The following is a 72,089-nucleotide window of genomic DNA, read 5'->3' as shown; positions in this document are numbered from 1 at the left end:
GCCCTCTCCTGCCTCTTCCAGGCTCTCTAGAAAGCATGTGCAGAGCCTCCCACTCCACCCTCGGACTCCGTGGGCCACAGCTGGAGGGACCAGCCAAGGAGCCGTGGCAGGAGGAGGCCAGAGGGCAGTGGGCCTCGGCCGGAGCCCGTCAGTCGGTCCCCATTCACACACCACCAGACGATCCTCTTGACCTGGGCAGTAGCCGCCAACCGACCGCTAAGGTGAGCCCGGCGCGCGCTTGGCTACCTGGCATGGCTGGGAACCCCAGGATCTCCTGGCAGAGGCGGGCATTCTCCTGGGCCGGGTCCGCGGGCGTCTGCGTGTGCAGGGCCTGAACCACCTTGGCCAGGACGATCTGGCACAGGTTGAAGAGGCCTGGGGCGTGGGAGGAAGGAGACGGGGGGCTGGCACCGTGTCCAGGCCGCGCTTGCCAGCCGGGCAGACCGGAAGCCCCCTTCCCTTCCCTCGGTCCGGCCGCATCTGGGTTGGCCTCCCGGGACTTGATGAGCTTGTCCAGCAGCTCCTGAGGGACGGTGCTGCCCGTGCCCCACCAAGACTGGCAGCAGCGCCAAGGGCCTCACAGGGCACGGCGCCCCCGGCCCCGGAGCCTTCCCTCTGGTTCTCATCACCGGCTGTCACCAGACTTGCATGCAACGTGCTTTTCTTTTCTCTTGTCTTCTTTACGTCCCTCAGCCACGCAATGCGGTGAAGCCCTGACGCTCGCTGCCGCGTCGGTACACCCTGAGAACACGATGCTCAGCGAGAGAAGTCATACACAGAAGGACACACAGGGCGTGACCCCACTGAGGAGAAACATCCAGAGCAGGTAGATCCACAGAGTCAGCGAGTGGGTTCCTGGTTGTCAGGGGCTGGCGAGGGGACGGAGTGATAGCGAAGGGCGTGAGGGACATTTTCGGGATGATGGAAATGGTCCAAAGCAGTAGTGACGTCTGTACGGCTCAGTAAACTGTCCCCACACGCCCCGGTGCAGCCTGTGAGAGCATCGCTCTCAGGATGAAGGGCTGACCACAGGAAGACCGAACGAGCAGTGGGTCCTGGGCCCAGACTCTCAGCTGGCGCCCCCCACGTGGGGAAGTCACCGGGACTTGCTGAGCCTCCACGGAGACTGGCAGCAGCCCCCGAGCTCACAGGGCACTGCGCCCCCGGCCCCAGAGCCTTCCCTCTGGTTCTCATCACCGGCTGTCAGCAGACTTGCAGGCAACGTTCCTTTCTTTTCTTTTGTCTTTTTTAAAGGCAACTCTTGAGTACATGTATTTAACATGCAGGGAACCAGCCCTGACTCCTTGATCTGGGTCTTCCAGCCTCTAGAGCCTCGAGGACATCCATTTCCGTTACTTACGCGCCCAGTGCCTGGGGTTTGATGATGGAAGCTGACACCGAGGGCGTCACCACGTGTGGGGTGATGTCAGTGAAAGAATCCCGCGGCGAGGGCCTGCCTGAGGACCACGCATGCCCGGGCCCTCCCCGCCCCCTGCCTGCAGCCCTGCGCCTGGGAGCGGAGCTGGTGCATCGCATGCCCGACGTCGTGGAAGTTGGTCTCCCGCTCATCGTGCCGCAGCAGGGAGGGCAGGTTGGGCGTAGGCTTGGTGAAGTTGGCCACCATGGCCGCGATGGCGATCTGGCAGCTCCCATCGTGCTGTAGGCAGGCCGAAGCAGGCCGCGTGCCCGGACTTCCCCACCCTGCGGAGGGACGTGGATGGGGCCCCGCTTCCACAGAGGAGCCCCGGCCCACGGCCGACAGGTTCCCCCACGCACGCACCGAGGATAGAGGTCAGGTAGAACTTGCCGATGGATGACCTTGCCCGAGGCCGCGTCCCAGACCGTTTAGAGCCTCACGTCTTCGTGACCCATGCTGGTGCCCTCCTCCAGGTCGAAGGTCAGCCCCAGCAGCTCCTGGGAGATGCCCAGCAGCCCGCGTGTGACCGCCTGCATGGGGAAGGACTCATTGAGCAGGTACTGGCCCACGTGGTAGCGCGTCTCCTGCCCCTGGTTCACGTAGTAGCGCAGGTCCCAGGTGTTGATGGGGCCGTCAAAGTGCAGGCCCCGCCTCTGGCACTCGGCCTTCTTTAGCTCCAGGATCACGGCCGCTCCTGCTCCCCGAGGGGCTTCAGCTTCTGGGCCAGCTCACCTGCGGGCGGAGGGGAGAGGCTCGGCTACGTCCCTGGGGCGGCCCCCCAGCCACCCCCGACCCTGTGCCCCTCGAGGCAGAATGAAGGGTCTGGGAAGGTGACCCCCAAGGGCTGACACAGTGGGGTCTCAGGCAGCACCACGTCCGGTCAAGGTCCGCCTGACCCCGTCCCCACTGGGACTCAGGGAGAGGCGGTGTTACCTAGGACAGTGGCCACCACCTGGCTGGTCTTGTCCGTGTTCATCTCCAGCACGGAGTCGGCATGGTGCGGAACCCCAGCAGGCGGGACTTCAGGGCCTGCAGCCTCACCAGCTCCCTGAGGATCACGCAGTTCTCCTGGAAGCCAGAGACGGAAGGCGCTGCGGACCGAGGGCCACACCCTCCCCGCGGGCCCCGGGCCAGGTCTCTGCAGGCGGGCAGGGCTCCCAGGCCACTGGCGGGCACAGCCAATCCCCCTCCCTCCTCCTCCTGGCCCGGATTTCTAGACACTTTGGTGCTGTCCTAACACGTGGTCTTTATTAACACAGGTCCTTTTGGAAGCAGAAACGGCATGAACGTGATGGGCTCTAAGGCCAAGGGCAGGAAGAAATGCGGCCAGGCTCTCCAGGAGCCACCAAGGGGCCTCCCCGGGCTCAACAAGACAAACACGGCTGCCGTGCAGACAGTAGCTCAACCCCACGGCGCCCGAACACCCAGCCCCTGGACGGTGAGACACCTGTTGCCGCAGGTGGCCCGTGGCTCACTGATGAGGCCCGGCCCCAGGCGTACGCCACCTTCTCGGAGGCCACCTCTCCGGTCTGCAGCGGGGTTCTCCTGGGAGCCCCCAGTCACCACAGCACCAGCGTGGCCTGTCTGTAGCCCAAGAAGGTGGGGACACAAGACTGTCCCCCGTGCCCCCCGCATCCCCCGCGAGGCCGAGCGAGCACCAGTGGTGTCTGCGGGGAAGATGAAGGGCTCACGCACAGCCCGCATCTACAGAAGCACAGACTGCAGCCACATGCGCTATGGAACAAACACAAGTGTCCACGCAGGACCCGATGTCTGAATGTCAAGGCCATGCCCGGGCCACAGTGAGAAGGTGCATCCCCCATGCAAGCCACAGAGAGGGGATGGGGGGGTCCATCTGCGATTCTGAGCTCATCGGGCATCACCCCAGAGGGAGAGGGAGAGGGAGAGAGGTAGACAGACGTACAGAGGGAGAGAGAGAGAGAGGGAGGGAGAGACGTCTCTCCCTTCCCTGGGGGTTCTCGAGTGCAGCCAAGGTTGAAAACCACTGCATTTTGGGAGATGGGTCCTCGTGGAAGAGTTAAATAGTCGCTCATGGCATTATCGACACATACTAAAAAGGCCCCAAATCTTGGGGAGTCAGGGAGGGGAGTGTCGGCTGCCTCGTAAACGAGGAGAGATTGGGCATCAGAGGAGGTGCCTGTGCAGCCTGCGCCCAGGGCCCCGCAGACTTCATCTCCCAGCGGTGGTCCTGGGCTGGAAGTCAGCGGGGAGGTCAGGCTGTCCAAGCATCAACGTTGACTTCAGGGCTGATCTAAAAGGCGCCTGGGGTTTGTTGAAGCAGAAAAAAGAGCAGTAGGGAGAGGATGGGAGTGGGAGGGGGAGGGAGCCCCCCTCCTCAGCACTTCTACCGCTCTCCCTCTCTCTCTCTCTCTCTCCGTTTCTCCCTCTCTCCCTCTACCTCGCTGCCTCTCACTCTCCCTCTCCCTCCATCTCTCCCTCTGCCTCTCTCCCTCCCTCTCTCCCTGTCCCTCTTTCCCTGTCCCTCTCTCTCTCTCCCTCTTTCCCTCCCCCTCTCCCTCTCCCCCTTTCCCTCTCCGTCTCCCCTTCTCCCTCTCTCCCTTCCTCTCTCCCTGTCCCTGTTTCCCTGTTCCGCACGCTCTGGCTCTACCTCTTTCCCTCTCCCTCTCCCTCCACCTCCTTCCCTCTCTGGAGAGGGAAGGAGGTGGAGGGAGAGGGAGAGAGAGATGGAGAGGGAAGGAGGTGGAGGGAGAGGGAGAGAGAGATGGAGAGGGAGGGGGGAGAGGGAGAGAGAGATGGAGAGGGAGGGGGGAGAGGGAGAGAGAGGGTGGAGAGGGAGAGAGTGATGGAGGCAGCGAAAGATGTCTCTCCCTCCCTCCCTCTCTCCCTCCCTCTCTCCCTCCCTCTCTCGCTCTCCCTCCCTCCTTCTCCTCCCTCTCCCTCTGGCTCCAACTCTCCTCCCTCCATCTCTCCCTCTCCCGCACTCCCTCCCAGAGAGGCAGAGATAAGGCAGAGGGAGAGAGGAAGAGGGAGAGATGGAGGGAGAGGGAGAGGGAGGGAGAGGGAGAGAGGGAGAGGGAGAGAGAGAGGGAGAGGGAACTAGGTCTCTTCCTCCCTCCCTCTCCCTCTCTCCTCCTTCTCTCCCTCTCTCCCTCTCCCTCTCTCTCTCCCTGTCCCTGTTTCCCTGTTCCGGTCTCCCTGTGCCTCTCTCCCTCTCCCTTGTCTCTGCCTCTCCCTCCATCTCTCCCTCTCTGAGAGGGAGTGAGGGCGAGGGAGAGATGGAGGGAGAGGGAGTGAGGGCGAGGGAGAGATGGAGGGAGAGGGAGGAAGAGGGAGAGAGGAAGGGAAAGGGCGAGGGAAGGAGAGGGGGAGACGGAGGAGAGAGGGAGAGGGAGGGAAGAAGAGACCATTTTCCCTCTCCCGCTCTCCCTCTCTATCTCTCTCTCCCTCTGTCCCTCTCTCTCTTCTTCTCTCCCTCTTCCTCCATCTCTCCGTCTCCCTCTCTCCCTCTCCCTCCATCTCTCCCTTTCTGGGAAAGAGTGAGGGAGATGGAGACATGGAGGGAGAGGGAGGAGAAGGAGAGAGGGAGGAAGAGAGGTGTAGAGGGAGAGAGGGAGAGACGTCTTCGCTCCCTCCCTCTATCCCTCTCTCCCTTTCCCCCCTCTCTCTCCCTCTCCCCCTCCCTCTCCTGCTCTCCCTCTCCCTCTTTCCCTCTCCCTCCACCTCCTTCCCTCTCTGGAGAGGGAAGGAGGTGGAGGGAGAGGGAGAGCGGAACAGGGAAACAGGGACAGGGAGAGAGGGAGGGAGAGGGAGGGAGGAAGAGACCTCTTTCCATCTCCCTCTCCCCCCCCCCTCTCCTCTCCATATCTCTCTCCCTCTCTTCCTCTCCCTCCCTCTCCCTCTCCCTCCATCTCCCCCTCTCCCTCTCTCCCTCTCCCTTGTCTCTGCCTCTCTATCTCTCCCTCTCTGGGAGGGAGTGAGGGAGATGGAGAGGTGGAGGGAGCGGGCGATCTGGAGGGAGGGAGAGGGTGAGAGGGAGGGAGGGAGAGAGGGATAGAGGGAGGGAGCGAGAGAGGGATAGAGGGAGGGAGGGAGAGGGATGGAGGGAGGGAGAGAGGGATAGAGGGAGGGAGCGAGAGGGATGGAGGGAGCTAGAGGGATAGAGGGAGGGAGGGAGAGAGGGATAGAGGGAGGGAGGGAGGGAAAGAGGGAGGGAGGGAGGGAAAGAGGGAGGGAGGGAGGGAGAGACGGTCTTTCGCTCCCTCCCTCTCTCCCTCTCTCCCTCTCACCCCTATCTCTCCCTCTCCCCCCTCCCTCTCCTGCTCTCTCTCCCTGTCCCTCCACCTCCTTCCCTCTCCGGAGAGGGAAGGAGGTGGAGGGACAGGGAGAGGGAAAGAGGTAGAGGGAGAGCGTGCGGAACAGGGAAACAGGGACAGGGAGACAGGAAGGAAGAGAGGGAGAGGGAAGAGGGGCGGGGGAGGGGGGAAGAGGGAGGGGGGAGGAGGGAGAGAGACGGGGGAGAGCGTGGAGGTAGGGGGAGGGGAGAGGGAGAGGGATGGGGGAGAGCAAGGGGGAGACGGAGGTGGAGAGGGAGTTGGGAGAGGGACGGGGAGAGGGACGGGGAGGGGGGAGGGAGAGAGGGAAAGAGAGAGACGCAGAGGAAAGAGGGAGAGGGAAGAGAGAGAGGGACAGAGGGAGAGGGAGAGAGGGAGGAGGAGAGGGACGAGAGGAAGCAGGGAGAAAAGAGAGAAAGAACACACCATCTACATTTCTGTCAAATGACACCGGGGATCCTTACACAACCAGGAGAAAATAACACAGCGAGGCTCTTTCTCAGCTGGAACTGGAACTGCAGATGGGGCCAAACACCACCAGGGTGGCCACACATGTCCAGCTGCCGCCCCAGCCCCCTGAGTCTGGTCACCAGGGCTCTGAGTGTTTGCTCCAGGGACCTGGGGTTCACCCTGTCACCCTGGAGGTCGGGCCTAGACAGCATGGCCCCGGGCTGGACACATAGGGGGAAAAGCATCCCCACAGGCCAGCTTGTGCGTGCCGATTCAGCTGCCAGATTCTAGAGGCCCGGGATCACCCTGTGGCCCATGAAAGCCAGGAGCCAGGAGGGTCTTGCATCGGGATTCCTGTCCGTTGGACTGGAACGTTTACGTAAGGAGTCTTGGAAACAGTGGTAACAAGACTGAATTCGAACGAGCTTTAGGATATTATGGACCACTCCGAAGTGTGTGGGTTGCTAAAAACCCTCCCGGCTTCACTCTTGTTGAAAATGAAGATCCCCGAGATGCAGCGGATGCTGTCTGAGAAGTAGACGGGAGAACACTCTGTGGCTGCCGAGTAAGAGTGGACCTGTCGAATGGGGAAGGGAGAAGTCGAAATCGTGGCCGCCTCCTTCTTGGGGTCGTCGCCCTCGAGATGATTATCGGAGGAGGAGTCCTCCCCCTCACCACAGATCTCCAAGACGGAGAAGCTTCTCCCGCAGCCGGAGCAGGTCCCTTTAGTAGATATAGGAGAAGAGAGAGATCACTGTCCCGGGAGAGAAATCGCAAGCCGTCCCGATCTTTCTCTAGGTCTCCTAGCCGATCCAGGTCAAATGAAAGGAAATAGCAGACCACTTTGCAAGAGGAGTGGTGCACAGGAAATACCTTCATTTGACAGGAGTATGTACAGAAAATTCAAGTTTCGTTTGAGATTTCCGAAGCTTGATGCACTTTTTAAATGTTTTAGCTGTTCCCGTTTGTTTGTCTCTTGGGACAGTGACACATAAAGGTGTCATTCTCTGTGGTTTGAAATGGGTCATATGAGGCATGTAATATGAAGAATTGTTTCTTTACAATGTTCTCTTAAGCAGAATTGAATTTGCTTTGAATTTTTGGTCTTGCCTAGACTGATAATAAAACTCTAACTCCTGCCCACCTAAAGTGTGATGTTTATCATTATGGAAACAACACTGGCAAACATTAAAAAGACTTTCTGTAGCTGGGATGTGGTATGCAGCTGTAGTCAAGCAAGCAGTCTTTAAAAGGTACTGTGAACACAAGCCAGCAGGTAGAAATGAAAGCCGCACCCTTACCCTAGATTAGAGGTTTAAGAATTCCACTAGTCTTCACACTGGACAAGAGGTTGTCCAGTGAGTTTAGCATCTAAGAAGTTTCAAGGAAGTTAGTTTACCTTTGAGTTAGGTCGTAAGTCCCCTCTGTGATTGGTGTACATGAATACATAGCTATTTGTAAAGTTTTTTGGAAGTTGAGATTATCAAGACACCAGTGTCCTGCCAGATTAAGAGTATATTGTAGAGCTGAACTTTGAGTTACTGTGCAATTTTTTTTTCATGCTGTCATTTGTAATATGTTTTGTGAGACTCCTTGGGATTAAAGTTTTGGTTCCAAACGGAACAAAGAAAACAAAAAAAGGATCCACCTGCCAATGCAGGGGACCCGGGTTCGAGCCCTGGTCCGGGAAGATCCCATGTGCCGCAGATCAACTAAGCCCGTGGGCCACAACTATTGAGCCTGCGCTCTAGATCCTGGGAGCCACAACTACTGAGCCCCCATGCCACAACTACAGAAGCCCGCACATCTAGAGTCCGTGCTCCGAAACAAAAGAAGCCACTGTAATGAGAAGCACATGCCCGCAACAAAGAGGAGCCCCTGCTCGCCGCAACTAGAGAAAGCCCGTGTGCAGCAATGAAGACCCAACGCAGCAAAAAAAAAAAAAAAAAAAAAAAAGACGCTACTGGCCAGGTGATCAAGGGTAAAATTGTTTGTCACAAGTCCCGTTGATGGTGTGTATCCTTGATGTGTGTATCCTTGATGGTGTGTATCCTTGATGATGTGACCTGAGGAGAATGACATTTTTATCTCTGTCTGGATCTTCCGCCCCAAACCCCATAACTCCAGCCCAACCATAAGAAAAACATCAGAAAACCAACAGACAAACAAATTGAGGGACAAAATACCTGACCAGTCCTCCTCAAAACTTTCAAGGTATCAAAACCCAGGGACGTCTGAGAAATGTCACAGCCCAGAGGAGACTGGGACAGAAAAAGGGTGTTAGGGGAAAGCTAGGGAAATTCTAATAAAGTGTGGACTTCAGTTAATAATAACGTATCCATCTCGGTTCCTTAGTTGGATAAGCATGTCGTACTAAAGAACTAACGTGTTGGAAATAGGGGTACTGGGTCGGGGGTCCACAGCACTCTGTACACTCTGTACAGATCTTTGCAACTTTTTTGTAACTCTAAGCTATTCTAAAATTAAGCAACTACTAAACAGAGATAAGAATGTTATTTCCCTGATTTGAACATGGCTGAGTTTGTTTTCATGGTCACATTTGTGCTATCTGGATGTGTCTTGGAATCAGTAGCAAAGGAGAGTTGCCAGCCCCTGGGAAGATGCGGCTGGTTTGCAGGTGGCTTGCTCTGGAGCTGAAGACCAGGGTGGGAAGTCTGCAGCCTCGGGCTGCACTTACAACCATGGGAGGGGATGGGCCAGCTCAGTTAGGGATGGAACCTATAAATAAAACTTTTTCTTTTCCATTATGGCTTATCACAGGATATTGAATATAGTTCCCTGTGCTAGACAGTAGGACCTTGTAGCTTATCCATCCTATATTTAATAGTTTGCGTCTGCTAACCCCAAACTCCCAATCCAACCCTCCCTCACTCTTTCTCCCCCTTGGCAACCACAAGTCTGTTCTCTATGTCTGTGAGTCTGTTTTTGTTTCGTAGACAAGTTCATTTGTGTCGTATTTTAGATTTCACATATAAGAGAGATCATATATGTGTCTTTCTCTTCTGACTTACTTCACTTAGTATGATAATCTCTAGGTCCATCCACGACGTTGCTGCAAATAGCATTATTTCATTCTTTTTATGGCTGAATATATTCCATTGTATATATGTACCACATCTTCTTTATCCACTCACCCATCAGTGGACATTTAGGCAGCTTCCACATCTTGCCTATTATAAATAGTGATGCAATGAACACTGGGGTACATGTATCTTTTCTTTCTTTTTCTTTCTTTTTTTCTTTCTTTTTTCTTTCTTTTTCTTTCTTTCTTTCTTTCTTTTTCTTTCTTTCTTTCTCTCTCTCTTTCTTTATTTTTTTGTTACACAGCATGTGGGATCTTAGTTCCCTGGCCAGAGATGGAACCCATGCTCCCTGCACTGGAAGCACAGAGTCTTAACCACTAGACCACCAGGGAAATCCCAGGGGTGTATGTATATTTTTGAATTAGAGTTTTCTCCAGATCTATGCCCAGGAGTGGAATTGCGGGACCCTATGGCAGCTGTATCTGTTCTCTGCACGTCTCACATCAGCCACGTGCACTCCAATCCTTGCTCTCAACGTCATCTTCGGGGAACACAACCTGCGACAGGGACCTTGACAAGAAGAAATGGCTCAGGGAAAAGCTAGCTGCACAGGGAGGAGATAGAGGCCATCGACCCTGGGGTGTGGCGGGGAGAGTGGGCACAGAGATTGGTCATTTCGTCCCTGATACTCAGCCCTCCTGGCTGCCCCACTCTAGGTCACCTCGGGATACAGAGGTGACCCGGTTAGAGTCCCAGCCTGTGCAGGAATCTCGGGGCACAAGCGGGTCTGAATAATATTAGTGCAGGGTCTCCCCCATGGCACTGGGGTTATTTGGGGCGGGTCATTCTCTGCTGGGGGCCCCTCTTGGGCACTGTGTGGGGTTCAGCAGCATCCCTGTCCCCACCCATTTGATTCCAGGGTCCCCTCCCCCCCAGTTGTGACAACCACAGATTTTCCCCAGACATCACTGAAGAACTGGGGGAGGCGGAAGCAGGATGGCCCTGGGTGAGGACAGCTGTGTTGAAGCAAGCAGCCTGGCTTAGGGCAAGGTCTGCCCCAATCCCGTCAGAGCCTGCATTTAGAACTGCCCCTTCCCTCTCCCACCTCCCATGCCCTGCAGTGGTCTCCGAGACATCATCCCCATGTAAGAAATCACACCTTCTCAGTTTACTGTCCCCAGCACCTAGAAGAGTGTCTGCTATGTAGTAGATGCTTCATAAATACTTGCTGAATAAAGGAGTTGAATAAAGGGATGAGTGGATGAATGAATGAAGGTTACCATGGAAGGAGGGGGGAGATTCCCTTTCTGGCTCTCGGGGATTGGGATATCAAGTGAAAGATCCATCCTAAATAGGCTGACCAGCCTTCTGGGTTCCCCAGAAATGAGGGTTTCCCCATAGTTCCAGCGCTCAAACCTGAGCGGTCCTGGGCAAAGTGGGGGCGGGTGTTGGTCACCCTGTGTAAACACAGTAACAATTCCAACTGCAATAGCAATGGCCAAGGACCTCTACGGTCTTACTGACCAGGCACAGTTCTTCACCTGGCGGGGAAGGGTGGGCCAGGATTGGAATTCCGGTGATCCAGGGTGGGCGGGTGAGGGCACACCCCGGGCTTGTGTAGGGGAGTCCAGGAAGGTTCTGGAGGAAGTGACAGTGACACAGGAGGGAGGGAGGAGTCTAAGGAAGAACGTCCCACACGACAACGTGTGCCAATGGCCCTGGGCCCAAGGTCACACCTGACCAGGGCTTGCTTGTTTTCTTTTTTTCTAATTTACTTTTCCCCACATGGATATGCAATTGTCCTAATGCCATTTATTGAAAACTCCTTAATTTCCTCACTTTCTGTCATATCAAGTTCTCATCTATCTGTTTCTGGACCTTTATTCTCTACCATAGAGCTATACGTCCCATCCTTGCACCACTAGGGCTGTTTCATCACTATAACTTTATTTTTTACTCATTTATTTCTTTGGCCGTGCTGGGCGGCATGTGGGATCTTATTTCCCTGACCAGGCTTTGAACCCGCACCCCTTGCAGTGGAAGCTCGGAGTCTTAATCGCTGGACCTCCAGGGAAGTCCCCAGGGCTTGCTTTGACATCCATCGAATGGTGGCGGGTGGGCACGGGGAGCAGCTGTCTGTGAGCCACCCTGTGTAGAAATGCAGGGTGGAGGGCAGGACAGCTGGAGCGGGAGGGGAAAAGGCGGAGGAGGGAGGGAGGGAGGGATGGCGGGCGGGCGAGAGACAGACAGAGAGTTTCCGGAGACAATAGCTCTGGCCGTGTCCTAGGGCATGAAAGCTGAAAATAGCTCCTAGTGCCGGGAGCCCTGGAGCCGGAGCCTGGGAGCCATTGCGACTGGCACTCCTCCCTGGTGTGTGTGTGTGCGGGGGCGGGGGGCTCTGGACTTCTCAGGCTGGGAATGGGGTGCACGGAGCAAGGACGGAGCAGGGACGGAGCAGGGACCCTTCTCTCTGGGACCTCGCAGGCCATCCTTAGCTCACAAAGCTGAGCCACTCCCGGCCCTACGAGGGGGGGCCTTATCCTCCCTGTCCCCTGGATCACACCCCCTCACACACGACTTCCCCTTGTGTGCTCCCAGCAACCAAGAGAATCTGTTTTTAAAAGATTTGGGGGAGGGGGGTAAACATACAAACAAGAGCAGAATGGATACTTTTTCCGAATGGGAATGGCTCTGTGTAACCCCTTCCCCAGGGTAACCAGAGTCCTGACCTCTAACACCCTTGACGAGTCAGCCTTGGTCTGGGCTTGCAGACCCACGGAAGCTTCCTCATCCCCTCCTTCAGACCCCGTCTCTCCCTCGGCGTCTTTGTGAGAGGCACCCGGGGAAGTGGGACTGCTAGGCTGTACTGCTGCTAGAACTGCACCTGGGCTCTACCAGGCTCCAGCCCCCCGCCCTGTGCACCTCTCTGTCCCTGAGGCACCTCAACTGGTAGGAGCGGCATCACCTTCCCTCCCGGGACTTGTGACACTTAAGGGAGACACAGAAAGGACAAGCGTTTGGCTCCCTGGCTGGCAAAGAGCAGGTGCTCAATTGTCATAAGTGGCCGTATCAGTGAGGGTTCTCCAGACAAACAGAATCCATAGGGTGTGTGTGTATATACACACACACGTACATATGTACACGCATACAAAAATATACAGCTGTGTATATATGCAGTACGCATACAGACATATACACATATAGTATATACAATACGCAAATACATATATACACACATATATATAAAATGCATAGTTTGTATATATACAGTATGTATACACACATATACACGTAATATATACAATAGACACATACAGATACACTATACATACACACATATGAAATGCATCGTTTGTGTATATACAGTATGTACACATACGTATAACATATGCAATGTACACACCTAGGTACGTCTATATCATACATATATACACACATAGAAAGATATTTAGGTGTGTATATATACAGTATACATACATACACATATAATATATGCAATACATACACGTACATACATATAGACACGCATATACACCTACATAGAAAAGCATGTAGAATAAAAATATATATGTACTGCATATATAAATTCCTTGTATTCGTTCCTCCTTTACGCAAAGTGGACCAATTTCAGTGTTAATCTCTTCTGAAAAATACCTTCCTGGCCACATCTGGAATAATGTTTGTGGTTGCCGGGGCCCCACGCAGTGCGCACATGAGATTAACCATCCCCGTGGCGATGATGACACTTTATTTTCTCCCTTGACCATTGTCACTACTATTCCAATTAAAATGGCAGTGCTATGAGGGCAGGGCATTTCCTTTTTGGCCAGTACTGAGCGTCCGCGGTCTGGTGCCTAGCATAGGCTAAATACACGGCAATTTTGTGAACAGAAGCCGGGATTCCAGCTGTCATATTTAATAGGAATTATAGTCTTATTATTGGGGGGGAGGGGTTGTGTCACGGTACGTCGAGGTCGGGAGTCGAACTCGCCACCACTGGCCCTGAGAGGTTTTGCCGGGTCCCCACTTCGGGCCGGTGGGTGTGGCCAGGGGCAGCCGATGACGTGCGTATGTGCGTGCGTGCGTGCGTGCGTGCGTGGGAGCGTGCGTGCGTGAGAGCGTGCGAGTCCACGGGGCGGGCCGCGCGCGCCGGGAGTGTTTCAGCCCGGCCCCCGGCTCATTGTGGTCGCCTCACGCCGGCCCGAGTTCGCAGCAGCGCTGGAGGCCCCGGGCCTGTGAGCACAAAGAGGGAGCCGGGGGCCGGACGGGAGCGCTGTGGCGGCAGCTGAGGCCCAGGCCAGGCCCCCCTCAGCCTCCCGCCTGCCCGTCTGCCCCGCCCCCGCCGGCGGCGCCGCGCCCCTCCCCCAACCGCCAGACTAGCGCGGTGCGGGGCCCGCGCGCGAAGACATGGGGGAGAAGCTGGAGCTGAGGCTGGAGTCGCTCTTGGGGACCGAGCCCGCCGTCTACCCGTGGCCGCTGCCGGTCTACGTAAGTGCCGTCCGTCCCCTCCTCCCGGACCCCCGCTCCTGTTCCCCCACGGCGCGCGCTGAGCCCACCGAGAAACGGAGCGACTCGAGTCGCCAGACCCTCTTTGGAGCCCCCCTTCCCGCCCCGCCGTGGTTCTCCGCGGCAGTTTCCAGCCCCCGCGCGCAGGGTGGGCAGAGGGGAGCCGGCGCCGGCCGGGGGCGCCGACTCGGCCGCGGGGACCCCGCGCTTCCGAGGGGCGCCTGAGCCGGTCTGCGGTTGGCTCTGCAGGGCTGGGGACCCCGGTCCCCCCGGGCCTGGACTGCCGGCGGGCGTGCCCTTCTGTACTTTAGGATCTGACACGTAGGGTTTCTTTTTCCTGGTAGTTTATTCTTAGCTCTGTCAACGTACTTAGTTTTTAAAATTTGTTTTTATTTTTCAGGGCACCCTTTCCTCCCTCTCTCCAGTTTTTTTGTGTTTCTCTTTTGTTTTGTTTTAGTTAGGCATTTTGTCCCTCTGATCTTGAGTGGGTGGGCTGGCAGGACACTTGGAGAGGAGGCGTTCTGTCCCCTGATCTTGAGTGGCCTTTGGAAAATGACGGGCCAGACGGAAATTAAATTGATATATAATATTGTATCCGTCCAAGGTGTACAATGTGATGATTAATATATATATAGTGTGTGTGAAATGATTACCACAATAAGTTTAGTTAACCTTAATTCACATAATTACAAATGTTATCTTTGTGATGAGAACTTTCAAGATCTACTCTCTTAGCAACTTTCAAACATAAAATACGGTATTGTTAACTGTAGTGACCGAGCTGTACATTACATCACCATTACTCACTTGTCTTATAACTAGAAGTTTTTACCTTTTGATCATCTTCCCTCATTTTCGTCACCTCCAACCCCCAGCTCTGGCAACCGTCATTCCATTCTTTCTATCATGAGTTCAGTATTTTAGATTTCACATATGAGATCATAAAGTATTTATCTTTCTCTGTCTGACATTTCATTTAGCATAATGCCCCCCAAACCCACCCATGTGGTCACAAATAGCCAGATTTCCTTCTTTATCATGGCTGACTAATAGTAGGTTGTATGCACCCCCATTTTCTTCATCCATTCATCCACAAGAAAACACTGAGGTTGTTTCCATGTCTTGGCTACTGTATTGGGTTGGCCAGAAAGTTCATACAGTTAATGAATACACTGTTCAATCAAACTTGGTGAAAATGAGTCTTTTATTTTTACTTAAAATAAATCTTTGACAAAGCCAGCTAGGCATCCCTTTGAGTAACGACTTATATCACATTGAAATATTTTAAACATATGAACAGTAATAGCTGAAATGACAAATGTTACTAATATTGACACAATTTATCAAGGAGAATAGGTTAGAATATGTTAAAATGCAGGTGGACAGTGAAAGAACAACTATAACTTTTAACTAAATATTGTCTTGATATTTAGACCATTGGTTAAAATCATGATAACAGGTTTCATCCGTTTCAAGAAAGCAGAATATTTGCAGATCACTTAACATTTACTAGGTATGTTCTCAGCCTGGAAGGATATATTTCACTTACATGTGTCATTTAATTTAACCACATCCCTCTGTAATAGATAGTGGTATCCCTATTTGCAGATAGGAGACAGGCTCAGAAAGATTAAGAATGTTACCTAATTCTAGTAAGTAGCCAAACCTAAACTGATCTAATTCCAGGGCAAAGCTCTTTCTGGCACATCAGTGTGGGTCTTTATCTCTTTGAGAATTGTTGAACATTAAAAGCCTTCTTCCAGGTAAATGCATAAAGAAACAACATGAGCAATGATATAACAATACAAGTCTCACTAAATAATTGGTGTGTTTGGCCTTGCTTTTGCTGATAGATCTTTTGCAAAATTGCTTTTCTCTGAGATATTTAAAGTGGACTTTAACTATTTTCTTGGAAGGCTTTCCTAAATTATACCTATCAGAAAGCTGCTTTGCTTTAAGGCCGAAGAAAAATGAAAGCTTACTTAACTACACTTAGGTGCCAGGGTCATACTATGAGCTCTACACCTGCCAGGATTCACGCTAAGATAGATAGGGTGGCTCAGCAAACTGTCCATAGTCCTGTGATTTCTTTCTGATATTCTGAAGTAGAAATAATTTATTAACTGTTCACAAAAGAGAGAAACACTGTTTCTTGGTCCTCAATATCATACTGCTGTAGGCTAATTCTTTCTCTCTTCTGTTGCCCCTTAGTATAGAGAGTGTGTTTTGGGGACCCTCCTTCACGATCTTCTCCATTCCAAGAGCATCTTACATAAATCCAGGACTTCTCAAGCAGCCAGTTTTGCCAGATGGTCTTAGGGTTGGTTGTACCCATATATGTATAATCTGAACTTCTCAAGTAAGGTCCTTAGAGAGCATAATGGCTAAGAGAATTGGTGCTGATACCAGACCTGAGTCCAAATACTGCCTATGCCCCTAACTAGCTGTGTAACCTTGGAGAAGTAACTTAAGCCCCTTAAAGGGGTTAGATTTCTCACCTGGAAAATGGTATAATAAATGCATCTACCTCATATGGTTACGGTGTAAATTAATGTAACTTGAGATGGTGCGTGTTAAGCATTAGCACAGTGCCTGTCTCTTGTTAGTAATACCTGCTTTTCTTATTAATTATTCTCTTTATATTCCCAGTTCCAGCTGGGTGCCTAACATATAATAGTTGTTCAGCAAATAGTTACTGGATTGAACCAGCTCTGAAATTGAAGCATTGGGTCAACAGCAAAGTAGTCACCCCACCATCATTTCTCCCAGAGAAAGGGAGAATAGATGGAAGCCAGCCATCATACTTCCTTATTCTAAACTTCCCATCGAGCCCCAGCAATAAAATAATCTTCCTGGACCCTAACAATTTCAAGGATTCTTCAAATCACACTATTTGAAAATAGCTGGGTTGCCCTAATCATTAGACCCCACAGGTCACCAAGCTTCTATTAATGAAGTCTAGTTAAGATAAATGATAACAGTTAGTCAACCAACTGCTTATGAGCTCATTGGGCTTTTTAAAATTTACTATCTGCGCTTCATAGAGACACAGGTATTTTGCTTTTGTAGGACATTCAACAGTCAAAGTAGTCTTTTAAAAAGCACAAATCAGACGCTATTATTGCACTGCTTCTAACCTCTAAAGGCTATCTATTGTAAAGAGATGAAATTTTCAACTACTTAGCCAGGCTCACAGAGACCATGTGCTCTGGTCACTTACTACATCTTTCCCTGACCTTCATGGGGCTCGAGGCACAGTTGTCCTTTTCAGTCCCTCAGATGCAACAAGCTCTACTTCTTGCTCTCCCAGCTTTAGATTGGCTAATCCATCTACCCAGACCAATTTCCCTCTTATCGTTAAGGTCTCGGTTCAAACGCCACCACTACTATCTTGACCAAAGAGACCTGCCTCCTCAGTGCCTCTCCATCCCTTTGTCCAGTCGTATTTCTGTCACTGTACAACATTTATTTACACGTTTACTCTGTCTTCCTCCACCACTGGACATTTGCTTAAGAGCAGGGAATTTGTAATTTTTTGCTTCCAAGGCTTGCAGCGGACACTGGCACGTAGGTGTGTAGGAAATGTGTGTCTAATAAAGAATAAATATGTGAATGAAAAAAAAACTGTGAAACACTAACACAAGATTATTCTTCTTTCAAAAGAATAATGAAAAATAATTTCATTCAATAAGAGTCATTCTTAGTTACTGATCCATGACTTAGTAGATCCCATTCAATTTAAAATGTCCCCTTTTTTTCTGATACTTTCACAAGTCATTAATTAAGTGTTGCTCACTTTTAAGGCCAATCTGTGAGACATTATTTAACTTGTCTCCTCTAAAGTTCCAGCATTAACTCAGGCGGGGCTTCACCAAGTACTGATCATGTGACCTTGGCCTCTCATTGCCTCCGTTTTCTCATTTGTAACATGGGTATAATAATCGGCTTATTTCATACGCCTATGAGGAGGAAAACTTCGTGTGTGTGTGTGTGTGTGTGTGTGTGTGTCTATATATATGTATTTAAACAGTGTCTTAGAATAGTGTCTGGCACATGATAAGCATTATAGAAGTATTGACTGCTGCTACTAGTACTGTTATTATGAGAACTAACTGTTGAGAATAATCCTTCATATAGGGGTTTATTCCACTGAAGATAAAGGAAACTCATAGAATGTTAGAAATCAGATTAAACACGGAAAGCCAGTAAAATATACCAGGACAGAAGATGATGAGAGTGTGAAAGGATAGAGGAAAAAAAATGGTTTTTGTTTTTCTTTTTCTTTTTTAAAGAAGGAAAGAGCCTAGAAATAGGACAAAAACTATCCATTGGCTATACTGACATGGAGATCGCTGGTGACCTTCATAAGTAAAATTTCAGGACAGTGGGCAGAGAGATTACGGTGAGGGAAGTCAGATGGATGTAAATTATAGAGTAGATGGGACGTGAGGAAATGGAAACAATATATGATGATAACAATTTTGAAAAGTTCAGACATGAATTGGCTAAAGAAGATATGCAGGGATTAGAGGAGGAGGGAGGCTTTCGTGTTACACGTATAGTTTTTAACATTTTAAGTTGGAGTTACTAGTCTAGAATGAGGTTGAATTTTGGCAAGAATCATTCATAAGGAGTAGATGGGTTGTAGAAAATGCAGTGCTGTGAAGTACTTGAGAAGATGAGAGAAAATGAAATGCTATCTGTAGTGCACGTGGCCTATGAACTTGAACTCCTGTAGTGCAAGGGAATACAAAGATCAATGCAAATGCTAATGAATTAACGGATTTGGCAGTGGACTATTTACTGACTTCTGTGTTCCTAATGAGTTAGGAAGCGCCTCACCAGCTCAGAGTGAAGGAAGTAGAGAGGATGGAGGGAAATTTGAGGAGGGTAGGGAAAGCTTCTAAGAAAATAGTCCTTAAGGAGAATTAGAAAGAACTTACTGTAAGTCAGAGCAATATTTCCAGTCTTGAAAATCCATTTGAAGTTGGTGTTTATTAATTTATTGGAATACCAATTTTCCCTGCCACATGATGTTTCTCCAGCTACCTGGATATAAGTTACACAGAGGCAGAAAAGAATGAGAGATAACAATCGAGGGAAAATACAATTAGTATTTTTTTTTACCTTTTTCCACTTCCCCGCTCCAACTCTGGGGAGCCTTCATGGACATGGCTGCCCTCGCAGCCTCCAGCAGCACCCTGTTATCAAAGAATTCAAAGAAATGGAACATAGGTTTCCAACTTAATAATTCAGCAAAATCAAAAATTGTATATAATGTTTTCTGTTGGCAAAGATTTTTGCAATGTAATTTGGTTCCATCTTTTGACAAGTAATTTGGCAATGTCTAGCAAGATAAAAATGTTAATAGCTTTTTACACATTAATTCTAATTCTGGAAGCTTATGCCGATAAATAATTTATAATCCAGAAAATTATTATATAAAGATGCTCATTGTCATGTCATTTGTAATAACAAAACATTGGAAACACCTTTAATTGTTAAGAATAGGAAAACAGTTTAGGAAATTATATCCACTTAGTAGAAAGTGACACAGTTACTATATTATAATTACAAGATGATGGAGCAAAATAAAATAATGCTTAATAAAGAAAGAATGAAGAAAGCTGACCTAAAATTGTGTCTTCCTTATGACAGTAATTATGTAAACATATCAATGTTTATTAAAGCTTAAAACCAAGATAAAGTTTTAAAAGCTCTGTACCAGTAATGGGGATTTTATGTTCGTTTCAAAATATTTTTTGACACAACTCTTAGAATTTTGTTTTGTCTACTCCTTTTCTTAAGAATTTCTGATTATTACCTCACTTTTCATTTCATAGTTTCAAATAAAGTCAGCAATTTTATCATCAGAGAAGATTAGACTTATTTGACAGTTCATAATTCCAAGTTTTTTGGTATAAAAAGACCATATACAGTTGTAGGTGCTTTCAAAATAAAATTCCGAGAATTTTTTTTTTTTGCTTAGTCTTTCCTAGTAGGAGATGAAGCAAACTACCTAAAATTGCTAGCCATTCTTTTTTCATTTTTCTCATTTTATTGATTTATCTTGCCCTTCACAGAAATGATAAGAAGTGAGTCTGCAGTTGCCTCTGCCAATTTCTTAAATCCTCTATTATCCACATTATGAAATCATACTAGTATGAATGCTTCCAGTATTTTCAGAACTCTTTAGTTAGTATACTTTAGCACTCTGTATGAAGTATCTTATGTAAGTGTAAAATTTAGACTCAACTTCTGGAAGCTTTTGATTTCTTAGTTCAAAAGTGAGAGATCCTTAGTTCAGCCATATGATTAACAATTACTTGTATAGTAAGAAGCTCCTAAATTATTGTTTTATGGGTACCTGGCAGTTTTCTTGCCATTTCTCAGAAGTTCTCTATTAAACACATTCTCTCTCTTTCTCTCTCTCTATCTCTCTGTCTCTCTCTGTCTCTCTCTGTCTCTCTCTCTCTCTCTCTGTCTCTCTCTCTCTCTCACACACACACACACACACACACACACATTGTGATTAAAAGCACAGATTTTGGCATTATGAAATCTAAGGTTCAATTTCCAGTTGTGTAGTTTCTGGGCCACTTGACTTTAGGCAAGTAACCTAATGTCTCTGAACCTTGTTATTTTCATCTGTAAAATAGAAATTACAATTATATCAGACAATCCTCAAAACATCCGTAATGATTTTAGAGTTTCAGAGTCAGGTAAAAGCAGGCACTCAGTAAATGGCTAGTGCTTTTATTACTTTATTATTATTTAGGTCTTGGTTTTTCTTGAGTGTGAGAGTCCCCATAATGAAATGTAATTTCCAGTAGATTGAGTAACACCTGTTTTCACCAAAAATTTTAACTGAGTTCATTACTTTCTGTGCAACCCAGATTAGTTTTCTGCCTCCTTTTCTGTGCCGTATGTAGGTGTTCAGTAGATTTATTTAATAAATGTATGAATGCATGAACGCGTAGATGAATTTTTAAATGCTTCTTTTTGAGAAGGTAGAACAAATGTGACACAGTAGAACAGATAAGAAAATAATCCATGGAAAAAATGGCAAAGTCATGTATGTGTCCAGGGCCAGCCTAAGAGGAATTACTTTTTTTTTTTTTTTTTAGGAAAAATGTGTTGAATAGCTTATTTTAATTATTTTTAAAAGTTAAGTACAGGGACTTCCCTGGCGGTCCAGTGGTTAAGACTTCGCCTTCCAATGCAGGGGGGTGTGGGTTCAATCCCTAGTCGGGGAGCTATGGTCCCACATGCCTCGCAGCCAAAAAACCAGAACATAAAACAGAAGCAGTATTGTAACAAATTCAATGAAGACTTTAACAAATGGTCCACATCCAAAAAAAAAGTTAAGTACAAAACTTTGCTGATGATTTACATATTTAGGACCAATAAAATAATGTGAGATTAGCTGTACTAAAACAGAATGTTGAGCTACATTCACATTAAGTGACATTATATAGTCTGAGTTTATGGAAAACTTCTGAGATGGTGAGTGACCTTTGAGCAGAAAAAGACAGAAGGAGAAATGGCCTTTTCTACATTCTATTGTGCCTCTAAGTAAAATGCTTGGTAATCTAGCTACAAAGCTCTATGTCATTGGCCTTAGGCACGTACTGTGATCTACCTTGTGAAGATCAGATTTTGCCATGGAGAGGATTTGTAAAAGTATCACACATTCCAGTACCGTTGGCAACCACAGCTACCAAAAACTCCAATTTAAATTGATGAGCCTAATATCAGATGATAGTATCATTTCCTTGTGGGTGTTCTGGGAAAAGGTGGGTAGGAAATGTATAAAAGTGAATACTTTATTGACTGAAATAACACTTCATCATTTTGAAAACATAAAATACATTAAAGTTGTTATAGCATCATACATGAATATTTCACTGTATTTTAGACCTTGCCTACAAGCAATGTTTTCTGCCCTTTGAAAGAGAACCATGCTTGTGGTATGCATTAATCATAGAAAAGATTAAACACTGAAAAGAAATTCAGCCTTTAAAGACAATTTGCTTTGATTGATTCAGTGGGTTCTCCTAAAAAGTTAATACCCAGAATTATTGCTTGTTAAATTGGAGTTACAAATTCTTTCAGAGTTACTTAGTATTTTCTTTAATATCAGTATCAAGGAAGGCAAAGCAAATTTACATATTTATTAGGAAATACAGGCACATAATCATAAAACAAGAAAACACAACGTTTTTATAGACTTTATTTTTTAGAAGTGTTTTAATTTTACAGAAAAATTGAGAAGATAGTATAAAGTGTTTCCATATACACTATACCCATTTCCCTCTGTGACGATCAACTTATATTAGTATGTTACATTGTTACAATCAGTGAACAAATATTGATACATTATTGTTTACTATAGTCCATACATTAGTCCAGTTCCTTAGTTTTTACCTAATGTCCTTTTTCTATTCCAGGATTTCATCCAAAACATCACATTACATTTAGTTGCCATGTTTCCTTAGGCTCCTCTTGGGTTTGATAGCTTCTCAGATTTTCCTTGCATGACCTTGGCAATTTTGAGTAGTTAGGCTTGTGTAGGATGCCCGCTACTAGAATTTGTTTGATGCATGTTTCATTGATAATATTGGGATTATGTGTTTGGGGGAGGAAGACCACAAGAGTAGAAGGGTTATTTTGTCAGATCACATCAAGTGTACAAAGTATCAATATGCATTATGAATGCTGAGGTCGACCTTGATCACCAGGCTGAGGTAGTGTTTTTCAGGTTTCTCCATTGTAAAATTACTGTTTTCCCTTCTCCATATTGTACTTTTTGGAAGGAAGTCAATATGCTCAGCCCACAACTAAGGAATAGAGAGTTATGCTTAAGATGGAGTACTACATAAACTATTTGGAATTCTTTTGCACTGGAGATTTATCTATTCTCCCGCATTTATTTATGTATCCAATTATTTATTTATATCAGAAGAACTCACGGATTTTTATTTTATACTTTGGGTCATAATCTAATTCTACGTTAGTTACTTTGTTCCTCAAATTGCTCTAGTCCTGACCCTTGTGAACTCTTTTCAGTTCAGTGGCTCGTGTGCCACTCTGAGGTATCCCCATCCTATATATTTTTTTGGAACTTCCTTACTTTCTGACACTATAAGATGGCCTTGTATATAAATCTTGTATATTTACTGCCCCAGTCCTAGAATCAGCTATTTCTTCAAGTATAACTAGGTCTTTTTAGTGGAGAACAGCATTAGACAGCAGGATCTGGGTGTGGGGTGTGCTAATTGCTGCCCGGATGTCATTGCTTCTAGATCTTCTCAGCTGACAGAGCAAAGAGATAACATGTGTGTACATTCCCCACGTATATGGACATATCTATAAGTATCTCTCTACATAACCATGTGTGTTAAGGTAATATGAAGCAATATTAAGCTAAGCATGAATGTATATTGATGTTTCCAACTTTAATCTGTTACCACATAGATCATCTTAGCCTCATCTCTTGCTTATCTTTAAATTTCAACTGCGGCAAAACACTTGACTTTTAGAAGTATGAAAATCAAATTGTAGCTACTTTGGGAAGCCACATCATCTAGCAGAAGAATTCTTAAAGGGCAAGGTGTATATCATCAAATTTTAATTTACAGTCAGCAGTACTTTGTAACATCCATAGGCCTCCAGACCTCTGCTTCCAAGAAGATGAAGTAGCCCATTTCTCCCAGGTTCTTCCACTTAAAACTAAAACCCTGAACATAACAACAGACAAACATAGGAAGACACTGAAAGGTGGAAATGAGAAGGCAGACTTAACTAGGGACTTTGGGACTTGAGGAATAACATGGTGATGAGTCCCCTGTGTTTCCTGTTGCTTCCCATACATCCTGGAGAGGGTATTACAGGAACCCCCAATCAATAACCACCAACAGAACAACAGACAAAAAAGCTTCAAAAAAGAAAACACAAAACCCCCGTTCCCCCTAGCCAAGGTATGAGGAAAGGGGTTGTCAAAGACAGAAAACCATTTGGGCGATAATATACACACTACTCGAGCCAAGTGCCAGTGGAATATTGCACCCATCCCCTATGTCCTGTGGTTTCAGTTGGGCCAAGCTAGGATTTGATCTTCCACACCACCCCACTCCTGCCCTCCAGAAGAGGCAGCGCTCTGATTCGCCACCAGGGCTGTTTCAGTGTGGTGCAGTGGGGAGCTGAGCCTCCACCCCTTTGCATTAGCAAAGAGACTTTCAAAGGTGGTGCCTGACAGGCTAGTTAACACTGGGCTGCCCTCACACAGTCGTGGGGTCCAATGGTGGGACCTAGCCTCCGTCTCTCCCTGACATCGATAAGAATAGGATGTTACAGGTTGGAGGGAGTAGGCACCCCACTAACCCCCAACACATGGTGTCAGTGAGACCCAATGGGGTGCTGAATCCCCATAACCGTCCTGAGGCAGTAAGACAGAATGAGATGGCACAAGCAGGGCTAGTTGGCAGTTCTCTTCCTCTTACCCTGGTGTCAGTGGGGCCAGCAGGTAGCTGACCCTCTACCCACACCCGGCATCAACAAGAAGGAATGAAGTGGGAGGAAGGACAGCAAACACAGCAAACACTTCACCTCTCCCCTCCCCTGGTGTCAAGAAATCTACTGGGGAGATGAACTTCCACTCCTACTAAAAGGCAACAGAATGATATTAATGTTCCCACTTTTGGGGGGAAGGTGTCAGAAGGGCCAGTAGGATAGCTGAACTTCTACTTGATCTGTCTGCAGTGAGAGAATGTAAGTGCCCACTTTTGCTGGGGTTTTGACAGTAGGGCCCAGTGGAAATCTGTACGTAACCCCCCAGTCCTCATACTCCACCTCCAATAGGATGACTTCCTTCTAAAAAGTAATAATAAAATTAAATGGGATACAGAGTCATATAATAACTCACAATGTTTAGAATCCAATTGAAAAATACTCATGGCACCAAGAAGCAGGAAATCACAGAATAAATGAGAAAAGACAATAGACCTACACCAGCACTGAGATAAAACATCTATTGAAATTATCAGACAGGGGTTTTAAATAAGCTGTCACATAAATGCTTCAATTAGCAATTATGTGTTCCTTGACGGAAATGGGAAAAATAGAAAATGTGAACAAAGAACTAGAAGTTATAAGAATAAAAACAAATGAGAACAGTAGAACTGAAAAATACAACAATCAAAAAACTTTGCTCAAGAGTAGAGTGGAGATTACAAAGCACAGAATCATGAACTTAGAAGAGATCAATACAATGTACCACATGTACAGAGAAAAATAGGCTGAGGGGTAGAGATGGGAGAAAGAACAGGATCTCAAGAACCTGTAAACAGTAACAAAAGCACTAACATTCATATCATCAAGGTTCCAGAATGAAAACAGAGAGCACGTAGGACTGACAAAGTATTCAGAGAAATAATGACTGAAACGTTCCCAATTTTTTAGAAGACATAAGCACACATCCAAGGATCTGAGCAAATCCAAAGAGGAAAAACACAAAGGTATCCTTGTCAAGACGCGTCATAATTAAACTTCTGAAAAGTAGAGACAAAACAAATCTCGAAAGTGGACAGGCAGAAACGATGCATCACTTATTGAGAAACCAATTCCAATGACAGCATATTTCTTGTCTAAAATTATGGAGTCAGAAGCATTGACATAACATTTTTCAAGTAGTAAAAGAAAAGAACTCTCAGCCACAAATTCACACTTTTTATATCCACTTTCTTGTTTGACTTATATTAATGGACTACCAACTCATCTTTCTATATCCGGGCCTGCCATCAGACTTCTCCAAAAATCTAGTCACAGTATTTCCAGAGTGATCTTTCTGAAAAAGAAACAAATTTTTCTTATAAAAGTACCTGATTGTGTTATGAAACTTTTCTCTCTTCTAAGTTACCAGGTAAAATCCTTCAATGGATTCCCATCTTTCTTGGAGGAAAATCTCACATCCAAACTCTCTTTGTCCTTTTGGGCTGCTGTAAGATTATACTGCAGGTTGGGTGGCTCATAAACACCAGGAATTTTTTTTCTCACGGCTCCGGAGGCTGCGAGTTCAAGAATAGGTTGCCAGTATGGTCAGATGAGGGCCCTCTTCTGAATCACAGACTTCTCATTGTATCCTCACATGGCAGAAGAGCTTAGGGAGCTCTGTGGGGTCTCTTTTATAAGAGCACTAATACCATAATCATTTCCCAAAGGCCCCACCTACTAATACTATCAGCTACGGAAATTAAGATTTCAACGTATGAATTTGGAGGGGAACACAAAGACTAGACCATAGCACTTACTATACATACATGGACCGTGCATGATCTGGCTTCTACGCCCCTCTCCATTGTTTTCTTTTCCTACACGCCAGTGAGCATTTCTCTTTTTTTTTTTTTTTTTTCTTTTTTTTTGCGGTACGCGGGCCTCTCACTGTTGTGGCCTCTCCCGTTGCGGAGCACAGGCTCCGGACGCGCAGGCTCAGTGTCCATGGCTCACGGGGCCTAGCCGCTCCGCGGCATGTGGGATCTTCCCGGACCGGGACACGAACCCGTGTCCCCTGCATCGGCAGGCGGACTGTCAACCACTGCGCCACCAGGGAAGCCCCAGTGAGCATTTCTTATACTGATTATGAATGGAACTCCTTTCTGGACTGATCCTTAACCATTCATTTTCTGGTAAGTGTGAATTTATCTTCTCTTTTCTTCAAAACTTCACCCTTCCTTCATGTTACATATCCATTTCAATTGCCTTCTACAGGAAGCCCTAATGATATCGCCCATATACTACTGTCCACAGCATGAATTAAGGTCTTACTGTGTCTTCCTATAGCACTCTGTAATACCTTTTACGGTAACTATGGATTTTCTTATTTGAGTGTCACAATACATTGAATTGTAGGTGGCACTATAATGATTTTAGTAACAGTAACACTGGTGCCTAGTTTAACCCATGACATACTTTAGGTGTTCAATATATGTGTGTTGAATGAGTGAATGAATGAATGGTCAATTTGAAATCTTAATCATGTTACTTTTCAAAAATCTGTTAAAAGATACCACAGTTTTCCAGAAGATTAGGGAGTTAGGACCTTAAACTTGATTTAACAGAGGAAATTTTTACTCATACATCCTGCTTAAATACCTCAAAGTAAAACCATAAACCCAGGAATTTAAGGTTATCCATTTGGACTTTCAAGCCAATAATTAATATCTCCTGCCCCGACTGTATTAGATGGTTTCGATGCTCCACTCATATCTCCCCAGCACTCATCATTCCAGTATATGCTGATAGAATCATGCTGCCGCCTGCAATTATCCACCTTAGGGCAGGCCAGAAGTGTACAGGAGTTAATGTATCTGGGTGTAGCTTTCAACCAAGGACAGGGGACTGGAAGATAAGTACTTCAAGTTTCTCACCGATTCTTGGGATAACTCTGAGACATGTTCTGTAGAGTTTCACAGAACTCGTCTGAAGTACTGGCAGCAGTTCCCTGCAGGAGTAATTTATTCGGTAATGCACCTCTGTTGGCTTCCTTCCATGCCTCCATTCTCAATTCCCACTCCACTTCTGAGTTTTCTGGAAGCACCTCCCAGATGAGCAGTTTGCACTCAAATTATTGCCTCAAGGTCTGCTTCTAGGGGAACTGAGTTGATAGCCTCCTAACAACCCAGTGCTCCTTACAGAGCCGTCACTGGTACAAGTACCAAGGCATGGCACATTACGTATCACTCCTCCTAAATCCTTATATTTTCCAATAGATAGGAAAGAGCATTACCTTGAAGAGAAAAAGAGTTCATATGAGGATGGCCAATGGATAAAGGGAAGGAGAGACAGTGCCATTTGCTTTCCATTAATGATAGTGTGAAATGTATGGGCAGATGGTCTAACAGGTGTGACTATAATTTGAGGAGCCTGCTCCCTTGGTTACAGAAGACTGCTATTGTTATTATTATGGAACCACAACCTCATGACTTTATTGTTTCACTTGATGTTACCTTCTCCTTTACCCTTAAATCTTTGTACATCACTGAATTGCAGCCAATAGATTTATTTTCTCCCTATGGCTCCACCACAAAAAGAGACACACATGTGCACACACATACACACACACACACAGAGTTTTGTGTATGCCAGTGCTAGAAAAGACAAGCTCATGGTGCATGTATGCAATGGATATTGTACATTACAGGTCTCTGTGAAATAGTCTTCTGCAGGTTCCTATGTTTATTTTATGAATAATTAACTTTAGTAAAGTTAATTTCCTGAAGATCTTGTTGAAGACTGAAGAAAGGAAGTAAATTGTAAAGAAAAAGACTTCGAAACTTGCCCTTTTCGCCCTCTCTTTGTGTCTTAATGAACAAAGGATAACTGGGCCTTTTTTGAAGCCTTTGCTTGAGTTGAAGACACAAAATGCAACCTGTACTCTTATCATAATATGCTCAGTTTATGAGTACCCAAACTTATAAACCGTGAATTTCCCTAAAGTTATTATACCATCTAGAAGATGTTTGCTTGGACGTTTACTTAAAACCAAACAATTGAGGTCTATGTGTCCAAATAATTTCCTTCTCTCTTGCTGTCTCCATTTCAGTTTCCTGAGTTTCTGGGAAGGCCTGGTTTCCCCAAAGGAAGGATTTCTGGTAGAAGTCTGAAGGTCTGACCCAAGAAGAAAAAATCCAGTACAGCCAATGAATTGAGGACAAGAAGTTTTCCGATCAGGTAGGAACATTTAATCTCATACATTACGATCGCCTTAAGTAAGGTGTGCTGATAGCTGGATATGATTTAACTGCTTGGAAAAAGATGCATATATATTATATGACCTACCCCACAAGGAAGCTGTTCTCAATTCTCTTAGAGGTTGTGGTGTTTATCAGAGAGCGCCTTGGGGGAAAATGAATACAATAACAGTATGATGCTTTTTTTTATTATTAGCTCATTGTTGCCAAGTACACTTGGTGACCTTGGTGCCTGTGGTTTAATCCAGGGGGTTAGACAGGTGGAACAGCACATTAACCCTCTTTAGTATTTTCTCCCAAGACAAATCATTTTTATAGGTTGTCTCCATGGTCTTCTAGTTGCTTATCAAAATTAAGCATCAAGCCTTCTAAGTGTGCAATAGCCCCAGTCAGTGTGAGGAAATCAGCTTGGTTCTTATTGGGTCACAGCTTCTTGGCCTTGGCACAAAGTGACTTCGCATAGGGAGTTAGAAGGAGGAGAACGGGACATGAGAAAGGGGAGTTCTGTGTTCTCATTTACCTATGCATGTTGAAACTCCACTAACAGCTTTATTTTCATTAGCAATTTGTGATAAAAACTTAGGGTAAAGGGAATAATGAAGCTGTCCCATTATATGGCAGGACAAAAGATAGTAGTGACATCAAAATCAGGGCCTGTCCATCTCGTTTGCAGCTATATACTGAGTGTTTAGCATAGCATTTGACCCCTCATCAGTATTCAATAAGAAGATGCGTGTTGAATGATTTAGGGATGAATTGATGAATGAAAAAAGTTAATATGGTAGAAAATGTGTTTTATCCTTGTATTTTCTGTATTTCTGTATTTCAAGACCCAGCACTGTAACTGACACATAGAATATAAGCAATAAAATGTGTTGAAAGAATGAATGAGTCCCCACTATTCTAAGAATAATTTTAAGACCAACACAGACCCCATATCTGCCAGAGGTATCCAGAGGTGAAAGCCTGGATCTCAGCTAGTGGTAGAGCTGACAGGATTTATCTAGTTTTAATAATTTACAGCTCATCCCATTACATTTAGGCATAGTACCTACATGAGCCATACAATTAAATGTTGACTGAAAAACAATGCACAACCTAGAAGTTGAGAATTATGTTTTATGTGGAAGACATACTGAGGACTGAAATCAGGAGACAGCCTCTCAGATAGCTCTGAGGGACTGTTCTGAAGAGCTAAGGGAGGGCACAGGGTATTTAGAGGTTCTTGCAAAAAAAAAAAAAAAGACAGGTAGTTGGAACATCAAAAGATTACTGTTAATTAAAGAAACTAGACATCTTAAGTTAATAAATGTAGCACTTTTCTATATATGGTGAGATGCAAGAATCTGGTCTCCTGGAAATCATTCCCTTGATTTGCACTTGAATTATCTAGGGCCAGTATCCTGTTTTCTCCATCCTGAATCCCCTCAGGGTGCGGCTTTGGGTGTGGCTTCAGTGGCTGATGGCTTGATGGCTATAACATCCTGTGTTACTGATAAGGCTGGCTACATTCTTTCTCCACCTAAATGACTTGAATATGGATAGTAAATCTGTGGATTTGCAAAACGTAATTCTTGGAGCATTTTTATAAGGACAAAGTTAAGGGCGATTTCAGAATCACTAGTGGCTAAAATTGCTATTTATACTTTTCCACTGGTAGGTAGTAATCTGCTGTTGCTGTCTTCAGTATTCCCAAGGGATAACAAAAGCCATTTAATTCAAGAAAGAAAGGTAAAATTTAGCACAATGCAGCTTCCACAAAACCAAACACACACCCAACTCTCTCAGATATGAAGTAGTAATCTAAAATAGAATCCTGGAACTAATTGCAAAACAAGAGCAAATGTACTCATATTGGATAATTTTATTCTTTTATTAATGTTTGATACATATATGTATTTATTATTAAAATTCAAAGTTGCTGTATGGAGAAATAGTTTTGTACCAATAGTGTCTTTGTATGTGTTTATCAATAATGTATGAGATTGCCTCCTATGCTCCTTTTCTTTTATGGGGGGGGGAGGGGGTGTGTCACGCTACGTCAAGGTCGGGAGTCAAACCCGCCACGACTGTCCATGAGGGGTTTTCCCGGGTCCCCACTTCAGGCCGGTGAGGGTGGCCAGGGGCAGCCGAAGACGTGCGTACGTGCGTGCGTGCGTGCGTGCGAGCCTGCGAGTCCACGGGGCGGGCCGCGCGCGCCGGGAGTGTTTCAGCCCGGCCCCCGGCTCATTGTGGTCGCCTCACGCCGGCCCGAGTTCGCAGCAGCGCTGGAGGCCCCGGGCCTGTGAGCACAAAGAGGGAGCCGGGGGTCGGACGGGAGCGCTGCGGCGGCAGCTGAGGCCCAGACCAGGCCCCCCTCAGCCTCCCGCCTGCCCGTCTGCCCCGCCCCCGCCGGCGGCGCCGCGCCCCTCCCCCAACCGCCAGACTAGCGCGGTGCGGGGCCCGCGCGCGAAGACATGGGGGAGAAGCTGGAGCTGAGGCTGGAGTCGCTCTTGGGGACCGAGCCCGCCGTCTACCCGTGGCCGCTGCCGGTCTACGTAAGTGCCGTCCGTCCCCTCCTCCCGGACCCCCGCTCCTGTTCCCCCACGGCGCGCGCTGAGCCCACCGAGAAACGGAGCGACTCGAGTCGCCAGACCCTCTTTGGAGCCCCCCTTCCCGCCCCGCCGTGGTTCTCCGCGGCAGTTTCCAGCCCCCGCGCGCAGGGTGGGCAGAGGGGAGCCGGCGCCGGCCGGGGGGCACAGACTCGGCCGCGGGCAGCCCGCGCTTCCGAGGGGCGCCCGAGCCGGTCTGCGGTTGGCTCTGCAGGGCTGGGGACCCCGGTCCCCCCGGTCCTGGAATGTCGGCGGGCTTGCCCTTCTGTGCTTTAGGATCTGACATGTAGGGTTTCTTTTTCCTGGTAGTTTATTCTTAGCGCTGTCAACGTGCTTAGTTTTTTTAATTTTTTTTTATTTTTCAGGGCACCCTTTCCTCCCTCTCTCCAGTTTTTTTGTGTTTCTGTTTTGTTTTGTTTTAGTCAGGCATTTTGTCCCTCTGATCTTGAGTGGGTGGGCTGGCAGGACACTTGGAGAGGAGGCGTTCTGTCCCCTGATCTTGAGTGGCCTTTGGAAAATGACAGGCCAGACGGAAATTTACACAGGCGTCCGGTGATTCCAGAAATGCAGGGTGTCCGGCTAGGTGGGCGCCCGGCCTGTCGTCCCCCGTGGCGGCGTGGTGCGCGTGTTCCTTGTCTCAGGGTTTACGCTTGGGCCCCGCAGCCCAGCTTCCAAAGGGAAAGCGCAGCGGGCGCCTTGGGCCGGCGCCTTTGGGGCGCCCTTTCGTGCGCTCGGCTTGCGGGGGACCGGCCTCCAGGCGACCCGGCGGGGAAGCCCGCGCGACCCGGCCCTCGCGCGGGCTCCGTGTGTGTCAGTTTGTGGAAAGTGTGTCGCGCGCGGCCGGGGTCGGGGTCGGGACGCTGGGACCACCTGGGAGCCGATGTAGAGGGATATGATTTCCATTTTCAAGGCGCATTCATCCTGTGCAGGGAGACAGCCTAACATAAAATTTGCCTAACAAAAACTATATTAACAGGTGGAAAGACTATCTCCCAGTTGAACAGCGGATGCCTGGGACTCGTTTCATTGCTTTCAAAGTTCCTTTAAAAAAGGTGAGCAAAAGTTAATACCGTATTCTTCCAGAAATCTGAATTCACCATATAGAGCCCTGGCTCTCAACCCCGTCGTACTCCATTTTCCCTTTTTATAGCAAATACTTTTTAATACCTCTTTTACTATCCAGAAATGGGATTCATAGACAAATACAACCAACTTTTGTACTTAATTAAAAAACAAAAAAAAACAATGCAATGCCCTAACTATAAATAAAGAATAAAGTAATTTATAAGAAAGTAATATGTATCTCAGTATGTAAATGTTTGGGGATGACTATACTAGAAATAAAGAAATAGTCGGTTACTTGTACCATGAATGCAATAAACTGTGGACTTTGATTGATAACGATGTGTCAGTGTTGGTTCATGAATTCTAACAAATGAAGCACACTGGTATGGCATGTTGATAATGGGGAAGGCTGTGTGGGATGAAGGAGAGAGGGTGTAAGTGGGAACTGTGTACATTTTGCTCAGTTTTGCTGTGAATCTCAAACTGCTCTAAAACTAGTCTACTAATGAAGAAAAAAAGTGTGTGTTGCTGACACTTGAATAACCAAAGAGATCAATGGAACAGGGTACATGTATAAGCCAAATACATGAAAGAATATTTAGCAGTGAAAGCCATCCTTCCTATATGTAGATATTCAAGAAGTATTTATTTCTGTGTCTATTTTCAGGCACTCCGCTTGGAGCTGGCAATACAGTGGTAGGCAAAATTGATGTGGTCCCTGCCTTCTGGGAGTTTAGAGTCAGGTTAGGAGACCAACATGAAATAAACAAACATAGAAATAACTATATAGAAGTGAGCTTATTTTCTTCCGTCTAATCTCTCTGGAAGAAAGGATTGTAATATCGCTTGTAAGCTGCAGAGGAGGAAACTTGACTTTGAATCTCATATGTTAGCATCCCAGGGTTTGAATAAATGGATAACATAGTAAAGGATTTTAAACATATGTTCTTCCTTATTTTATTCTTTCTGACAGAGTTTTGAAAAGAATCTTGCTCCAGAAGAACGTTTCTCCCCCTTGGATCTCTTAACAAAATCCAAGGACAGAATGAAGAACTTGGGCTGATTATTGACTTAGCAAATACTCGCCGCTCTTACAAGCCAGAGGTAAATGGAAGGCGTAATTGAAAATGACCTTCTTTCTGATACTGTAATAATTCATAGTAGTTCAGTAGTTATCATCTTATGCTAAGGTGAGTCCTGGCCTTCTCTCGTGGGTTCAAAAAGGGAAGCTAGTGGTTTCCTTAAATACACATTTGTAATTGCTGTTTCAAAATGAGATGAAAGATATGAATTGAACTATAGTATTTGGCAGTAGGCTCTAGATATGCTTAAGAAATTCTGTAAGCTTCCATGTTCTACATTTTGAAAATGAAGTAAACTTTTAGTAGTTACAGTAGTATCCTAAAAAGAAAGAAAGGTATGTCCATTATGTCTTTAGCACTTATGTTAAGCAGTTGCCTGAGCATGTTTAAGCATCAGTGTAAAAGACAATTGTTCTCTAAGTTTTATGCTTCCTTTTCCTGATGCCTTCTGATATAGTACAGAAACCCATCTATTCTCTTGGCCCATGTAGGACATTCCAGTGCAAAAGAATTATCCTCCTTCTGACCTGTTCCATGGCCTTGGGAGACAGTAACACCTAATGTCTTTTAATATTTGTAGAGCAGTTTGCCATTTAGAAAGTTCTTTCATATCCATTGACTTAGTTAATCTTCACAGCAATCCTTTGCTCTTGAAGTGGAAGTAGTACTGATATCTCCTACTGAGTGCTTACCCTGCACTAAGCTCAGAGGATAGACAACTACAATTACTAATTTTACAGACGATGAAACTGACTCTCGGAAAAGGAAGAATTGAAATTTCAGCTCTGTTATTGCTTTTTTTTTATTGTGGTAAAATATAGAGAAATCATATTTCTTTTAACCGTTTATAAATACGCAGTTCAGTGGCATTAAGTACAGTCACAGTGCTGTGTAACCATCACCGCTGTCTAGAACCAAAACTTTTTCATCATCCTCAACAAAAACTCTGTAACCATCAAACAGTAACAACCCCATTTTCCCTCCCACCAACCCTTGGTAACCTCTATTCTATTTTCTGTCTCTGTGAATTGGCCTATTCTAGGTACCTCGTGTAAGTGGAATCTGCAGTATTTGTCCTTCTGTGTCTGGCTTATTGCACTAAACGTCGTGTTTTCAAGGTTCATCCATGTTATAGCACGTAACGAAATGCCATTTCTTTTTTGGCTTAGAAAATCCCATTGTGTGTACATAGACCACAGTTTGTTATTCAACGGTTGATTGACACTTGGTTGTTTTCCACCTTGTAGGTATTGTGAATCATGCTGCTGTGATCATTGGTGTACAGATATTTGTTCAAATCCCTGCTTTCAGTTCTGTTAGATGTGCAGCGTAGGTAGTAGCAGAGTTGTTGGATCATAGCCTACTGCCAAATACTAAGCTGTACGCTTAACCTGTGAGAAAGTGCCAAACTGTTTTCTACAGTGTCGTCTTGTTTTTAAACAATTATCACAAATTTTAAGCATATACAAAAGTATAAAACTACTGTGAGTGTTCCTTGTATACCCAGGAACTCATCCAGCTTTCTTATTTACCAACTGATGGCTGTCATGTTTTATCTATACCCCCACCTGTTTCACCCCATTCCGTATTATCTTGAAGCAGCTCCGAGACAACATGTAAATTACACCTGTACGTTTTTGGTACGTGCATTTAAAATATAGGACTTTTATTCCTTAATATCATTTTTTAATATTAAATACCCAGGGAGTGCTCAAATTTGCAGTTGTCTCCTAAACGTCATAAAAAATTGTCTATAAGAATTTTGAATTAGATCCAAATAAGGTCCACACTTTGCCGTGGATTGTTAGGTCTCTGAAGTCTTGTTTAATCTATAGGTTCTCCCTCCATGTCTCTCTCACTTTTTTTTTCCTCCTTGAATTTTGTTTTTAAAGAAACCAGGTAATTTGTCCCATCTAGATGCCGATGATTACATTCCATGTGTTGGTAACATATTCTTCAGTCCTTTTATTTCCTGTAAATCGGTAGTCGATCTGAATGAAGCTTGCATGTTTTGTTTTGGCAAGACAGTTTCATGGGTGATGATGTGTTCTTCCATGGAGACGTATATAGTTGTGTCTTTCTGTGGTATTAGCAGTCACTGATGATTCATACCTACATCCATTAATTCAGTTGAGGCTTCAAAGAATGGTGAATTCTGTTGTTCTTTTTTTCACTTATTAGCTGGGTATATTTGTACGAGGAGAAGATTCCCCTCATCAGCTGTTTGGTTGCTCAGTTGTAGAGGCATGATTCTCTTCTTTTATTTAACAGTTTTCAAAATAATGAGTTGATTCACAAATATCCTCCAGTGTTGACCAGTTTTGTAAAATTTTATTTATTCCTCTCACCGTGGACTCCGTTACAGTTATTATTCTAACTGAGGCCCTATCTTTGGCCAGTTGGAGCTTCTCGGTGACTCCTGAGTCCTTTGGACATGACATCAGTTGTTTCTAGACTTTTTCAGTGGTCAGAGCTAGGAAATATGTACGTTTGTTTTTAATATTTTTAAAATATGTCATAGGTTCCTACTGCTACTTTCCATTTAAATTCAGAACTAGAGAATTTTCACTTATCCTTTTCTGTCTTCTATTGATAGTCTACTTTCTCCCACCTCAAGAATACCAGTTCTCAACAATGCCTGAAATTGCCTCTGTTTCCTAATTCGAATCCAAGTTCTTCTGACTCTATTCTACTACTCTCCTTAAATCACAGCCGCTTTATGGCCCTTGAAATGTAAGATAGAACATAAATGTAGGCAGAACTGTTTATATCATTTTGAGTTACATGTGCATTCATTCACATAGATTTGCTTTTCCTTTTGCATGCCTGGTAACTGTCCGTTCTGCAGTTTGAATGAAAATCAAGTGATAATTACTGGTTAAAGCAGCTTTGGAAAAAATGGCTCTCATCAGAATGACTGACATACAAAGTTTAATGTACTCTCCTGGTTTATATTCTGCCTTCTCTAATTAATTTTTTATTCTTTCCCTACAAAGGAAATAATACATATTTTCATGGTTTTGCCTTATAGGACTTACCAGAAACTCTTCCTTATTTAAAAATGTGTACAATTGGGCATCAGGTGTCAGATGACGACACTAGTTTTAAATTCCAGTGTGCTGTTAATGGGTTTCTGAAAGAACATAAAGATAACGGTGAGTTGCTTTTGTGTTTGTTTTTGTTTTTCCTTTACCTGAACTTTGGTATGCATTTTGAGTGGGGTTGGGGATTTTTAACATTTTTAATAGTTCTGACATTCGTGTCAAGTTGTGTTTGGTAACATTAAGGTGGAAATGTCAGATGGTGCTACTAGAGTACGGTGTTTTTCCTGTTTATGGTCACAAACAATTTAGTTTAGTTTGGAAAGTGATCTTTGTGAGAAATATGAACTGAGCTAGCTTACTTATCTCTTTTTTAAAAATTTGAATGGAAAATACATAAAAACATAAAAATGTTCTTTTGTCCTGTTCATTGGTTGAGAGGTGGAAGAAAAGGTTTAGACTCTCAGGTTCTTAGCGTACATAAAAGAGAAAACAAAAAGCAAAGGTTCAGAGTGAGACAGATCCCTAGAAGCAAAACAAAACAGAGTGGACCAGGTAGAGTGGCTTCCTCATCATATATGTGTTTAAGATATTTTTGCTGCTTTTACCCTTCGGGTGCAAGTGAGGAAGAACACTACCACCTCTTACTCTTATCTTCAGACAGGAAGAACTTAAAAGGCTGGTGTTTTCTTGTTTCCGCTTTAAGATCTACTCTGTTGATAGTAGGTGTTAATAGCGTGTGAATTTTAAGGATCCACTTGCCTTTTTCTAGCATCTAACTATCAGAAGGAACATGGTGTTTGCCATGTTTTAAGACTGAGGAATCTTTTGTCTTTGGAACACCACTGACGCCCATGTGAAAGTGTTCATTTTGTCCTCTTTCTAAATTTAGCCTGAGGAGTGTGCACTTTATTAAATCAATGTAACAGACAGTAAATATTCCGTGTATATATAAAATGATGCACGTATATACATAAAACAGGGAGTAGGGGAGAGGGAATAGAGATGGAGGTGGGAAGATAGGGGATAGGAGGCGAGAGAGAGAGGGAGAGACTGGAATTTCAAGATAAATGTTCATTCTATAACCTGGTTGCTTAATGCAGGTACTAGCTCTTAAATATCTTCAGCCCTATTCACAGATCTTCCGTGTACTTTAGCTTTAAAACTTGAGAGGCTTGGCCTGTCCTGTGATAACCAGGGTGTCTAGAAAGGAGGCAAATTATCTGATGTGTTTAAACTGTAGTCACAGAAATGTTACCTCTTAAGACGTTAGGGCGCAGCTGCCGGCCTACTCACTTCCTCCAGGCTCCTTTGTGTGTGTTCTGTCTGTTCCGCGTGGGCTAGAAGATCCTTACAAGTGCATGAGAACACGTTTGTAAACCTTGATTGTTCACATGTTATACCAAGTGTAGTCCATTGCATATGCTGACTCCTCTGTGGGTCTTCTGCATGCAGTGGGCTAACTTCACCATGCTGTCTGCCATTGCAGTCTCAGGACCTTAGTTATGATCCATTGGTGACTTCCTCTGCTGTAAGGCCCTCCCACAGATGCCAGGCTCACTGATAATGAGGAGGAGACTATACTACGCACTCCCTAGAATGGGTAGAGACTCAGAAAATGAATTGTTTCAGTAAACACCGAGAGCCTTATAGGTTTGTTGTTAGGGCACGGGGATACAGAGGTGAGTAGAAGTCTTTGTTCAGTAGCAACTTCCAGTTGTCTAGGAAGAGAAACATGTAGTGAGTCTAAGTGGGTTAATTATGATAAAAGAATCAAGTGCAGCAGGAATATAGAGGAGAAATTGAGGGAAGGCCTGACTGAGGAGACAGCGTTTGAGCTGGGCTTGGGGGAAGAGGATTTTGCCGGAATGAGGAAAGGACAGCCCAGGTATTGGGGACAGGTACAAAAGGCCCAGGGCTTGAACTTGTGCTCTGGAGGGGCAGCCTCTGGTGTGACTAGAGGGTAGTGTGAAAGGGCAAAGAAGTCATACATTCATTTTCAGCAAATATTTGTGTAACACCTTGTAAGTTGAAGGCACTGTTCTAGGAAGTAGGAAGAGAACAAAGCTCTTGCCCTTACGTACTTTCCATTCTAGTGGGGGAGAGAGATGAATAAATAAGTCAATATGTGGAGTGTCAAGCGGTGGTAAATGCTTTGGAGAATAACAAAAGAAGATGAAGAGGTGAGGGAATGTGGTAGGTGATCAGGGAAGTCCCCTCTATTAAGATGTCGATTGAGCAGAGCCTTGCAGTGAGAAACAAGCCATTGGCTATCTGGGAGAGTGGAGATGGGGTGGGAGGGTGTGTTCTGGGAGAGTGGAGATGGGGTGGGAGGGTGTGTTCTGAAGCAGAAGGAATAGTAGGTGCAAAGTCCCTGAGGCACGCCTGTGCTTGGCATGTTTGAGGAATAGTAAGGAAGCCAGTGTGGCTGGACAGGGGAAAGTGAGTGAGGGCAGGGCAGTAGAGAATGAGATCAGGGGAGGCTGGCAGGGCAAAGGAGGGAGGTGGATGATGTAGGTCCTTGTAAGTCATAGTTTGAACTTATAATTCAGTTGGAGAGACAGACTGATATTTGTTTATAAAGAGTTCTCAATGCTGTGCTAACAACCTGGGCTGTATTCTGTGCTAAGTGAAGATGTTCAAGCGACAGAGCAATCCAGCCAAGTTTATATTTTAGAAAGATAACAGCGTCACTATCCAAGACACATTGTAGACTATGTATGTAGTACGTGTATAGTGTGCTGCTCTTCTATAAACTACAGGATACCTGTTACGTACAAATACTTACATACAAGATACAAGTGTGAATGTAAGCACTTGGGAAATATCTGAAAGAACCACACAAGAAACTGGGAGAGTCGGACAACTTTCCATGTCCCGTATGATTGGAATGCTGAAGGGTACACACACGAACTAATGGACGTGTGCTACCAGCCTCCGGCTAAGGAGGGAAATTGCAGGCATCAGAATCCTCTTTACCGATCAAGCGCGTTAATCCGCCTGCGTGATGACAGTCATCTCGACACGCCACGCGGTGGCGCATGCGCGGTAGAAGGAGGTCCGCGAGCTGCGTGGGCTTGTGCCTAGGCGCCTGTGGTTCGTGGCCTTGTGCTGGCACCGGGGATGCCGGGTTGGCGACTTTGGCACTCCTGGCGGGGGTGACATGAGCCAGTTCGTCGGCCACGAGGAAGGGCGGAAAGCACATCCCGGAAAGGTAATGCGCCTTGGCCCCTGGGCGTTGCCGGTGGAGCTCGGAGCCCCTGGGCCTGGGCTTCCGTCTCTTGTGCTGTCGCCTGTCACAGTGGCCCCCGGCGCTGTGCTAGGGGGTGCTGGTCGTCTCGCGGCTCAGTTCATAGTAGCTGAAAGGGACAGTGTGTGATGTTCTGATTTCTCCCCATCGTTTTAAAAGGGAGGCTCTGGCCATTGCTCCTTGGGTAAAATGCAGCGGGACTGCTTTTTAAGATGGGACTGTCAGTGTTGGGGACCCTCCTTAATTACCAGGATGGAATCCCCTTCAGTTCCTCAAGCTGTGTTGTTTAGGCACAGAAAATGTGAGTAATAGGCACTGGAACTAAGTTTGAGTGAAAAAACGCACCGGTACCGCCGAGTTTTCCATCGAGACAGTTGATCCGTGTTGTCTCTTGGAATTATAAAGGGCGTACTGTTGCTTCCTAACCAGTGTCCTTTGAGAGCTCTACCTCTGTACGTTCAAATGATGAATTTTGAGGCTTTGCTCATACGTGGAGTAAACCCTTAAATTCCCTAAGACCTTCCTTTCCTCCGTCTCATACCCCATTAAGCCCGCTTCAGTTTATCTCCTGAATTTCTTCTGAATCTGTCAACTCTTCCTCAACATCCTAATACTGAACTTGCCTGTCTGTTGCAGTGAGGTCCTAACTAGTGTCCATATATCTTGTTTCCTTCCAATCCATTCTTCACACAAGAAACCTTAGAAGCAAGTTGGGACATTGCTCATAAACATGGCTCAAAAACATTGTTTTGAGAATAGAAAACAAACTGTTGGCCTTTAACACTCTGCGTGGTCTAGAATCCTGTCTGCTTCTCTGCTACGTGGACTCCAGCTTGGTGCCTCTCCAACTTTAATATGGGTATGCCTCTCCTGTGGATCTTGTTAAATGCAGGCTGTAATTCAGTAGTTCTGGGTGGGGCCTGGATTCTGTGTTTCTAACGAGCTCCTAGGTGACGGTGACCCTGAGAGCAAGGGTCCAGCTCCTGCCTTTCTCCCTTCTTTCTGGAAGAGCAGGACGTCTGCCCCCCCGGGAGGAGAAAACATCTGCAACGTGACTACTAGCAACCAGCTTCCCTCACAGGCAAGGGACCTTTACCACTGCTCCCTACCATTTTGTCTGAGGCGCAGCAAGCCAAAACACTGACATGCTGAGGTTTGCAGCAAAGAGGAGTTTATTCACAAGGCAGCCAAGCGAGGAAGTGACGTGACAATAGCTCTCAAATCCGCCTCCCCAAAGGCAAGGGGCTTGGGGTATCTATGGGATAAAGAATAAAGAAGCAGGGCAGTATGAGGCATGGGGAGCATGAGGAAAGGTGATTGGGAAAAGGTGTGCTCCTCATTGTTCTGAGCTGGCGTAACTAGGCTGCGGGGCTCAGCACATTCTCAGGCTGTAGTTTTCGGCCCTCTGATGGCAGGAGGTCAAAAGGCACTGGGCCAGGTGGAAGATCGGTGGTCCTCTCCAGTCTTAACCAGCTCAGCCTAACTAGACACAGCTGATTCCAAGTTCCTGGACAATACCCGGGGCAAACATCTTATTGCTTATGCTACGTGCTATTTGGAGGACGTGCAAGTGTTCAAGCTACCTTGAGGAGTGAAGACAGGATTTGACTAATCCTTACACATGGTTTCACCTCCAGATGAGCAGAAGAGGCCTGTAGGCTGAATCTGGCTCCTGGCACCTGGAATTGGAGGCAGATGGTTTAAAAACAGGCTCTCCCGCCCTCTGTGTTATCTTAGGTAGATAGACTATTGAACCTTCCTGTGCCTGTTTCTCCACCAGCAGCATGGGGACACTCAGAGTCCCTCTCTTGGGGGCTGTTATGGGGGTTCAGTGAGCTATAGATGCATGCACAGGCACACGGGAGACACCCAGTGTGTGTTAGCTTCATGCTTACTTTTTATTAGGAGACCAGTATTGTTAGAAGATTTCTGGTTTGGACAACAGATTAGATAGGTGGTCATTACTATAGTTTATGCAACAGCAATTCACATTACCATTTGCAAAAAAGCAGTTGGTTGTCCAACGGGGATTATAAACATCCATTTACCATGAGCTACTGAACAGATACTTTACAGAGTAACTACTTCAAGTACTATTTAAGATCAATTCTCTATGTTGTCTTAAGCAGTTGTTAACCCCCAATTTCGTGAATAGTACCAAGTAAGTCACTTGAACATCAGCTAGAGCAATCTGTTATCACTTAGCAAGCCTAAAGCTATAGTTCAACAATTTTATTTACTGTTCTATGACAAAAATGACTCTCAACAGCTATGCCCTGGATAAGTAATCAGCTAAAGCTAGTTTGACTGACCAAATCTGATTTACTGAGTGAATAAGCCAGTTGATTTAGAAAGGTCTAATGCCTATTTCTCATCCATTCAGCATTCAACTGTTTCCCATGCCTAAAATGTCTTTTTTCCCATTCGTACATATCCAGATTCCTACTTCTGTGCCGTAGGGCTTGGCTGAACTACAACTGCCTTTAGTGACACTTTTCTCACCTGCACAATTGGAGATAATTTTAGTCTCCTCAAGACTCCCACGGGGTTACCTCTGTTGTGACACTTGACGATTTGGTGGCATATTTTACTTTATTTTATTTTAAATAGCCTTCCATTACTCCGTGCACATCAAACGGTAAATGCTTTCTCCTAGTAAACGTGTATAACGATTTTCTGAACTCTTCTGCTCTGGGCAAGATTCATAAATACACCAGGCAAACATAGTGAAAGAGGAGACAGTACTTGTGTTATATTCAGTTGGGTCTTGATACCTAAGTGTGACTCTTAACCAAGGATTATGCAGTAATTAAGGACACAGGTTAAAGTTGTTTAGAGTGTGTCCTAAAGTCTCCCTGGCAGAATTTAAATCTCTCCTCTGGAAATTGTAGACCTGAGACAAATTACTTCCCTAAACTTCATTTCCTACATCTGAGAAAGATAATAGTATCTACCTTGTAGTAGACTGAATAGTACCATTGCCCCCAAATGTCCACCTTCTAATCCCCAGAACCTATGAATGTCACCTTAAATGGCAGAAGGGACTTTGCCAATGGGATGAAAGTAAGGGTTTTGAGATGGGGAGATTCTTCTGGACTACCTGGATGGACCCAGATGTAACCACTGGTGTTCTCGTAAGAGAGAGGCAGAGGGAGTGTTTACTCCAAAGAGAATGTGATGATGAAGTTGGGGTTGGATTGATGTGGCCAGAAGTCAAGGAATGCTGTCAAGGAAACAGATTCTCCCTTAGAGCCTCTAGAAGGTGGATGGACGGCCTTGTCAACTCCTGGTTCCAGCCCAGGGAAACTGGTTTTGGACCTCTGTCTTCCAGAACCATAAGAGAATGAGTGTGTTTTGTTTTACGCAAGCTCATTGGTAGTCATTTGTTACAGCAGCCATAGGGAACTAATGCGTACCTCATAGGAACTATTTCTCCAATTAAAATGTGTGACTGGAAACACACTTGGTGGCATGTCTGACACACGGTAGGTATGCTACTGTGGGTAGTTCTTGGAAAGTAAAGCCTTGGTTTTTGAGGAATCATCAAAACCAGTACAATGGTTGCCATGTTTCTCCTTGTTCATCCTGGTGACAAACCTGTAGAGAGAGCTCCATCCTTTCCCACAGGACACCCACCCCTAGTACTTACAGGGAAGAGGTTATGTCTCACTTCAGGCACCTTCCTCTTTCCCTTTCTACTTTTTGTTTCATTAATCTTCATCCAGCTGGCCTTTCTAAGTTAAAAAAACAAAACAAAACAAAACCATTTCTCAATGGATTCAGATACTACCCCAAGTTAATATTCCAACCATGTTCTTGTTCTTCTGGGTCTCACCACCAGAAATTTCTGAGCTGAAATCCTCTCTAGTTTCTAGGATCAGTCACTTTCTAATTTCTCCCTTCTCAAGTTCAGAGTCTTGTCAGTTTAGTCCCTTCCCAAACCACAACATCTATTAAGGTGACACAGCAAAGTGATGAAAGTCTAGACGGTCTGGTTTTCATCCTGGGTTTCTGCCCGCTACTTACTGTGTGGCATTAGGCAAGCTATTCAACCCCCCTGGGCCTCAGTTTCCCCCCAAAAAGGTGAATATTATGAACATTACCTACCTATAGGGTTGCCATTATGAGGATTAAGTGAGTTAATATTTGCTAAGCACTTAGAATATTACTTGTTATAGTCTAAGCACTACAGTTGTGCTTGTTAATAATAATAAATGCAATTCCAAGCGTATAACTTACTCAACTTTCTGTCATAACTTTGAAGTGTTGGTCTATCTGTTGGCCAGCGTTGCAGGGAAATGAGTCGAGGCATGGGCTGAGGCATTGCTACCAGTGCGTGGTGTGTTCCCAGAACTAGGAACAGCCGTGTGAAATAGGTAGTGGTTCTACTTGGAGACGGGGCAGACTGGAAAATGACAGCCCTGGAGGTGTGTCCATAGGTTTGGTGTCAGAGCTGCTGCCTGCTGAAGCACTGATGCCGGCCTAAGCCGTAAATGGGGGGGGCGCTGGGGAAAACAGGGGCAGAATGGAAAGGGAAAATAGGGGAAGAACGGAAAAAGATAGCCTAGGGAGGAGGTGTGGTGTCCATAGCTTCGGGGTCAGAGGTGCTGCCTGCTGCAGCACCGATGACACCCGAAGCCGTAGATGGGGGGCTGGGGAAAAGAGGGGCAGAATGGAAAGGGAAAACAGGGGAAGAACGGAAAACGAAAGCCCGGGAAGGTGGTGTGGTGTCCATAGCTTCGGGGTCAGAGGTGCTGCCTGCAGCAGCACCAATGACACCCGAAGCCGTAGATGGGGGGCTGGGGAAAAGAGGGGCAGAATGGAAAGGGACAACAGGGGCAGAACGGAAAACGAAAGCCCGGGAAGGTGGTGTGGTGTCCATAGCTTCGGGGTCAGAGGTGCTGCCTGCAGCAGCACCAATGACACCCGAAGCCGTAGATGGGGTGCTGGGGAAAAGAGGGGCAGAATGGAAAGGGACAACAGGGGCAGAACGGAAAACGAAAGCCCGGGAAGGTGGTGTGGTGTCCATAGCTTCGGGGTCAGAGGTGCTGCCGGGAGCAGCACCAATGACACCCGAAGCCGTAAATGGGGTGCTGGGGAAAAGAGGGGCAGAATGGAAAGGGAAAACAGGGGCAGAATGGAAAACAAAAGCCCGGGAAGGTGGTGTGGTGTCCATAGCTTCGGGGTCAGAGGTGCTGCCGGGAGCAGCACCAATGACACCCGAAGCCGTAAATGGGGTGCTGGGGAAAAGAGGGGCAGAATGGAAAGGGACAACAGGGGCAGAACGGAAAACGAAAGCCCGGGAAGGTGGTGTGGTGTCCATAGCTTCGGGGTCAGAGGTGCTGCCTGCTGCAGCACCGATGACACCCGAAGCCGTAGATGGGGTGCTGGGGAAAAGAGGGGCAGAATGGAAAGGGACAACAGGGGCAGAACGGAAAACGAAAGCCCGGGAAGGTGGTGTGGTGTCCATAGCTTCGGGGTCAGAGGTGCTGCCTGCTGCAGCACCGATGACACCCGAAGCCGTAGATGGGGTGCTGGGGAAAAGAGGGGCAGAATGGAAAGGGAAAACAGGGGCAGAACGGAAAACGATAGCCTGGGAAGGAGGTGTGGTGTCCATCGCTTTGGGGTGAGATGGGCTGCCTGGCTGATCTGAGAAAAGCGAGTGAAAGTGGGAGAGCTTCTCCCTAGCTGCTAACTCTTCTCAAGGTCTAGCACGCACTGAACACTGGCCTGCCGGCTCAGCCTGGGTGTTGCCATTGCATTGTACGTGTCACAGAGCAAGGGCGGGCGGGTCAGGGGGTGGGCTGGGGGCCCCACACAAGCCCAGCCCCTGGAGAAACCCGGCCCGAGGGCAAAGAGCCCGAGCCCTTCTGGACTTTCTAGCGGCTGGGACTTGTCGCTGTGGGTGGCAGGTGTTTGGCACCGGATGGGCCACCATGCGGAGACTGTTGGGGACTGTGGAAGCCTTGTCCTCCAGAGCTCACGCTGCCTGGGCACCGGCTCTGCAGACCCCTCAGCCCTGGGTATGTATCGGCCAGCCCTTCCCCGCAACGGGGCCCAGAGGCCAGAGCCTGCCCAGAGCTGAGTGCAGGAGGCACCCAGAGCTTGCCAGGCTGTGGCCCGCCTCCTCCGTGGACCTCCCCAGCTTGTCCGCGAGCCCTGGAGACAGGAGCAGGAGCGCCTTCTCCAGGGCTGCTGAGCTGCCAGCATCACCGTGAGCCAGGCGGTGAAGGTTTCTGAGCAGGGGATGCAGAGCCCTGACCCGACTGGATGCTGCACCCCACGATGTCCCTTCCTGGCAGGTAGGTTCTTTCTTCACTTGTTGTTCGAAATTTGGTAAAAGAACATTTCAACCTTCGACTGTTCTTCAGGGTATACAGATGGTAGTGGCTTAGCCGGGATTCGAAGCAAGCCTGTGTGATTCCAGAGCTCGTGCTCTGGACTCTGGCGCCTCCTTATCATATATGCTTCATGTGTTACTTTTTCTTTTGTTTCTTGAAGTCCTTATGATACTTAGCCCTAAGTGCCATACCTGTAATGAACACATCCACTGCCTTGTAGGAGGTGTTCTTTTGTTCAGCGCGTGAATTGGTCATCCACCACACTGGGTTCTAATCTCAGAAGATAGGTCAGGGACCACCAGTTGTCAGCATAGCACCATCCCACATTTCTAATTGAGGCTTGGAGCCTAGATTTTTCCCTTTGGTCTAGTTTGAAGGATCCAGGTATGTAAAGCTTATATTCTAGATAAATCATGGGCTATCCTGAAAGGAATTCATCAATGAATTATTCTGTATGGATTAGAAGCCAGTTTCTCTGGCCTTCCTGGAGTATATCCAGTAAGGCATCTCATTCATGTCTAGAAAGCAAATATATCATTTATTGCAACTTCAGCGTGGAGCGATGTATTGGTTTAAAATAAAGTACGAGCAACACAATTTGGTCATTGTGAGTATGCCGGCTGGGTCCACTCTTTACTACACATATGTAACTCTAGAGCTTCTTATGCCCCATAGAGGAGACATACTCTTGTGTGTCTAGGACAAGGGAAACATGTGTTGTTATTCAGGAGCTGGAAGCTACAGCATGACAGGAAAGAATTGAAAAATCCTGGTCTTGGTCTACACGTCACTTTACCTTGTCCGAATCTTGTTTCTTTGGCTTGCTTCATTGGAGTGTTTTCTGTCTCCTGGGACTGACATTGTGTGTTCTGTATCAGGCATGTGACATGTAGAAGTTTCAGAACCCAGAATCATATAGATCAGTAAAAATCTATATATTTTTGTTTAAAATCTATTTAAAATCACACTGGGCATAATTCATATATTCCAAAAGTAGTTTGACCCTCTGCTCATGAGATTCTTTTTATGGTATGTCGAAGCAAATTTGGACTTGCATCCCCAATAAACTTTGAGGTTGGAGGACACAAAAGCTTTTGCTCAGACCTAAATTCTGTCTGAAAAAAAAAGGGTAACTATTATAAGCCCTTTCTAACCTCTCCAGGAGCAGAAATGATTTACAGCTATGGCATTGAACCATAATTTCTTGATCTCGTTTGAGAAGAGTTCAGTAAGAAACAGTGTCTTGAGTTTTGTTCGTTGGTTCCCTGTTTTCTTGTCTTGCGTACCAACAATCCACTGTAATACGTGAGTGAGTATGGCAGCAGGCCGAGTGTTCCCTGGAGCTCATTAAATGAACGTGTTTTCCTGAAATGACTTTTGTCTCCTTGTTTTCAGCCCCTCTTCTTTCCTCTGTCCTTTACTATAACCAGGGCTCAGCAAAAGCTGACTGGCTTTGTGCAGACCCTACTTAGGGTAGTCTTTTCTTCATTATTTTATTCATGGCCCCTCCATTTCATTGTTTGCCTTCTCGAAATGTGTTGAAATCTTTCTGTGGTTGATGACTTCCACAATGTCTTGGCTCTTATTGGTTGATTAATTTGGGTATTTCTACAGTTTTATTTAAACCTGGTTTCAGGAGGACCAGAAAGTAAATATATTTCCTAGTCTGCCATCTTGAGCTGAAAATCCCTGTGGATTTTAGCATCCAATGTTCCCATGGGTAAAAAACCCAACCTTGGCATTAATAGATGTACACTCAAGATTTCAGCTTTTCTTGAGCAATCACTAAGGATTTAATATGCGGTCACTTCTAATGGGAAAATAGTAACTATCTCATGGCGTTGATTTGAGGATTAACTTAGATAATGGACAAGAAAATGCTTGGTAAGGTTTTAAAAGCTATAAAAAATGTTTTTTGTTATTATTTGATTTGTTGCTATTTCAACTTTAGCTGACAGTTGTTTGTGACCTTGCTTATGTGAGAAAATGCCTTCTGGTTTATTGTTTTGAAAGCCAGATTATATTTTTCAATAGCTCAATGGAAATGGCATCATTTGTGAAGTTGAAGGGTGAAGGCATAAATGTTTCTTGACATTTGAATCAACTATTGGTCTTCTGGGGCTTGTCCTTATTCTCCTGCAGTCTCTAATCAACATGGCATCCAGAGAGATCCTGTTAAAACGTAAGTCACATCATGTCACTCCAGGCTCTTCAGTGGCTTCTTCACAGGAAAAGCAAAGTCCTCAAAGTGCCTCCACAGCCCTAGAAATCTGGGCCTCTGTTTCCTCTCTGACTGTTTCCTTCTCCTCTCCACTTTGCTCCCTCTGTTTTCCACACACTGACATCCTTTCTGCTCCTTGGATACTCCAAGCCCACTCTTGCCTCATTGCCTTTCCATCTGACTGTTCCCTCTGCTTGTACTATTCACTTCCCAGATATGCACCTTGCTCCCTCTCACAACCTTAGGTTCCCTCTTAAATTTTATCTTCCCCAGAAAGCCCTCAGTGATCACTTAGTTTCAGATCGCAGCCTCCTCCTACCAGCTAACAATCTCCATCCCCCTTCCCTGCTTGCCGTTTTTCTCCAGCACTTACCTGATATACTAGTTATTCTACCCATTTATTCAATTTTTATTTACGTATTTACACTTACGATTTTATATTTGCTTCTTTACTTTTGTCTCTCCCCTCAGCTCGAGAGAGGCTATATTCATCTGTGTTAATCACTGCTGTGTTTCCTGAACATGCCTAGAAAACATACTGAAGAAGGGTGCCTGAAATTTGGTAAGGGAGCCATCAATTTTCTTGGCTGAATGAAGAAATGTGTTCATAAATTAATGAACAAATCTCTGGGGTTTCTGAATTAAGGACTAATGGGAAGAGGAAGGCAAATGGTTGGGACAGGGTACTGCAAGAAGTAGTATTTGGAGTACTCTGATAGCTCTCCTAATAGATAACATTTTGTTCATTTAAATAGTTTTAACGAGAGAGCTGGGAACTAGGGACACACAGCATCGAGGTTTTATAATGCATTCTGTAGAGTTCTTTTCGAGTGTGTTCAAACATCATTGAAAATATATGCATGCATATAAACCTCTGTTACTTTATTTAGTGCTTTACAAGAGCCCCTCAAGGAAGGGGTAGTAGCAACTATCAGTATCCTTCCTTTATGATGAGCTTAATTTATTCAAAATTACATCCTAATTTATTTGTAACTGTGAAACTAGACTTAGTTATTTAGTAGACCCTCCCTAGAAACCTATGACGTTAATAAAACCAACAAAAATGTGTTCAGGTTCCAGTGATACACACACTACAGACTCAATTATGTGTCATCCATTTTAATGAAGGGAAGAAGTGATTTAACAAACACAGAGCAAACAAACAGAATATGAAGGTTTGTCCTCCATTAATATTAGTAATGGATAAAGTGGGCTCCAACGCCTTCAAGGTAGCTTGAGACCCATCATCTCTGTGTCAGGGGAAGGGGGATGCTCGGCCAGGATGTCTTTCTGTGTCACTGAGAAAAATTTCCGTAATATATAACGATACTTACTGAAACGGATATGGGGCATTTGGGTAATTAGGAATCCGTTAGCATATTTTTCCGGAAGCCTTGACTACGAAACGAGGATAGTAGATTTGGACACTTGCAGCTATGCAGAAGTTGTTTGGGTATTCATCTTTATGCCGAATGAAGTAAGCTTATTTCATCTCTGCAGCTTCCCATATACCATTTTCCCACCTCTGTTTTGTGTTTGGAAAGACTTTTAGAAATTAAAACTCAAGTTAAAAAGTGAGTGACGGGCTTCCCTGGTGGCTCAGTGGTTGAGAGTCCGCCTGCCGATGCAGGGGACACGGGTTCGTGCTCCGGTCCGGGAAGATCCCACATGCCGCGGAGCGGCTAGGCCCGTGAGCCATGGCCGCTGAGCCTGCGCTCCGCAACGGGAGAGGCCACAGCAGTGAGAGGCCCGTGTACCGCAAAAAAAGAAGAAAAGAAAAAGAAAAAGAAAGAAAAGAAAAGAGAGTGAGTGACAACTTAAATGATATATGGAATATTTTGCTGACTTAGAAGAGCATGCAGAATTAAATATGACCCAGTTGAAATGTTAATTTTATTTTAATGTGTATATTGGGGTGGAGTCTTAAAGGTGCCAGAAAACAAGCATTCACCCATCCTGTTTGGAACTGCAGCACACAGGCACCTTCAGTTACCAGTTCTGTTCATTCCACAGAATCATCTTGGGAAAACATACTGTGTTTTATGTACCTGGTGTATATCTTAACCAGTTTGAAGAATTTCCCAAATACCTGTTAATATGTAGTTCTCCGATTCCAATCTTGCCACGTCCTGTACCAGTGACACAGCACATAGGAGTTTTATTTCTCTTTCTTTCTCTGGGTTGTTGAGAACCCAACGAAAGAACAATGGAATGGCATCAAAGAGATCAGGGTTCTTGACTCAGATTTACCATAAAATAATAGTGTCCTCTTGGGAAAATTATAGTTGTTCTAGGCCCCTTTCCTTTTCTTTACTTTGACAGAGCTGCACTAGATGACCCCAAGTAACACTGCGCTCTTTGCAGTAGCAGCTTAGACGTTATTGGTTTTCTGAAACAAATGAAGACAGTGACACAGGAAACTGTGCAACATCTCTGTAACGATGTTTTCTTAGAGTTGCCTCCATTTTTCAGATGATAAGATGGCTGAGCACAGAAGTAGGTGTTTTGACCAGAGGTTCCAGAGTAGAGGGAACTGAACCACAAGTTTCCTTCATTCCTGAAGCTCACTTAGCCGAAACATAGGCTTCTGAATATTAAGCTGTAAAGCATATTATCAGTGTGCTTTAAAAGAAGCGGTTCTTCTAGGATTTCTAATTAATAGCAGGCGGTTTTGAAATTCTTAGAAGATCATCGAATTTTGTGAGATTTACAGCTCTATTTTCCTGTCAAGCAAGTTGTATCAGTGCCAGACAATCATCTGAGCTTCTGGATGCTTCTCTGAACCTCTTGAATTTTTCTTCTTGCTATCTGAAATTCATGCCAGATAAGCCTTTTTGTAGAGAGCGTGTACAGACTTGTCTATTTTCATATAAGAAAGCGATGCAGTGAGCCAGGTCGGGGGTTAAGCCCTCATTCTCAGAGTGGTATTGAGCTCCTGGTGAAATGTAATCCTCATTTCCTCAGAATAGAAAAGCAGTTATCTCACGTTTTTAATGCCATTAACTCTTTATACATTTATGTATGATACATATATTTATTGTACCTACGAGGTGTGCTCTCTTTGGGAAGTACAAAGCTATTTGAGACGTAAGTTGTTCATTTTTTTGTTTTCCCACAAATACTGTGACCCTTTGAGCAGGAAGGTCTGTGTTTTACTAACATCTAGAACAAGCAGCTAACACGGTGTCTAAGATGTAGTCAATAAATATGAAATAGGTAAATGAACACATTTTTAAGGAAGGGCCAGGGCATGAACAAATAGAAAATTTTCATTTTCAGTCACAAAGCCACAACAGACATAAAAATGATACAGACAACAAGTGCTACGGTCATTCAAAGAAGGCATAGAATAGATACAACAAGGATCTCCCCTATGGCACAGGGAACTGTACTCAATATTTTGTAATAACTTATAAGGGAAAAGACTCTGAAAACGGAATCACTGCGCCGTACACCTGAAACGGACACGACATTGTAAATCAACTATATTTCAATTAAAAAACAAACAAACAGACAACAGCAACAACAAAAAACCAAAGAGGTCATAGAAGTTCTTATGAGATTCCAGAAGAGAAGAGAAGCCAAATGAGGACGGGAGAGGCGGCTTTTGAATCCGTTCAGAGGAGAAGTCACAGAGGAACTAGTCATTGATCTGAACTTGAGATTAAGATTAAGATGAATTAATCTGAATTAATTAAGATTGCAACACAGGGATATTACAGATGAAGGTAATCACATAAACTTACTATACTGAAACTTGCAGAGGTTATGAGTGTTGTTCAAGATCCCAAAGCAAGTGCATTGTGGAATCAGAATTTTAAGTGAGGCCTAATGAACTAAAAACAAACCAACACAGAAACAAGCCCTTCCTGTGACACCACGTTGCCTTTGAAGTCGTTTTTTTTGGTGGGTTGGCAGAAACTGGTTCCAGTGTTTCTTGCAGGAATGACTGGCCATAGGACTGGGCGTCGTAGCTTCCTGCCAGGCGGCCGAAGGTCGCAGGCAGGTGGGTCACTGGGACACCCGCGGAGGGGCTCCTGCCCGGCCCCCTGGCCGCTCAGTGCCCCTGCCCCAGAGCGGGGGTGGGGGCCTCAAAGCAGCCTTGTCTGAGTCCCCTGCCACTAGAGAGAGTATTGGCCCAACACTTGTAGAAAACGGGGACCTTGCTGGCAGTTCAGTGGAGGGACACAAATAAATCTTTGCCGACTTTCTGCTGAAGCTCACGAGGGTTCACTCCTAAGCCTCTTACAAGGCCAGCTGCCGAGGCTGCGAGAGATGAGTCAGGGCTCTCCCTCCACCACGGGGAGATCGCTGGTTAAAGCGCTCACGAGGGAGTGAACCGCGTGTCCGCACCGACACGCATGGGCAGACCTCGTCGATGCCTTCTGTCCGGGGTATGAAGCCCTCTCCTGCCTCTTCCAGGCTCTCTAGAAAGCATGTGCAGAGCCTCCCACTCCACCCTCGGACTCCGTGGGCCACAGCTGGAGGGACCAGCCAAGGAGCCGTGGCAGGAGGAGGCCAGAGGGCAGTGGGCCTCGGCCGGAGCCCGTCAGTCGGTCCCCATTCACACACCACCAGACGATCCTCTTGACCTGGGCAGTAGCCGCCAACCGACCGCTAAGGTGAGCCCGGCGCGCGCTTGGCTACCTGGCATGGCTGGGAACCCCAGGATCTCCTGGCAGAGGCGGGCATTCTCCTGGGCCGGGTCCGCGGGCGTCTGCGTGTGCAGGGCCTGAACCACCTTGGCCAGGACGATCTGGCACAGGTTGAAGAGGCCTGGGGCGTGGGAGGAAGGAGACGGGGGGCTGGCACCGTGTCCAGGCCGCGCTTGCCAGCCGGGCAGACCGGAAGCCCCCTTCCCTTCCCTCGGTCCGGCCGCATCTGGGTTGGCCTCCCGGGACTTGATGAGCTTGTCCAGCAGCTCCTGAGGGACGGTGCTGCCCGTGCCCCACCAAGACTGGCAGCAGCGCCAAGGGCCTCACAGGGCACGGCGCCCCCGGCCCCGGAGCCTTCCCTCTGGTTCTCATCACCGGCTGTCACCAGACTTGCATGCAACGTGCTTTTCTTTTCTCTTGTCTTCTTTACGTCCCTCAGCCACGCAATGCGGTGAAGCCCTGACGCTCGCTGCCGCGTCGGTACACCCTGAGAACACGATGCTCAGCGAGAGAAGTCATACACAGAAGGACACACAGGGCGTGACCCCACTGAGGAGAAACATCCAGAGCAGGTAGATCCACAGAGTCAGCGAGTGGGTTCCTGGTTGTCAGGGGCTGGCGAGGGGACGGAGTGATAGCGAAGGGCGTGAGGGACATTTTCGGGATGATGGAAATGGTCCAAAGCAGTAGTGACGTCTGTACGGCTCAGTAAACTGTCCCCACACGCCCCGGTGCAGCCTGTGAGAGCATCGCTCTCAGGATGAAGGGCTGACCACAGGAAGACCGAACGAGCAGTGGGTCCTGGGCCCAGACTCTCAGCTGGCGCCCCCCACGTGGGGAAGTCACCGGGACTTGCTGAGCCTCCACGGAGACTGGCAGCAGCCCCCGAGCTCACAGGGCACTGCGCCCCCGGCCCCAGAGCCTTCCCTCTGGTTCTCATCACCGGCTGTCAGCAGACTTGCAGGCAACGTTCCTTTCTTTTCTTTTGTCTTTTTTAAAGGCAACTCTTGAGTACATGTATTTAACATGCAGGGAACCAGCCCTGACTCCTTGATCTGGGTCTTCCAGCCTCTAGAGCCTCGAGGACATCCATTTCCGTTACTTACGCGCCCAGTGCCTGGGGTTTGATGATGGAAGCTGACACCGAGGGCGTCACCACGTGTGGGGTGATGTCAGTGAAAGAATCCCGCGGCGAGGGCCTGCCTGAGGACCACGCATGCCCGGGCCCTCCCCGCCCCCTGCCTGCAGCCCTGCGCCTGGGAGCGGAGCTGGTGCATCGCATGCCCGACGTCGTGGAAGTTGGTCTCCCGCTCATCGTGCCGCAGCAGGGAGGGCAGGTTGGGCGTAGGCTTGGTGAAGTTGGCCACCATGGCCGCGATGGCGATCTGGCAGCTCCCATCGTGCTGTAGGCAGGCCGAAGCAGGCCGCGTGCCCGGACTTCCCCACCCTGCGGAGGGACGTGGATGGGGCCCCGCTTCCACAGAGGAGCCCCGGCCCACGGCCGACAGGTTCCCCCACGCACGCACCGAGGATAGAGGTCAGGTAGAACTTGCCGATGGATGACCTTGCCCGAGGCCGCGTCCCAGACCGTTTAGAGCCTCACGTCTTCGTGACCCATGCTGGTGCCCTCCTCCAGGTCGAAGGTCAGCCCCAGCAGCTCCTGGGAGATGCCCAGCAGCCCGCGTGTGACCGCCTGCATGGGGAAGGACTCATTGAGCAGGTACTGGCCCACGTGGTAGCGCGTCTCCTGCCCCTGGTTCACGTAGTAGCGCAGGTCCCAGGTGTTGATGGGGCCGTCAAAGTGCAGGCCCCGCCTCTGGCACTCGGCCTTCTTTAGCTCCAGGATCACGGCCGCTCCTGCTCCCCGAGGGGCTTCAGCTTCTGGGCCAGCTCACCTGCGGGCGGAGGGGAGAGGCTCGGCTACGTCCCTGGGGCGGCCCCCCAGCCACCCCCGACCCTGTGCCCCTCGAGGCAGAATGAAGGGTCTGGGAAGGTGACCCCCAAGGGCTGACACAGTGGGGTCTCAGGCAGCACCACGTCCGGTCAAGGTCCGCCTGACCCCGTCCCCACTGGGACTCAGGGAGAGGCGGTGTTACCTAGGACAGTGGCCACCACCTGGCTGGTCTTGTCCGTGTTCATCTCCAGCACGGAGTCGGCATGGTGCGGAACCCCAGCAGGCGGGACTTCAGGGCCTGCAGCCTCACCAGCTCCCTGAGGATCACGCAGTTCTCCTGGAAGCCAGAGACGGAAGGCGCTGCGGACCGAGGGCCACACCCTCCCCGCGGGCCCCGGGCCAGGTCTCTGCAGGCGGGCAGGGCTCCCAGGCCACTGGCGGGCACAGCCAATCCCCCTCCCTCCTCCTCCTGGCCCGGATTTCTAGACACTTTGGTGCTGTCCTAACACGTGGTCTTTATTAACACAGGTCCTTTTGGAAGCAGAAACGGCATGAACGTGATGGGCTCTAAGGCCAAGGGCAGGAAGAAATGCGGCCAGGCTCTCCAGGAGCCACCAAGGGGCCTCCCCGGGCTCAACAAGACAAACACGGCTGCCGTGCAGACAGTAGCTCAACCCCACGGCGCCCGAACACCCAGCCCCTGGACGGTGAGACACCTGTTGCCGCAGGTGGCCCGTGGCTCACTGATGAGGCCCGGCCCCAGGCGTACGCCACCTTCTCGGAGGCCACCTCTCCGGTCTGCAGCGGGGTTCTCCTGGGAGCCCCCAGTCACCACAGCACCAGCGTGGCCTGTCTGTAGCCCAAGAAGGTGGGGACACAAGACTGTCCCCCGTGCCCCCCGCATCCCCCGCGAGGCCGAGCGAGCACCAGTGGTGTCTGCGGGGAAGATGAAGGGCTCACGCACAGCCCGCATCTACAGAAGCACAGACTGCAGCCACATGCGCTATGGAACAAACACAAGTGTCCACGCAGGACCCGATGTCTGAATGTCAAGGCCATGCCCGGGCCACAGTGAGAAGGTGCATCCCCCATGCAAGCCACAGAGAGGGGATGGGGGGGTCCATCTGCGATTCTGAGCTCATCGGGCATCACCCCAGAGGGAGAGGGAGAGGGAGAGAGGTAGACAGACGTACAGAGGGAGAGAGAGAGAGAGGGAGGGAGAGACGTCTCTCCCTTCCCTGGGGGTTCTCGAGTGCAGCCAAGGTTGAAAACCACTGCATTTTGGGAGATGGGTCCTCGTGGAAGAGTTAAATAGTCGCTCATGGCATTATCGACACATACTAAAAAGGCCCCAAATCTTGGGGAGTCAGGGAGGGGAGTGTCGGCTGCCTCGTAAACGAGGAGAGATTGGGCATCAGAGGAGGTGCCTGTGCAGCCTGCGCCCAGGGCCCCGCAGACTTCATCTCCCAGCGGTGGTCCTGGGCTGGAAGTCAGCGGGGAGGTCAGGCTGTCCAAGCATCAACGTTGACTTCAGGGCTGATCTAAAAGGCGCCTGGGGTTTGTTGAAGCAGAAAAAAGAGCAGTAGGGAGAGGATGGGAGTGGGAGGGGGAGGGAGCCCCCCTCCTCAGCACTTCTACCGCTCTCCCTCTCTCTCTCTCTCTCTCCGTTTCTCCCTCTCTCCCTCTACCTCGCTGCCTCTCACTCTCCCTCTCCCTCCATCTCTCCCTCTGCCTCTCTCCCTCCCTCTCTCCCTGTCCCTCTTTCCCTGTCCCTCTCTCTCTCTCCCTCTTTCCCTCCCCCTCTCCCTCTCCCCCTTTCCCTCTCCGTCTCCCCTTCTCCCTCTCTCCCTTCCTCTCTCCCTGTCCCTGTTTCCCTGTTCCGCACGCTCTGGCTCTACCTCTTTCCCTCTCCCTCTCCCTCCACCTCCTTCCCTCTCTGGAGAGGGAAGGAGGTGGAGGGAGAGGGAGAGAGAGATGGAGAGGGAAGGAGGTGGAGGGAGAGGGAGAGAGAGATGGAGAGGGAGGGGGGAGAGGGAGAGAGAGATGGAGAGGGAGGGGGGAGAGGGAGAGAGAGGGTGGAGAGGGAGAGAGTGATGGAGGCAGCGAAAGATGTCTCTCCCTCCCTCCCTCTCTCCCTCCCTCTCTCCCTCCCTCTCTCGCTCTCCCTCCCTCCTTCTCCTCCCTCTCCCTCTGGCTCCAACTCTCCTCCCTCCATCTCTCCCTCTCCCGCACTCCCTCCCAGAGAGGCAGAGATAAGGCAGAGGGAGAGAGGAAGAGGGAGAGATGGAGGGAGAGGGAGAGGGAGGGAGAGGGAGAGAGGGAGAGGGAGAGAGAGAGGGAGAGGGAACTAGGTCTCTTCCTCCCTCCCTCTCCCTCTCTCCTCCTTCTCTCCCTCTCTCCCTCTCCCTCTCTCTCTCCCTGTCCCTGTTTCCCTGTTCCGGTCTCCCTGTGCCTCTCTCCCTCTCCCTTGTCTCTGCCTCTCCCTCCATCTCTCCCTCTCTGAGAGGGAGTGAGGGCGAGGGAGAGATGGAGGGAGAGGGAGTGAGGGCGAGGGAGAGATGGAGGGAGAGGGAGGAAGAGGGAGAGAGGAAGGGAAAGGGCGAGGGAAGGAGAGGGGGAGACGGAGGAGAGAGGGAGAGGGAGGGAAGAAGAGACCATTTTCCCTCTCCCGCTCTCCCTCTCTATCTCTCTCTCCCTCTGTCCCTCTCTCTCTTCTTCTCTCCCTCTTCCTCCATCTCTCCGTCTCCCTCTCTCCCTCTCCCTCCATCTCTCCCTTTCTGGGAAAGAGTGAGGGAGATGGAGACATGGAGGGAGAGGGAGGAGAAGGAGAGAGGGAGGAAGAGAGGTGTAGAGGGAGAGAGGGAGAGACGTCTTCGCTCCCTCCCTCTATCCCTCTCTCCCTTTCCCCCCTCTCTCTCCCTCTCCCCCTCCCTCTCCTGCTCTCCCTCTCCCTCTTTCCCTCTCCCTCCACCTCCTTCCCTCTCTGGAGAGGGAAGGAGGTGGAGGGAGAGGGAGAGCGGAACAGGGAAACAGGGACAGGGAGAGAGGGAGGGAGAGGGAGGGAGGAAGAGACCTCTTTCCATCTCCCTCTCCCCCCCCTCTCCTCTCCATATCTCTCTCCCTCTCTTCCTCTCCCTCCCTCTCCCTCTCCCTCCATCTCCCCCTCTCCCTCTCTCCCTCTCCCTTGTCTCTGCCTCTCTATCTCTCCCTCTCTGGGAGGGAGTGAGGGAGATGGAGAGGTGGAGGGAGCGGGCGATCTGGAGGGAGGGAGAGGGTGAGAGGGAGGGAGGGAGAGAGGGATAGAGGGAGGGAGCGAGAGAGGGATAGAGGGAGGGAGGGAGAGGGATGGAGGGAGGGAGAGAGGGATAGAGGGAGGGAGCGAGAGGGATGGAGGGAGCTAGAGGGATAGAGGGAGGGAGGGAGAGAGGGATAGAGGGAGGGAGGGAGGGAAAGAGGGAGGGAGGGAGGGAAAGAGGGAGGGAGGGAGGGAGAGACGGTCTTTCGCTCCCTCCCTCTCTCCCTCTCTCCCTCTCACCCCTATCTCTCCCTCTCCCCCCTCCCTCTCCTGCTCTCTCTCCCTGTCCCTCCACCTCCTTCCCTCTCCGGAGAGGGAAGGAGGTGGAGGGACAGGGAGAGGGAAAGAGGTAGAGGGAGAGCGTGCGGAACAGGGAAACAGGGACAGGGAGACAGGAAGGAAGAGAGGGAGAGGGAAGAGGGACGGGGGAGGCGGGAAGAGGGAGGGGGGAGGAGGGAGAGAGACGGGGGAGAGCGTGGAGGTAGGGGGAGGGGAGAGGGAGAGGGATGGGGGAGAGCAAGGGGGAGACGGAGGTGGAGAGGGAGTTGGGAGAGGGACGGGGAGAGGGACGGGGAGGGGGGAGGGAGAGAGGGAAAGAGAGAGACGCAGAGGAAAGAGGGAGAGGGAAGAGAGAGAGGGACAGAGGGAGAGGGAGAGAGGGAGGAGGAGAGGGACGAGAGGAAGCAGGGAGAAAAGAGAGAAAGAACACACCATCTACATTTCTGTCAAATGACACCGGGGATCCTTACACAACCAGGAGAAAATAACACAGCGAGGCTCTTTCTCAGCTGGAACTGGAACTGCAGATGGGGCCAAACACCACCAGGGTGGCCACACATGTCCAGCTGCCGCCCCAGCCCCCTGAGTCTGGTCACCAGGGCTCTGAGTGTTTGCTCCAGGGACCTGGGGTTCACCCTGTCACCCTGGAGGTCGGGCCTAGACAGCATGGCCCCGGGCTGGACACATAGGGGGAAAAGCATCCCCACAGGCCAGCTTGTGCGTGCCGATTCAGCTGCCAGATTCTAGAGGCCCGGGATCACCCTGTGGCCCATGAAAGCCAGGAGCCAGGAGGGTCTTGCATCGGGATTCCTGTCCGTTGGACTGGAACGTTTACGTAAGGAGTCTTGGAAACAGTGGTAACAAGACTGAATTCGAACGAGCTTTAGGATATTATGGACCACTCCGAAGTGTGTGGGTTGCTAAAAACCCTCCCGGCTTCACTCTTGTTGAAAATGAAGATCCCCGAGATGCAGCGGATGCTGTCTGAGAAGTAGACGAGAGAACACTCTGTGGCTGCCGAGTAAGAGTGGACCTGTCGAATGGGGAAGGGAGAAGTCGAAATCGTGGCCGCCTCCTTCTTGGGGTCGTCGCCCTCGAGATGATTATCGGAGGAGGAGTCCTCCCCCTCACCACAGATCTCCAAGACGGAGAAGCTTCTCCCGCAGCCGGAGCAGGTCCCTTTAGTAGATATAGGAGAAGAGAGAGATCACTGTCCCGGGAGAGAAATCGCAAGCCGTCCCGATCTTTCTCTAGGTCTCCTAGCCGATCCAGGTCAAATGAAAGGAAATAGCAGACCACTTTGCAAGAGGAGTGGTGCACAGGAAATACCTTCATTTGACAGGAGTATGTACAGAAAATTCAAGTTTCGTTTGAGACTTCCGAAGCTTGATGCACTTTTTAAATGTTTTAGCTGTTCCCGTTTGTTTGTCTCTTGGGACAGTGACACATAAAGGTGTCATTCTCTGTGGTTTGAAATGGGTCATATGAGGCATGTAATATGAAGAATTGTTTCTTTACAATGTTCTCTTAAGCAGAATTGAATTTGCTTTGAATTTTTGGTCTTGCCTAGACTGATAATAAAACTCTAACTCCTGCCCACCTAAAGTGTGATGTTTATCATTATGGAAACAACACTGGCAAACATTGAAAAGACTTTCTGTAGCTGGGATGTGGTATGCAGCTGTAGTCAAGCAAGCAGTCTTTAAAAGGTACTGTGAACACAAGCCAGCAGGGAGAAATGAAAGCCGCACCCTTACCCTAGATTAGAGGTTTAAGAATTCCACTAGTCTTCACACTGGACAAGAGGTTGTCCAGTGAGTTTAGCATCTAAGAAGTTTCAAGGAAGTTAGTTTACCTTTGAGTTAGGTCGTAAGTCCCCTCTGTGATTGGTGTACATGAATACATAGCTATTTGTAAAGTTTTTTGGAAGTTGAGATTATCAAGACACCAGTGTCCTGCCAGATTAAGAGTATATTGTAGAGCTGAACTTTGAGTTACTGTGCAATTTTTTTTTCATGCTGTCATTTGTAATATGTTTTGTGAGACTCCTTGGGATTAAAGTTTTGGTTCCAAACGGAACAAAGAAAACAAAAAAAGGATCCACCTGCCAATGCAGGGGACCCGGGTTCGAGCCCTGGTCCGGGAAGATCCCATGTGCCGCAGATCAACTAAGCCCGTGGGCCACAACTATTGAGCCTGCGCTCTAGATCCTGGGAGCCACAACTACTGAGCCCCCATGCCACAACTACAGAAGCCCGCACATCTAGAGTCCGTGCTCCGAAACAAAAGAAGCCACTGTAATGAGAAGCACATGCCCGCAACAAAGAGGAGCCCCTGCTCGCCGCAACTAGAGAAAGCCCGTGTGCAGCAATGAAGACCCAACGCAGCAAAAAAAAAAAAAAAAAAAAAAAAGCTACTGGCCAGGTGATCAAGGGTAAAATTGTTTGTCACAAGTCCCGTTGATGGTGTGTATCCTTGATGTGTGTATCCTTGATGGTGTGTATCCTTGATGATGTGACCTGAGGAGAATGACATTTTTATCTCTGTCTGGATCTTCCGCCCCAAACCCCATAACTCCAGCCCAACCATAAGAAAAACATCAGAAAACCAACAGACAAACAAATTGAGGGACAAAATACCTGACCAGTCCTCCTCAAAACTTTCAAGGTATCAAAACCCAGGGACGTCTGAGAAATGTCACAGCCCAGAGGAGACTGGGACAGAAAAAGGGTGTTAGGGGAAAGCTAGGGAAATTCTAATAAAGTGTGGACTTCAGTTAATAATAACGTATCCATCTCGGTTCCTTAGTTGGATAAGCATGTCGTACTAAAGAACTAACGTGTTGGAAATAGGGGTACTGGGTCGGGGGTCCACAGCACTCTGTACACTCTGTACAGATCTTTGCAACTTTTTTGTAACTCTAAGCTATTCTAAAATTAAGCAACTACTAAACAGAGATAAGAATGTTATTTCCCTGATTTGAACATGGCTGAGTTTGTTTTCATGGTCACATTTGTGCTATCTGGATGTGTCTTGGAATCAGTAGCAAAGGAGAGTTGCCAGCCCCTGGGAAGATGCGGCTGGTTTGCAGGTGGCTTGCTCTGGAGCTGAAGACCAGGGTGGGAAGTCTGCAGCCTCGGGCTGCACTTACAACCATGGGAGGGGATGGGCCAGCTCAGTTAGGGATGGAACCTATAAATAAAACTTTTTCTTTTCCATTATGGCTTATCACAGGATATTGAATATAGTTCCCTGTGCTAGACAGTAGGACCTTGTAGCTTATCCATCCTATATTTAATAGTTTGCGTCTGCTAACCCCAAACTCCCAATCCAACCCTCCCTCACTCTTTCTCCCCCTTGGCAACCACAAGTCTGTTCTCTATGTCTGTGAGTCTGTTTTTGTTTCGTAGACAAGTTCATTTGTGTCGTATTTTAGATTTCACATATAAGAGAGATCATATATGTGTCTTTCTCTTCTGACTTACTTCACTTAGTATGATAATCTCTAGGTCCATCCACGACGTTGCTGCAAATAGCATTATTTCATTCTTTTTATGGCTGAATATATTCCATTGTATATATGTACCACATCTTCTTTATCCACTCACCCATCAGTGGACATTTAGGCAGCTTCCACATCTTGCCTATTATAAATAGTGATGCAATGAACACTGGGGTACATGTATCTTTTCTTTCTTTTTCTTTCTTTTTTTCTTTCTTTTTTCTTTCTTTTTCTTTCTTTCTTTCTTTCTTTTTCTTTCTTTCTTTCTCTCTCTCTTTCTTTATTTTTTTGTTACACAGCATGTGGGATCTTAGTTCCCTGGCCAGAGATGGAACCCATGCTCCCTGCACTGGAAGCACAGAGTCTTAACCACTAGACCACCAGGGAAATCCCAGGGGTGTATGTATATTTTTGAATTAGAGTTTTCTCCAGATCTATGCCCAGGAGTGGAATTGCGGGACCCTATGGCAGCTGTATCTGTTCTCTGCACGTCTCACATCAGCCACGTGCACTCCAATCCTTGCTCTCAACGTCATCTTCGGGGAACACAACCTGCGACAGGGACCTTGACAAGAAGAAATGGCTCAGGGAAAAGCTAGCTGCACAGGGAGGAGATAGAGGCCATCGACCCTGGGGTGTGGCGGGGAGAGTGGGCACAGAGATTGGTCATTTCGTCCCTGATACTCAGCCCTCCTGGCTGCCCCACTCTAGGTCACCTCGGGATACAGAGGTGACCCGGTTAGAGTCCCAGCCTGTGCAGGAATCTCGGGGCACAAGCGGGTCTGAATAATATTAGTGCAGGGTCTCCCCCATGGCACTGGGGTTATTTGGGGCGGGTCATTCTCTGCTGGGGGCCCCTCTTGGGCACTGTGTGGGGTTCAGCAGCATCCCTGTCCCCACCCATTTGATTCCAGGGTCCCCTCCCCCCCAGTTGTGACAACCACAGATTTTCCCCAGACATCACTGAAGAACTGGGGGAGGCGGAAGCAGGATGGCCCTGGGTGAGGACAGCTGTGTTGAAGCAAGCAGCCTGGCTTAGGGCAAGGTCTGCCCCAATCCCGTCAGAGCCTGCATTTAGAACTGCCCCTTCCCTCTCCCACCTCCCATGCCCTGCAGTGGTCTCCGAGACATCATCCCCATGTAAGAAATCACACCTTCTCAGTTTACTGTCCCCAGCACCTAGAAGAGTGTCTGCTATGTAGTAGATGCTTCATAAATACTTGCTGAATAAAGGAGTTGAATAAAGGGATGAGTGGATGAATGAATGAAGGTTACCATGGAAGGAGGGGGGAGATTCCCTTTCTGGCTCTCGGGGATTGGGATATCAAGTGAAAGATCCATCCTAAATAGGCTGACCAGCCTTCTGGGTTCCCCAGAAATGAGGGTTTCCCCATAGTTCCAGCGCTCAAACCTGAGCGGTCCTGGGCAAAGTGGGGGCGGGTGTTGGTCACCCTGTGTAAACACAGTAACAATTCCAACTGCAATAGCAATGGCCAAGGACCTCTACGGTCTTACTGACCAGGCACAGTTCTTCACCTGGCGGGGAAGGGTGGGCCAGGATTGGAATTCCGGTGATCCAGGGTGGGCGGGTGAGGGCACACCCCGGGCTTGTGTAGGGGAGTCCAGGAAGGTTCTGGAGGAAGTGACAGTGACACAGGAGGGAGGGAGGAGTCTAAGGAAGAACGTCCCACACGACAACGTGTGCCAATGGCCCTGGGCCCAAGGTCACACCTGACCAGGGCTTGCTTGTTTTCTTTTTTTCTAATTTACTTTTCCCCACATGGATATGCAATTGTCCTAATGCCATTTATTGAAAACTCCTTAATTTCCTCACTTTCTGTCATATCAAGTTCTCATCTATCTGTTTCTGGACCTTTATTCTCTACCATAGAGCTATACGTCCCATCCTTGCACCACTAGGGCTGTTTCATCACTATAACTTTATTTTTTACTCATTTATTTCTTTGGCCGTGCTGGGCGGCATGTGGGATCTTATTTCCCTGACCAGGCTTTGAACCCGCACCCCTTGCAGTGGAAGCTCGGAGTCTTAATCGCTGGACCTCCAGGGAAGTCCCCAGGGCTTGCTTTGACATCCATCGAATGGTGGCGGGTGGGCACGGGGAGCAGCTGTCTGTGAGCCACCCTGTGTAGAAATGCAGGGTGGAGGGCAGGACAGCTGGAGCGGGAGGGGAAAAGGCGGAGGAGGGAGGGAGGGAGGGATGGCGGGCGGGCGAGAGACAGACAGAGAGTTTCCGGAGACAATAGCTCTGGCCGTGTCCTAGGGCATGAAAGCTGAAAATAGCTCCTAGTGCCGGGAGCCCTGGAGCCGGAGCCTGGGAGCCATTGTGACTGGCACTCCTCCCTGGTGTGTGTGTGTGTGCGGGGGCGGGGGGCTCTGGACTTCTCAGGCTGGGAATGGGGTGCACGGAGCAAGGACGGAGCAGGGACGGAGCAGGGACCCTTCTCTCTGGGACCTCGCAGGCCATCCTTAGCTCACAAAGCTGAGCCACTCCCGGCCCTACGAGGGGGGGGGCTTATCCTCCCTGTCCCCTGGATCACACCCCCTCACACACGACTTCCCCTTGTGTGCTCCCAGCAACCAAGAGAATCTGTTTTTAAAAGATTTGGGGGAGGGGGGTAAACATACAAACAAGAGCAGAATGGATACTTTTTCCGAATGGGAATGGCTCTGTGTAACCCCTTCCCCAGGGTAACCAGAGTCCTGACCTCTAACACCCTTGACGAGTCAGCCTTGGTCTGGGCTTGCAGACCCACGGAAGCTTCCTCATCCCCTCCTTCAGACCCCGTCTCTCCCTCGGCGTCTTTGTGAGAGGCACCCGGGGAAGTGGGACTGCTAGGCTGTACTGCTGCTAGAACTGCACCTGGGCTCCACCAGGCTCCAGCCCCCCGCCCTGTGCACCTCTCTGTCCCTGAGGCACCTCAACTGGTAGGAGCGGCATCACCTTCCCTCCCGGGACTTGTGACACTTAAGGGAGACACAGAAAGGACAAGCGTTTGGCTCCCTGGCTGGCAAAGAGCAGGTGCTCAATTGTCATAAGTGGCCGTATCAGTGAGGGTTCTCCAGACAAACAGAATCCATAGGGTGTGTGTGTATATACACACACACGTACATATGTACACGCATACAAAAATATACAGCTGTGTATATATGCAGTACGCATACAGACATATACACATATAGTATATACAATACGCAAATACATATATACACACATATATATAAAATGCATAGTTTGTATATATACAGTATGTATACACACATATACACGTAATATATACAATAGACACATACAGATACACTATACATACACACATATGAAATGCATCGTTTGTGTATATACAGTATGTACACATACGTATAACATATGCAATGTACACACCTAGGTACGTCTATATCATACATATATACACACATAGAAAGATATTTAGGTGTGTATATATACAGTATACATACATACACATATAATATATGCAATACATACACGTACATACATATAGACACACATATACACCTACATAGAAAAGCATGTAGAATAAAAATATATATGTACTGCATATATAAATTCCTTGTATTCGTTCCTCCTTTACGCAAAGTGGACCAATTTCAGTGTTAATCTCTTCTGAAAAATACCTTCCTGGCCACATCTGGAATAATGTTTGTGGTTGCCGGGGCCCCACGCAGTGCGCACATGAGATTAACCATCCCCGTGGCGATGATGACACTTTATTTTCTCCCTTGACCATTGTCACTACTATTCCAATTAAAATGGCAGTGCTATGAGGGCAGGGCATTTCCTTTTTGGCCAGTACTGAGCGTCCGCGGTCTGGTGCCTAGCATAGGCTAAATACACGGCAATTTTGTGAACAGAAGCCGGGATTCCAGCTGTCATATTTAATAGGAATTATAGTCTTATTATTGGGGGGGAGGGGTTGTGTCACGGTACGTCGAGGTCGGGAGTCGAACTCGCCACCACTGGCCCTGAGAGGTTTTGCCGGGTCCCCATTTCGGGCCGGTGGGTGTGGCCAGGGGCAGCCGATGACGTGCGTATGTGCGGGCGTACGTGCGTGCGTGCGTGGGAGCGTGCGTGCGTGAGAGCGTGCGAGTCCACGGGGCGAGCCGCGCGCGCCGGGAGTGTTTCAGCCCGGCCCCCGGCTCATTGTGGCCGCCTCACGGCGGCCCGAGTTCGCAGCAGCGCTGGAGGCCCCGGGCCTGTGAGCACAAAGAGGGAGCCGGGGGCCGGATGGGAGCGCTGTGGCGGCAGCTGAGGCCCAGGCCAGGCCCCCCTCAGCCTCCCGCCTGCCCGTCTGCCCCGCCCCCGCCGGCGGCGCCGCGCCCCTCCCCCAACCGCCAGACTAGCGCGGTGCGGGGCCCGCGCGCGAAGACATGGGGGAGAAGCTGGAGCTGAGGCTGGAGTCGCTCTTGGGGACCGAGCCCGCCGTCTACCCGTGGCCGCTGCCGGCCTACGTAAGTGCCGTCCGTCCCCTCCTCCCGGACCCCCGCTCCTGTTCCCCCACGGCGCGCGCTGAGCCCACCGAGAAACGGAGCGACTCGAGTCGCCAGACCCTCTTTGGAGCCCCCCTTCCCGCCCCGCCGTGGTTCTCCGCGGCAGTTTCCAGCCCCCGCGCGCAGGGTGGGCAGAGGGGAGCCGGCGCCGGCCGGGGGCGCCGACTCGGCCGCGGGGACCCCGCGCTTCCGAGGGGCGCCTGAGCCGGTCTGCGGTTGGCTCTGCAGGGCTGGGGACCCCGGTCCCCCCGGGCCTGGACTGCCGGCGGGCTTGCCCTTCTGTACTTTAGGATCTGACACGTAGGGTTTCTTTTTCCTGGTAGCTTATTCTTAGCTCTGTCAACGTACTTAGTTTTTAAAATTTTTTTTTATTTTTCAGGGCACCCTTTCCTCCCTCTCTCCAGTTTTTTTGTGTTTCTCTTTTGTTTTGTTTTAGTTAGGCATTTTGTCCCTCTGATCTTGAGTGGGTGGGCTGGCAGGACACTTGGAGAGGAGGCGTTCTGTCCCCTGATCTTGAGTGGCCTTTGGAAAATGACGGGCCAGACGGAAATTAAATTTAATTGATATATAATATTGTATCCGTCCAAGGTGTACAATGTGATGATTAATATATATAGTGTGTGTGTGAAATGATTACCACAATAAGTTTAGTTAACCTTAATTCACATAATTACAAATGTTATCTTTGTGATGAGAACTTTCAAGATCTACTCTCTTAGCAACTTTCAAACATAAAATACGGTATTGTTAAGTGTAGTAACCGAGCTGTACATTACATCACCATTACTCACTTGTCTTATAACTAGAAGTTTTTACCTTTTGATCATCTTCCCTCATTTTCGTCACCTCCAACCCCCAGCTCTGGCAACCGTCATTCCATTCTTTCTATCATGAGTTCAGTATTTTAGATTTCACATATGAGATCATAAAGTATTTATCTTTCTCTGTCTGACATTTCATTTAGCATAATGCCCCCCAAACCCACCCATGTGGTCACAAATAGCCAGATTTCCTTCTTTATCATGGCTGACTAATAGTAGGTTGTATGCACCCCCATTTTCTTCATCCATTCATCCACAAGAAAACACTGAGGTTGTTTCCATGTCTTGGCTACTGTATTGGGTTGGCCAGAAAGTTCATACAGTTAATGAATACACTGTTCAGTCAAACTTGGTGAAAATGAGTCTTTTATTTTTACTTAAAATAAATCTTTGACAAAGCCAGCTAGGCATCCCTTTGAGTAACGACTTATATCACATTGAAATATTTTAAACATATGAACAGTAATAGCTGAAATGACAAATGTTACTAATATGGACACAATTTATCAAGGAGAATATGTTAGAATATGTTAAAATGCAGATGGACAGTGAAAGAACAACTATAACTTTTAACTAAATATTGTCTTGATATTTAGACCATTGGTTAAAATCATGATAACAGGTTTCATCCGTTTCAAGAAAGCAGAATATTTGCAGATCACTTAACATTTACTAGGTATGTTCTCAGCCTGGAAGGATATATTTCACTTACATGTGTCACTTAATTTAACCACATCCCTCTGTAATAGATAGTGGTATCCCTATTTGCAGATAGGAGACAGGCTCAGAAAGATTAAGAATGTTACCTAATTCTAGTAAGTAGCCAAACCTAAACTGATCTAATTCCAGGGCAAAGCTCTTTCTGGCACATCAGTGTGGGTCTTTATCTCTTTGAGAATTGTTGAACATTAAAAGCCTTCTTCCAGGTAAATGCATAAAGAAACAACATGAGCAATGATATAACAATACAAGTCTCACTAAATAATTGGTGTGTTTGGCCTTGCTTTTGCTGATAGATCTTTTGCAAAATTGCTTTTCTCTGAGATATTTAAAGTGGACTTTAACTATTTTCTTGGAAGACTTTCCTAAATTATACCTATCAGAAAGCTGCTTTGCTTTAAGGCCGAAGAAAAATGAAAGCTTACTTAACTACACTTAGGTGCCAGGGTCATACTATGAGCTCTACACCTGCCAGGATTCACGCTAAGATAGATAGGGTGGCTCAGCAAACTGTCCATAGTCCTGTGATTTCTTTCTGATATTCTGAAGTAGAAATAATTTAATAACTGTTCACAAAAGAGAGAAACACTGTTTCTTGGTCCTCAATACCATACTGCTGTAGGCTAATTCTTTCTCTCTTCTGTTGCCCCTTAGTATAGAGAGTGTGTTTTGGGGACCCTCCTTCACGATCTTCTCCATTCCAAGAGCATCTTACATAAATCCAGGACTTCTCAAGCAGCCAGTTTTGCCAGATGGTCTTAGGGTTGGTTGTACCCATATATGTATAATCTGAACTTCTCAAGTAAGGTCCTTAGAGAGCATAATGGCTAAGAGAATTGGTGCTGATACCAGACCTGAGTCCAAATACTGCCTATGCCCCTAACTAGCTGTGTAACCTTGGAGAAGTAACTTAAGCCCCTTAAAGGGATTAGATTTCTCACCTGGAAAATGGTATAATAAATGCATCTACCTCATATGGTTAGTGTGTAAATTAATGTAACTTGAGATGGTGCGTGTTAAGCATTAGCACAGTGCCTGTCTCTTGTTAGTAATACCTGCTTATCTTATTAATTATTCTCTTTATATTCCCAGTTCCAGCTGGGTGCCTAACATATAATAGTTGTTCAGCAGATAGTTACTGGATTGAACCAGCTCTGAAATTGAAGCATTGGGTCAACAGCAAAGTAGTCACCCCACCATCATTTCTCCCAGAGAAAGGGAGAATAGATGGAAGCCAGCCATCATACTTTCTTTTCTTATTCTAAACTTCCCATCCAGCCCCAGCAATAAAATAATCTTCCTGGACCCTAACAATTTCAAGGATTCTTCAAATCACACTATTTGAAAATAGCTGGGTTGCCCTAATCTAATATGTCCCAGGACCCCAAGGTCACCAAGCTTCTATTAATGAAGTCTAGTTAAGATAAATGATAACAGTTAGTCAACCAACTGCTTATGAGCTCATTGGGCTTTTTAAAATTTACTATCTGCACTTCATAGAGACACAGGTATTTTGCTTTTGTAGGACATTCAACAGTCAAAGTAGTCTTTTAAAAAGCACAAATCAGATGCTATTATTGCACTGCTTCTAACCTCTAAAGGCTATCTATTGTAAAGAGATGAAATTTTCAACTACTTAGCCAGGCTCACAGGGACCATGTGCTCTGGTCACTTACTACATCTTTCCCTGACCTTCATGGGGCTCGAGGCACAGTTGTCCTTTTCAGTCCCTCAGATGCAACAAGCTCTACTTCTTGCTCTCCCAGCTTTAGATTGGCTAATCCATCTACCCAGACCAATTTCCCTCTTATCGTTAAGGTCTCGGTTCAAACGCCACCACTACTATCTTGACCAAAGAGACCTGCCTCCTCAGTGCCTCTCCATCCCTTTGTCCAGTCGTATTTCTGTCACTGTACAACATTTATTTACACGTTGACTCTGTCTTCCTCCACCACTGGACATTTGCTTAAGAGCAGGGACTTTGTAATTTTTTGCTTCCAAGGCTTGCAGCGGACACTGGCACGTAGGTGTGTAGGAAATGTGTGTCTAATAAAGAATAAATATGTGAATGAAAAAAAAAACTGTGAAACACTAACACAAGATTATTCTTCTTTCAAAAGAATAATGAAAAATAATTTCATTCAATAAGAGTCATTCTTAGTTACTGATCCATGACTTAGTAGATCCCATTCAATTTTAAATGTCCCCTTTTTTTCTGATACTTTCACAAGTCATTAATTAAGTGTTGCTCACTTTTAAGGCCAATCTGTGAGACATTATTTAACTTGTCTCCTCTAAAGTTCCAGCATTAACTCAGGCGGGGCTTCACCAAGTACTGATCATGTGACCTTGGCCTCTCATTGCCTCCGTTTTCTCATTTGTAACATGGGTATAATAATCGGCTTATTTCATACGCCTATGAGGAGGAAAACTTCATGTGTGTGTGTGTGTGTGTGTGTGTGTGTGTGTGTGTGTGTGTCTATATATATGTATTTAAACAGTGTCTTAGAATAGTGTCTGGCACATGATAAGCATTATAGAAGTATTGACTGCTGCTACTAGTACTGTTATTATGAGAACTAACTGTTGAGAATAATCCTTCATATAGTGGTTTATTCCACTGAAGATAAAGGAAACTCATAGAATATTAGAAATCAGATTAAACACGGAAAGCCAGTAAAATATACCAGGACAGAAGATGATGAGAGTGTGAAAGGATAGAGGAAAAAAAATGGTTTTTGTTTTTCTTTTTCTTTTTTAAAAAAGGAAAGAGCCTAGAAATAGGACAAAAACTATTCATTGGCTATACTGACATGGAGATCGCTGGTGACCTTCATAAGTAAAATTTCAGGACAGTGGGCAGAGAGATTACGGTGAGGGAAGTCAGATGGATGTAAATTATAGAGTAGATGGGACGTGAGGAAATGGAAACAATATATGATGATAACAATTTTGAAAAGTTCAGACATGAATTGGCTAAAGAAGATATGCAGGGATTAGAGGAGGAGGGAGGCTTTCGTGTTACACGTATAGTTTTTAACATTTTAAGTTGGAGTTACTAGTCTAGAATGAGGTTGAATTTTGGCAAGAATCATTCATAAGGAGTAGATGGGTTGTAGAAAATGCAGTGCTATGAAGTACTTGAGAAGATGAGAGAAAATGAAATGCTATCTGTAGTGCACGTGGCCTTTGAACTTGAACTCCTGTAGTGCAAGGGAATACAAAGATCAATGCAAATGCTAATGAATTAACGGATTTGGCAGTGGACTATTTACTGACTTCTGTGTTCCTAATGAGTTAGGAAGCGCCTCACCAGCTCGGAGTGAAGGAAGTAGAGAGGATGGAGGGAAATTTGAGGAGGGTAGGGAAAGCTTCTAAGAAAATAGTCCTTAAGGAGAATTAGAAAGAACTTACTGTAAGTCAGAGCAATATTTCCAGTCTTGAAAATCCATTTGAAGTTGGTGTTTATTAATTTATTGGAATACCAATTTTCCCTGCCACATGATGTTTCTCCAGCTACCTGGATATAAGTTACACAGAGGCAGAAAAGAATGAGAGATAACAATCGAGGGAAAATACAATTAGTATTTTTTTTTTACCTTTTTCCACTTCCCCGCTCCAACTCTGGGGAGCCTTCATGGACATGGCTGCCCTCGCAGCCTGCAGCAGCACGCTGTTATCAAAGAATTCAAAGAAATGGAACATAGGTTTCCAACTTAATAATTCAGCAAAATCAAAAATTGTATATAATGTTTTCTGTTGGCAAAGATTTTTGCAATATAATTTGGTTCCATCTTTTGACAAGTAATTTGGCAATGTCTAGCAAGATAAAAATGTTAATAGCTTTTTACACATTAATTCTAATTCTGGAAGCTTATGCCGATAAATAATTTATAATCCAGAAAATTATTATATAAAGATGCTCATTGTCATGTCATTTGTAATAACAAAACATTGGAAACACCTTTAATTGTTAAGAATAGGAAAACAGTTTAGGAAATTATATCCACTTAGTAGAAAGTGACACAGTTACTATATTATAATTACAAGATGATGGAGCAAAATAAAATAATGCTTAATAAAGAAAGAATGAAGAAAGCTGACCTAAAATTGTGTCTTCCTTATGACAGTAATTATGTAAACATATCAATATTTATTAAAGCTTAAAACCAAGATAAAGTTTAAAAAGCTCTGTACCAGTAATGGGGATTTTATGTTCGTTTCAAAATATTTTTTGACACAACTCTTAGAATTTTGTTTTGTCTACTCCTTTTCTTAAGAATTTCTGATTATTACCTCACTTTTCATTTCATAGTTTCAAATAAAGCCA

The sequence above is a fragment of the Delphinapterus leucas genome, unplaced genomic scaffold (assembly GCF_059928025.1).
Source record: "Delphinapterus leucas isolate spDelLeu-1000000601 "Yukka" unplaced genomic scaffold, BTC_Dleu_Yukka2 spDelLeu_asBTCV2_sq81, whole genome shotgun sequence".
Lineage (NCBI taxonomy): Eukaryota > Metazoa > Chordata > Mammalia > Artiodactyla > Monodontidae > Delphinapterus > Delphinapterus leucas.
Note: the sequence above shows the minus strand (reverse complement) of the source record.